The 68,235-nt window shown below is 63.4% G+C and overlaps 2 protein-coding genes across 6 annotated transcripts; one reads left to right on the top strand and one right to left on the bottom strand.

The window, feature by feature from the left end:
- The first annotated feature begins 26,868 nt into the window (after positions 1–26,868).
- Positions 26,869–28,269, top strand: C1QTNF8 (C1q and TNF related 8). Its single transcript, XM_054455377.1, has 2 exons — positions 26,869–27,076; positions 27,719–28,269. The coding sequence occupies exons 1-2, from the start codon at positions 26,869–26,871 to the stop codon at positions 28,267–28,269; spliced, it is 759 nt and encodes a 252-aa protein (XP_054311352.1).
- Positions 28,270–39,206: 10,937 nt separating this feature from the next.
- Positions 39,207–55,945, bottom strand: SSTR5 (somatostatin receptor 5). 5 transcript variants are annotated; one of them, XM_054455375.2, is made up of 3 exons: positions 47,801–47,870; positions 42,969–43,144; positions 39,207–42,601 (listed from the first exon to the last, which is right to left on the bottom strand). In XM_054455375.2, exon 3 carries the CDS (start codon positions 41,880–41,882, stop codon positions 40,788–40,790), a length of 1,095 nt encoding a protein of 364 aa, XP_054311350.2. In that variant the 5' UTR covers positions 41,883–42,601; positions 42,969–43,144; positions 47,801–47,870; the 3' UTR covers positions 39,207–40,787. The 5 variants fall into 5 exon arrangements, 3 of the variants coding, with proteins under 3 accessions (XP_054311350.2, XP_054311351.2, XP_054311349.2); XR_008494740.2 differs by lacking the exons at positions 42,969–43,144; positions 47,801–47,870 and having other exon boundaries at positions 39,207–39,452; positions 40,381–42,223; XR_008494741.2 differs by lacking the exons at positions 42,969–43,144; positions 47,801–47,870 and having other exon boundaries at positions 39,207–39,447; positions 40,381–42,223.
- Between the last annotated feature and the right edge of the window lie 12,290 nt (positions 55,946–68,235).

Genomic DNA, 68,235 nt, shown 5'->3' with positions numbered 1-68,235 from the left:
CCACTCCCAAGGCCTGGTGAGCATTTCTCCGCTGAGATCAGGAGGGCCTCGTCGTCATAAAAACAGGCCACATTCCCAGAGTGCACCGTGGCCATTCGTGTCCCTCTCTGGCCAGGGCCTGCGGTGGGTGGGGACCCCCGCATCCTCAGGTCTATTAACTGGGCAAACAGGGTCAGGCCCCTGGGGGCACCCGGCCCCACCTGTGCAGCTCCGACAGCACGGAAATCAAATCTTGTGGCCTTGGCTCCACCCAACCGGGTCTCCCACGACAGCCCCCGGCTGGACACGCCACACCCGAGCCCCTCTGGGCCCCAGCACCCGAAACAGCCACAAGCCTGGGAACTGGGGGCCCCGGGGCTGACGGAGGTTGGAAGGATCCTCCCTGGAGCCTCTGGAGGAAGCCGCACCCTGCCGATGCCCAGATCGGACTCGGCCTCCAGCGCCTGGGAGGACAGTTTGTTGTTTTAGCCATCAGGTTTGTGGCATGCGGTCAGCACAGCCCCAGGAAGCTAATCTGTTGCCCTGAGTGATGATTATCAGGGAAATCCTTAGAGCAGGTGGCTGGCAGCTTATGGCAAATGTGAAATAAATGCAAATGCTGTTATCTCAAGGGAGCCCACCCGCTTCCGATGAGATGGGCCCGCAGCCCCTGATGCCATCCTACGACTCCTGCCAGCCCTTGGGGAAGCGGGTGGTGTCGGGGCCTCTGTACGGGGTCTGGTGGCCTCGGGTGGCCGGGCCTGTGCAGGCCAGGTGTGCCGGCAGCTCCTCCAGCCCTGACGTGCCTCATGCCCATGCCAGGGCTGAGCGGTGGCACTTCTGGGACTCTGGCCGTGACCAAGACGTGCCCTGGAGGAGGGCCCCAGGCCTGCTGCAGCGGGGCGGCCTCAGCCGCTCGCCCCGAGCCTTGGAGGACCCTCTGCTTGGTCAGGAGCGAGCTCAGCTCTGCCTTGGGGGGCTGCTCGGTGCACAAGGTGGAGCTGGGGGCAGCAGGGGGCATCGGGGAGCTGAGGCAGCCCTGGAATGTATCAGGAGGGGGTCCTGGGTGGGCCTGAAGATGCCGGAGAGACGTGAGGAGGGAGACAGGATTCTGAGTGGGGGTTGGGGGGGCGTGGCTGGCCCCTGGGGGTGGGCTCAGAGCCCAGCTGTGGCCCCACTGGGAGAGAATTTCCTGTCCACCCAGAGTAAGTGCTGTCTGTTAGACCGAGACGCCTGTCCCTTGCCAAGGCGGGGTCCCAGAGTGCCCTTTCCTCTCTTGTGAAGGAAACCAAGATTTATAATAACGTGAAGTGCGTTAGCGCCGTGGGAGGGGCCTGCTCCCATGCAGCTGGCCGCATCAGCAGCGTCATCTCGGGCTCATTGTGTGGGCTGCGGGCAAGGGGCGATCCCTCACTAACATCCACACGGAGCCCCGCCGGGGCCTCGAGGGAGGGGCCTGACAATGGCCTCGCTGGGCCCGCGGGGCCATGGGGAGACCTCACCTTCCCCCGGTGGCTACTGGGGAGGCCACGCCTGCATCTCTCTCCCCCAGGAAAGAGGGCCCCAATTCCAAGAACCCTCCCTGCACCTCTCGAGGGCCCAAGAGAGCCAACACCAGCCCCTGGTCAGCGGCACCCAGAGACCCCCTCGAGGGCCCGAGAGGGCCAACGCCAGCCAGGCACCGGGTCAGCGGCACCCAGAGAACCCCTCGAGGGCCCGAGAGGGCCAACGCCAGCCAGGCACCCGGTCAGCGGCACCCAGAGACACTCTCGAGGGCCCAGCGGTTTCAGAGAATTGGCTGCAATCACTGTCATTGGTGTCTGTGGCGGGTGGGGGTCCCCACCTCAACTCCGTCTTCACACCTGCTCGGGGCTCACAGGCCAAGAGGCTGGGCAGCTGCTCACAGGGCTGGTGCTGGAGCCTGTCCGCAGGCCCTGGCCCTGTCCACCGTCTGCCAGCACCCACTCGCTCTCCTTCCTGGCCTCCTGGGCCCTGGGCCGCGATGGAGCAGAGGCCGCACCTCCAGGACCAGGGCAGAGCTCACCTTCCGCGGAGGCTGCTCCACGCTCAGCAGGCAGGGCTGGTGGAGGCACCAGGCTGGGCAGAGGGGCCTGGGGACCCTGGGGCCATGGCTGAGGGCGCCCTCTCGCCTCCTCACTGCCCTTTTGGCCTCCAGAGGGCTCAGGACCCAAGACTGGGTCTCCCTGTGCCTCCCTGGAGGCTCTGCTCCGGGCCCCAGTGTCTGGAAGCCTTCTCGGTCCTCTTCCCCCGACCCAGCCTGGGGGAGGTGGAGGCTCACCAGGACTCGTGCTGGGAGAGGCATCCACGCGCAGGAGCTACGTTCACACCTGAGCCCACTTCAGAGGATCTGACGCAGGGGCCGGCACAGCAGCTGGGGACAGCTGACCCTTACGCATGGGAAACAAGGCCAGGCTGGGATGGGAGTGGAGCCTTCATCTTTCCTCCTCCTCCTCTGGTTAGGCTCCAGGCCCCTCAGCCAGCCACGCCTTCCCAGGCCTCCCCTGGGACCCCAGGAGGTGGGGGTACCGCACTGACCTGAACTCCTGGCCCCCCCACAGGTGGGCAGGAGACCGTCTGACCCCTCCTGGTCCCTTCCCGGTAGACTCACATGGGCCTGTGGAGCCAGGCACGTGGCCTGGCCAGCTCTGGGGGTCTGGGCGCAGATGGGGGGAGCCTGGGGGGGTGCAGGCGGTGAGGGTGGCTGGAGGTGGGCGCAGCCGGGTCTACAGCCCTGGCCCGAGGCCCTCCCGACCTTGTAGCCCCCAGGGTCTCGGGGACACCCTTCCATGCCTTTGCACCTGGCCCCTCTCCCAGCTGGAAGACCCCACCCAGCCCCTGCTTCCCTGTGTGGCCGCCGTGTCCAGCCGTGTCCGGGGCTGCTCCTGCCAGGTCATCTGAGCCACCCCGGGCTCCTTTCCTCCCTTGCTCTTGGCCTTGGGAACAATCTGACCTGATTCTCAAAAGGAGTCATCAGACTGTGTTCCACTTGTGTTTTTATTACCAAGGAATGTATGAACAAGGGCAATATTGTTGCTGACACCCCCAGCTCTGTCCTGAGCCTCGTGCAGCTGGGACCCCAGGATGTGTCGTCCTCAGGATGTCTGCGGCTGCCGTGCGGATCTGCAGGGACTGGAGGCTGAGCTTCCTGTGAGACCTTGGCCTCGGTGGTCCAGGGCCAGGTGGCACCACCTCCCTGTCCTACGGTGGGGAGTGGGGGTCTGCCCGGGCCCCCAGAAGCCACACTCAGAGGCACGGGGGCTCCCTCCCTGGCGTCCCTCCCTGCTTTCCCCTCTGTCCCTCTCCCGTCCAACCATCTCCCTGGCTGAGGCTGGTGAAGACGAGGCCTCAGGAAGTCCGCAGCCTCCGGCAGACCCTGTGACAGGGACGTCCCCAGCATTCAGGGAGGGGAGGGGCTCCCCCCAGCCCCGGCTCAGAGTCAGGAACACCAGACACAGGGGGCAGCTGTCCTCCTTGAGGGAACCTTCCAGAAGCATCTGTCCAGGGAAGCAGGGATTGGACACTGACCCCGTCTGCAGGGCCTCTGGGGAAGGCGGGGACGGCAGGATCGCTGGGCTCAGCCTGGGATCTCGTCCCCGCCCCTCCCTCCTGGCAGCTCCTGCAGGCGGAGGCTCCACGGCTGGGCGGGGGGGGCCCTTCCCCGTACTCCAGCTTCAATTTCCTCGTCTGTGCGGTCGATGGTGACCACATGGAGCTGTGGGAGGCTGGGGGGACCCACCTCGGCAGGGGTGGGGGCAGGGCCTCAGCCGTCCTGGGCCTGTGGGTGCAGGGTAAGGGGTGATCCAGCACCCAGGCAGGGGAGAGGGGAGCATGTGGGGGCTCCAGGGCAAGGCCGCCCATGTGGAAAGGAAGGTGGGGGTGGGGAGGGCCCCCTGGACCACAGGTCATGGGCTGGAGGTTGTTGGGGGGCGTCCTGGGGTTGAGGACCCTGAGCTGGGGAGGGTAGGCAGGGGGAGCGAACGGGGGAGGCTGGGGGAGCAGAGGGGGGCGGGGGTGGGGAAGGGGCCAGGCGCGGTGACCTTGCTCCCCCCACCCCAGGCCGTTTGCTTCCTCGGGGCCAGGCGCGGTGACCTTGCTCCCCCCCACCCCAGGCCGTTTGCTTCCTCAGTTGAGAGGTGGAGAGCACGGCACAGCTCTGAATGCCCCGTTCCATCAGCTAAGTGGCTCCAGGCCACGTCCTGCTCCCGGGAGGACCTCTGGGGCCTGGGAGCCACGGCTGATTTTCTCTGCGTCTATTTTCAGGGCTCTTTGGTCTAAGTGCTGGGTGGAGCCCGGCCCCTCCAGGTCCATTTCCAGGCTGGTGCTGGTGGTGGGCACGTGAGGGCCTGGCCAGGCTCTCCGCCTGCCGCCCACGGACCTGGCGTCTTTCTGATGCACTGGGATTGCCCTCGGGCCTGCTGAGCCCAGGGAGTGCTCCAGTTCTAGGGAGCACACGCCCCTTTCCCACCATTTCCTCACAACCTCTAGCAGGAAAGGGGGCTGTCCCCGGAACAGCTTCCCCACCTGGGCACTGCCGGGATTCTGGCTGCTCACCCCCACCCCGTGGGGCCGTCCTGGGCCCTGAGGGCAGCTAAGCCACATCCTTGACTTCTACCTACCAGGTACCAGGAGTGCCTCTTCCCCCGCCCCCCGTCGTGACAGCTGAGATCCTCTGCAGACACCCCCACATGTCCCTTGTGGGGGCAGAGTCACCCCAGTTGGCAGTCACTGTTTTAGGGAGAAGGACGCGGTGTGGGGGGCTCCCTGGAGCTTGGGAAGCCATCGGAAGGTGATTGAGGGGACCTCGTGTGGGGGTGTGTTTGGGGCGTAGGGACCCCCTGCCTGGTCACGCTGCACATGGACGACAGTTCTTTTTTTTTTTTTTGAGATAGAGTCTCGCTCTGTCGCCCAGGCTGGAGTGCAGTGGCACAGTCTCGGCTCTCTGCAGCCTTGACCTCCTGGGCTCAAGCCATCCTCCCGCCTCAGCCTCCCGAGTAGCTGGGACCCTGGGCGTGCACCACCACGTCAGGCTAAAGTTTTTAATTTTAGAAATTTTCTGTAGAGATGGGGTCTCCCTGTGTTGCCCAGGCAGGTCTCAAAGTCCTGGGCTCAAACTGTCCTCTGGCGTTGGCCTCTCACCCTCTTGCCCGGACATGTGCCTTGGTACAGCCCAGCCCTGGTGGGCGTCAGGCCCCCCAGCACCCCAAGAGAAGGACTCCTCACCCCAGGTCCCCCAGGGGCCCCGACCCCACCACCAGCCTGTAGGGGAGTGTGGGTCTCCTCCATGGTTCTGCTGAGCAAGCCTCAGGTGGCCCTAAAACGAGAGGCCGGCGGCAGGAGGACAGAAGCCACAGAGGCTTGGCGCTGCCCACAGCCTGAGATGTGGCATGGGGCTCCAAGCTTGAGGTCCAGGCACAGAGGGCAGCATCTGTTAGCAGTCACACACCGTGTGCAGGGGCCAGGGCTCACCCACGTATGGGCTCCAGGGCAGTTCCGTGCCCTTGACCGGTGGCCTCCCGGGGGGCAGGACCAGGGGGCGGGGGGTGGGTGGGGGTGTGACGGTCAGGTGGAGAGAACACCCACTCTCTTGGTCCTCGGCACCTGCTCTGCAAACCACCCCCCGGGCCTTATCTCATGGCAGCAGCTGATGGGCTCCGCCTGCCCAGAGCATCTTCAGAAGCCAGACTGGAGCCTCTTAACCCCAGACGCGCTAGAGCTCCAAGGCGGCCCCTCCCTGACGCCTTCACCGACACGGCCCACAGGTGCCCCGGCCACCCACACACCAGGGAGTGCCAGAGAACGGAGACCAGGGAATGTGGCCACACCCAGAGGCCAGCCAGGAGGGGCCGGGGAAAGAGGCCGCCCAGCCTCATCCTCCAGCACTCCAGGGCCTGGTGCCCCCTCAGCAGACCCCAGGACTCTGGCCTTCAGGGTGCACCTGAAGCCCCCCGAGGTCATGCTGCTTGGAGCAAGTGAGACAGAGGCCGACAGAAACCCACCCTGTACCCGGGGCCTCCGTGGGGCTCCACAGGGGGTGGCATCCCTGCTTCTCCCCGATTGCACCCTCGGCTCTGCCAGCAAGAGAGACAGGGCGATGGGCACCCCATCCTGGGATCCTGGAGGCTGTGCCATTGGCTCTGCCCGATGACGGGGTGTGGGGTGGGCAGGACAGCGGTGCTGGGACCTGCCTGTCTCTGTTCCCATCAGAAACCACATCCCATGCGTGGTGGGTGGCTGGCCTGAGGCCCTGAGTGTGGAGCGGAGGTGGACCAGAGGTGGACAAAGACCCACGGGCTGCCACGGCCCACCCAGGATCTCCCGGGGTCATCCACAGCTGGTAAAGCCGAGGTGTGGTTGGGTCCCAGGAAGCAGCCCCCACTCCTGCCCCCAGCGGCTCAGGCCTGGGCAGAGAAAACAAGCCCAGCGGGGCGGCAGGGTCGGGGCCCCACGATTTACCGAGGATGTGTCGTCCACAGGGAGAGGCGGGGGGAGCTGTGTGTGAAAATGTGAGTAACGTACATAAATTAGCATCACAGGAATCCAGGAGGGCGGAGGATGCAGGACTGAACTTGGAGAAGGCTCATCAGGGAGGTTGGCGCTCCCCTCCGGGAACAGGATCCCACCTTTGCCTGGCCTGCGGGACAGGGCTCCCCTTGCCGGCCAGCGGCTACTGGCCACTGACCCTCACTTTGGCCTTCTGCCCCCCAGGGGAAGGGGTGCTGGGAGCCCCGTGTCCAGAGGGCTGTTGAGTGGGGCTGAGGCTGGTGGAGTGGGGGTGAGACTGGTGGAGTGGGGGTGAGGGTGGTGAGTGGGGGTGAGGGGTGGTGATTGGGGTGAGGGTGGTGAGTGGGGGTGAGGGTGGTGAGTGGGGTGAAGCTGGTGGAGTGGGGGTGAGGCTGGTGGAGTGGCGGTGAGGGTGGTGAGTGGGGGTGAGGGTGGTGAGTGGGGGTGAGGGTGGTGAGTGGGGTGATGGTGGTGAGTGGGGTGAGGCTGGTGGAGTGGGAGTGAGGGTGGTGAGTGGGGGTGAGGGTAGTGAGTGGGGTGAGGGTGGTGAGTGGGGTGAGGCTGGTGGAGTGGGGGTGATGGTGGTGAGTGGGGTGAGGCTGGTGGAGTGGGGGTGAGGGTGGTGAGTGGGGTGAAGCTGGTGGAGTGGGGGTGAGTGTGGTGAGTGGGGTGAGGGTGGTGAGTGGGGTGAGGGTGGTGAGTGGGGTGAGGCTGGCGGAGTGGGGGTGAGGGTGGTGAGTGGGGTGAGGGTGGTGAGTGGGGTGAGGGTGGTGAGTGGGGTGAGGCTGGTGGAGTGGGGGTGAGGGTGGTGAGTGGGGGTGAGGGTGGTGAGTGGGGTGAGGCTGGTGGAGTGGGGGTGAGGGTGGTGAGTGGGGTGAGGGTGGTGAGTGGGGTGAGGGTGGTGAGTGGGGTGAGGGTGGTGAGTGGGGTGAGGCTGGTGGAGTGGGGGTGAGGGTGGTGAGTGGGGTGAGGGTGGTGAGTGGGGGTGAGGGTGGTGAGTGGGGTGAGGCTGGTGGAGTGGGGGTGAGGGTGGTGAGTGGGGTGAGGGTGGTGAGTGGGGTGAGGCTGGTGGAGTGGGGGTGAGGGTGGTGAGTGGGGGTGATGGTGGTGAGTGGGGTGAGGCTGGTGGAGTGGGGGTGAGGGTAATGGGTGGGGCTGAGGTTATTCCAGCCTTGGGCACTGGATCTCCTCGGGGGGGTTCAGTGAGTGTTGACCCCTGGGCTGCCTCCACCTTGTCCTGGGGCTGGGTCCCTGAACGACGTGGCCACAGCTCCTGGGAGAGTGGCCAGCCCTTGGACAGCTGTGACAGCCCCCACGGGAGTGTCTGAGTTCGAGGCCACGTTGCAGAGCCGCTGGCTGCTGGGGCTCAGGGAGGAAAGGACCTGGCCTCCTGGAGCTTCAGCTTCCTCCTCTGTGTGCTGAGGGGAGGGGCACGTCTCGGAGCCTGGGGACTCCTGGCGTGTGGGCTGCTTCCCTGGCACCCGCTCACCTGGGAGTCGTCCTTGCTGTGGGCTCCGAGCCTCCGGGATGGAGTGGGGCTGAAAGCGTGTCCACCGCCTCCACCACATCAGCCTGTCCCTGGTCCTGTTCTGGCAGATGACAAATCTCTGCTAAATCCTCTTCAATTTTGTTCTCTGGGAAGTGGTAGGTTTTGGAGATAAAGCTGCGCTGATACGTTGGGGACCTGACCATTCTCCCAGAAACTCCTCAACCAGGAGGGAGGTGGTGGGCCCTGGACACTTCAAGTCGGCCAGACTGGGCTTCAGAGCCCCCAAAACAGTGCACTGCCCCCTCACCTGCCATGAGGGCCGGTGTCCCCTAGCCAGCCTGGAGAGCACCTGCCGCTGTGGCTGGGACATATGGCCTCCCGGCCACCAGCAGCAGCATGGACGGGAAGTGAGATGCTCGCATGGGGGCTGAGACCCCACGGGCGCCCTGGGTCCCATCAGACGGCAGGTCCAGGCACAGCACGTGCTCGCAGGCCTGGACGGCATGGGGTGTTGGCTGAGGCTCAGCCACCCCGGATCCCCTTCCTGAGGCCTCTCCAGGCCATCCCCCAAGCATGGTGCGTCCCTGCCCTTCTAGGAGGTTCCGCCCTGATGTGACCCACTCATCAACATGCACCTCTGTGGCATCCTCCTCCCGTCCCCCGGGGTCTCTGGGCACAGGCCGGTGGAGTGGAGCCGGATGTCCCAGTCAGCTCAGGGAGACGTAACAAGCATCACACCCTGGGCGGCTCCAGCGTTCTCTAGAGGTTCTAGAGGCTGCGAGTCTAAGATCAAGGTCCGGCCGATTCTGTTTACGTCTCCTCCGTCCTGACCTCATCTAACCCTCATCACCCCCGAGGCCCCACCTCCAAGTCCCCTCACACTGGGGTTAGGGCCGCAATAGATGCATTTGAGGGATGCGGCTCAGTCCACAGCGTGGGACCAGCCTCCACCCGGAGGCACAGACCCTCTTTCACACCCGGGACAGCCTGGTCTGTGGCTCAGGACCTGCTGGCTGACGCCGGGGTCCGCGGACGGCCCATGAGAGGGAGTTCTCCCCTGACCTGCCCGTGGGAAGGGGTTCTCTCCCGGCGCGCCCGTGGTGGGAGTTCTCTCCCGGCCTGCTCGTGGGGGGAGTTCTCTCCTGACCTGGTCATGGCACCGGGTTTGTCTCCTCAGCAGCGGTTCGCATTCAGCCCGGCCTCCCTGACCCGAGCTGCTCCCACTGTGATCGGGTGGGCACCTGGGGCCTGCCGGGGGTGACACTGACCCAGGAATCCCCCACCAGCTCGGGGTGTCTCTGATGAAGACCCAGGCGGGGCCTCCGCTGGTGCTGCTCCCTCCCCAGGACGACCGAGCCTTTCCCGACTGCCAGGCCTCTGGCCAGCTTCCGGGGGTCCATTCCAGGCCCGGCCTCTCTGCTGCTGGGTGCCGGCAGCCTCTGCCTCTCTCAGGCATTGGCTGCAACGGTGTCCCTTCTGTCCCTGCATCCTGACAAGTAGCTGCTTGAACTCCTCCAGGGTTGGAGGGCTCACTCCCTGCAGGATGCACAGCCTTCAGCCCATCGCTGTGTAATTAGAGTGTCTGGTGGCTGCGTACCCCACCTCCTTGCATAGGCCGTGTCTCCCGTCGGCCTCTCTGCTCTCGGGGTCTAGTCCTCCTTGGGACTGCGCTTGACCCGCGGGGGGACACCCGGCCTCTTTCCACTGTTTTCCAATGATAATTTCACTGTGCTGTAGCTTGGTACAAATGCCTTTTTCCTTGTATTTAAAAAGCTTCCTGCTCGTTTGCAGTCATTTCCTAGGGCTGTGTTCCAGGGCTGGAGTTGCCCACTCAGGTGTGGGAACAGGTTACGTCTCTGGAGCGCGCACTACAAAGTTTTTTCTAGAAAGCAGGACCGGCCGGGCGCAGTGGCTCACGCCTGTCATCCCAGCACTTTGTGAGGCCAAGGCGGGTGGATCATGAGGTCAGGAGTTCAAGACCAACCTGGCCAAGATGGTGAAACCCCGTCTCTACTAAAAATACAAAAGAATTAGCCAGGTGTGGTGGTGGGTGCCTGTAATCTCAGCTACTCAGGAGACTGAAACAGAGAATTGCTTGAACCTGGGAGGTGGAAGCTGCAGTTCTCTGCAGGTTCTAGAGGCTGCGGGTCTAAGCATCACAGTCCGTTCTCTAGAGGCTGCGGGTCTAAGATCAAGGTCCGGCCGATTCTGTTTGCGACTCCATCTCAAAAAAAAAAAAAAAAAAAAAAAAAAGACACCAGGAAGGTGGAGCTTGCCCCCTCACGTTGCCAGGGGTCCATTTCCATGTTTTGAAAGTCACGGTCTTTGAGGCTTTTCAAGTGGGTTTTAGCAGGATTTTAAAAATAATTGGCCCAGTGTAGTGGCTCATGACTATAATCTCAGAACTTCGGGAGGCCAAGGTGGGTGGATCTCTTGAGCTCAGAAGTCTGAGACCAGCCTGGGCAACCCCGTACCTGCAAAATATATAAAAATTAGCTGAGCGCAGTGGCAGGCGCCTGTCGTTCCAGCTACTTGGGAGGCTGAGATGGGAGACTCGCCTGAGCCAGTGTGCTCCAGCCTGGGCCACAGAGTGAGACCCTGTCTCAAAAAAATAATAATGATATACCCAAATGGGTTGAAAACGGGGGTTCAGACAAAAACGTGCACAGACATGATTACCAGAGCACAGCTCCCAGTCTCCACAGTGCAGACACGACTCAGCCAGGAGAGGGGACCGGCCTTGAGTCACCACATCAGGGCGGAGCCGGACACAGAGGACCACATGCTTGCGACTCCGTTTCCACACTGTGCTCAGAACAGGCAACGCCGCAGAGACAGGGAGTGAGTTGCGGTTCCCAGCATCTGGGGAGATGGGAGTAACCACGCATGGGCTGAGGGCTTCCTTTTGGGGATGACAACGAAAGATTCTGGAACCAGATGGCAGCGATGGCTGCACAGTGCTACGAATGTGCCAAACACCACCACACGGCACGCTTTACGGCAGTTGAAACGGCGAAGTTTCTGTTATATGATTTACACCATGATAAAAACAGTGGTGGCCGCGAGCGGGGGCTCACGCCTGGAATCCCAGCACTCTGGGAGGCTGAAGCAGGCGGATCATGAGATCCGGAGATCGAGACCAGCCTGGCCAACATGGTGAAACCCTGTCTCTACTAAAAATACAAAAATTAGCCAGGCGTGGCGGTGGGCGCCTGTAGTCCCAGCTACTCAGGAGGTCGAGGCAGGAGAAATGTTTGAACCCAGGAGGTGGAGATTGAAGTGAGCTGAGATCACGCCACTACACTCCAGCCTGGGCAACAGCACAAGACTCCATCTCAAAAAAAAAAAAAAAAAAAAAAAACTAAACTAAAAAAACAAAAACAGTGATGACAGTGATGATGATAACAAATGCTTCTCAGGCACCTGCTGCCTGTCGGGCACTGTTCTGTGTCTACCTTCACTCCCAGGCCATGCCCTCACTGTCACTGACTTATGGACGGAGGACCCAGGGACTGCAGGCAGCTGGCACAGCTGAGGTGGGAGAGCCGAGCTTCCCTGCGCACTGGCGGGTGGGCGTGGGCTGCAGCCGAACCTGCCTGGGCCTCAGCCCCCTGCCCCTGTTCCCCTGCCCTTGCCTCTCTGTCCCACTCCGTTCCACCAGGCAGAAGTTTCTTCGTGAAGTCACTTTCCTATCTATGACACCATCCATCTTGCTTCCGATGATTCCTCCAATCCCTTCAGCACTCTGCAGTCAAGATCTGTGTGCGATTTCATCTCACCCTGGAGTTTTACGGCTCCCTCCGAACGTGGTTTAACTCGGCCGTATCTGGAAGGCCGGTTCCGGGTGGGTGGTGAAGGTGAATGGGACGGCGTCGGGCTTGTCCCTGTGGCCTGGGACTTCTCCAGGTAGGGAGCCAGCATGGCCCGGGGGACCTCGGATGGGGAGCCTGTGGGACCATAACCCCACTTGGCCCTGCGTGCCCAACCTCCTCTCCCTCCACCAGGCACACCAGGACTTTCCCTGGAGGAAACTGCACACCCTCCTGCACAGACACCCAGGAAGGAGGAACTGTCCTGTTCTCCATTCTGCAGCGGGCAGCTCAGGGCACAGTCTGTGACAGTTCTAGGCCCTGCAGCCTCAGAGGCTGGGGTCTGGACCCCACCCGTACCACGACCCCAGAGGCTCCACTCAGCAGCTCCAGGCCATGGCAGGTGGGGGCGTCTTGGGTGCTGGGCCAGGATGCCAACTGCTGTTGAAGGCCGGCAGAGGCCCTGAGTCCTGGAGAGGCACACAGCTGCCTGGACCGCCCCCTAGCCCCCGACCTTCGAGCAGGTAAACTGAGTCACACGTGCAGTGTCAGAGCCTTGCCTCCCTAGGCCAAGGGTAGACAGAAAAGCGTCCATGGTCATGGGTCCCCAGCTCTGCCCACTGCCTGGGAGGACAGGATGAGAGCTGAGCAGGAGTGAGCCGTCAGCCTCTGTCGGCCGCCCCGCCCTCTGCCCAGTTTGCCAAGCGCAGAGAACTGGGCTCGGTGCCCACCTCGGCAGCAGGCCAGGACTTCGGGCTGCAGCCTCACTGCCTGCCCGCCTGACCGCACTCACATCCTCACCTCCTCGTCCATGCCACTGTGTCTCTGTCTCTGTGGGGCCCCACCCTTCCCCAGGGAAGGTGAGTTTCAGCTGTCTGGGCCTGCCAGGGAGGCGCCGCCTCTAAGGTCCCTCACCCCCTCCCACAGCCTTGGGAGGCCGTGTTCCTGGAGGCTCAGCCTGGCCGACTCTTCCTCCAAGAAGTCCTCTGGAGCCTCCTCCCAGAGCCTGCCCTCTCAGCCTCTTGTTCATGTGCTGGGCTGTTGGTCTCCCTCATCCTTCCGCTAGCCCTCCCGCCCAAGGCACTGCCACCCTGTGTGCCCGCTCCTCCGGCTCTGCCGTGACCAGCCCCTACTCAGCCCCGGGGGAAGCCTCAGGGCTGCCTGAGGTGCCTCAAATCCCCGTTATTAAAATGTTCCGTTGGCCCCAGGAGAAAGCGCAGGACCAGGCCACCTGTTGAGCCGGCAAGGGCACCTGCTCTGAGGCCGGGAGGGCTCATCGAGCTGTCATTCCAGGAGGGAGCGAGCGAGGGGGTGCAGCCGGGGGTCGGAGGAAGCCAGATGGTCCGAGTCTCTGCTCTCCCGTCCCCCATGGCATCCCGGTGACCTTGGCTCATCTAGGCTGCTTTGGGTGTGCTTGGCAGTGGCCGGAGGGGCGAGGCTGCACAGAAGTGATGGGCGCCCACCTCTCCACTGGCCACTCTGAGGAAGGGGCCTCAGGCCACTGAGGTGGGCGAGGCTGGACCCAGCAAGAGGGGCTTCTCACCAGGCCCACCCTATTCATGCTGCCTGGCATGGGTCCTGGGGGACGGGACGTGGCGTGGGTCACAGCCATTCCAGGGTGACCGCTGCACCAGCCCTGTATGGGAAGGCCCAGGGCGGCCACACCATTTCCAGGGAGGAGCCTGAGGCCCCAGGCTGGGCCAGGGTCACTGCCCCACAAACCAGGATGGGGTTCAGGGGCCTCCCAGGGGCCACCCCGTGTCCAAGTTGTTTTCTGTGGCCTCCAGCTCATTCCCCAGCCCAGCCCCAACCGTCCCTGTCACAGGGATGCCAGTCACACAGCTGTCCCGCCTCCTGGGCTGGCGACTGCCCGGGTGGCCTCGGCCCTGCCCTGGCCACCTCTGGTCCCCGACCAAGGTGCTCTAATGGACACCCTGACCCTGCGGTGAGGTGGAGGGTCCCACTGTGAGGTGGAGGGTCCCACTCTCTGGCTGGTGGACCAGAGAGGTGAGTGTTCGGGGCTGCCCTGAGGTGGGGACACCCGTTCCTGGGGCTGTCCTGGCCCTGGCCCTGCGTCTGCCCAAGGGGATGTGTGCAGAGGCCCACGAGGTGGGGCGGGGGACTGTGGGGGGCTTCGGCCACTCTCTGTCCTTCCCTCAGGCCGTGCCCCCCGGGCCGGTGCTGCCCCACTCCCAGGTAGGGAAACGGCCTGGGAGGGGCCACCTGCCTGGCCACACAGTGGACACGGCGGGCGGCTCTGACCCAGGAGCTCTTCCTGGGGTGTCTTCACCCCCTGAGCCAGCTGAGGGCTGCGGGGCTCTGTGGCTGCAGGGGTCAAGGGCCCAGTCCCCCGTCTTAGATGGGCGCTCGGTCAAGTTCTGTCCGTCAGCCTGCAGGGCCAACTGCGGTCACGGGTGAGTCTGTGTCCCGTCAGCCTGGGAGCTCGACGCGGCAGCATCCCCGCCGCACCCCAGGGCACCTGGAGGCAGAGGCTGAGAGGTCGCAGAGCCCAGAATTCGCCTCCTCGGCCCAGGTGGTCCCGCCGGTTCCCCGGGTCTGCAGGTCGGGGGAGAAACAGGGGGGCAGTTCCGCTCGGCTCAGCCCACAGGGAGGTGCCAAGTGAAAGCAGGTTCAAGACAAAATGTGGAGCCGGGCGCCCCCCCCACCGTGTGGCTCGAGCCTGCAGCCATCTGGGGAAACCGAGTCACAGTGAGGCTCCAGGACGGTCCTCAGGCCACATCAGTCCTAGAAGGTTCCCTGACATCCCACCTTTGAAGGGCGGTGAAGAGAGGCCCAGGCTACCTGCCGCAGGTTCTGGGTCAGCCTGCAGTCCTGGCGCTGCTGTCCCCAAAGCCCATGTTTCGTGAGGAGCCTCCCGTGTGCCCGGGAGTGCGGTGCACGTCTCCATGTCCGCCATCGGGAGGCTGTCAGGCCGGGCTCACCGTGGTCATAGTAGTGTGTGTGTGTGGGGGTCTGGCCACCCATCAGTCAGGGCCAGGGGTCAGAGGTCAGTCAGGGCCGGGGGAGGGCACGGCGGGGGCACTGTGGGGGCATGGGGCGGGGGGTGCCAGAGGAAGATGGCCAGGGCCAGGGAGGGAGGTGGCCCAGGAAAAGCCTGGGCTCCTGTGGCCAGAGCAAGGATTGGAGAGGAGGTGGAGGTGGAGGTGGAGGGTCGGGGACCCAGGGGCCTGTGCTGGGGAGGACCTGGGCCTGGAGTGGGGGTCCCCAGAACAGGATGGGCCAGGCCGGCAGAGCGGGGCCTGGGAGCTGCTGGCATCTCACGGCCAACACCGCACTCTGCTGGCTGCGGGGGGCATCGCGCCTGGGCTGGGGCTCCCCCGGCCCAGGACGGGGTCACGTGGTGTGCGGGGCACTGCTTGCCCATCCAGACTCTGCCAGGCAGCTTGGCCCAGGGGTTGGGGGACCATAGGGGCGGCCTCCACAGCATAGGACCGGGGGGGACCCTGGCTGGGACATGGAAGCAGGAGGGAGGCGGGGGCCCGGCTCCAGGGTAGCGGTCCCAGGAGCAGAGTGGGCAGAGTCTCAGCAGGAACTGCCTCAGGCTTGGGTCCCCTGGGACTGTGCTTGGGGCTCAGGCTGCCCCTCAGGGCCTGGCCTGGGGGTCCCGGTGTGGTATCGGGCTGGTGTTGGGGCCCTGGGGGACAGGGAGGGGAGCCACTCGCAGGGCGGCAGATACCAGGAATCACCGTCACCGTCAGGGGTCCCAACACCCACCTGAGGCCCCCCACGGCCCCAGCCTTCTGCCCCACGGGGCCTGCAGCTGGGCAAAGCCTTCCGTTCACACTCTCTGGAGCTCAGCATGGAAAGGGATCAGAGAACAAAACAGGAACAACAGGGGGTGAACCAAGGAAGGGGCGCGGGTGTCAGGGCAGTAGGCCGCCTCGCACCCACGGCCAGTCCCCCAAGCATGGAACACAGAAGCCGGGCACTGGCCAGCCCCAGGATCCTCTAGGTGACAGGAACCTTTGGCCACTGCTGCTTGGGCCGTGGCAGGGACAGGGGTCATAGGGCTGGGCCTGCCTGGTCCTTTAAGAGGGACCCCCACCCCCAGCAGCCCATACCCCCTGCCTCTGGGGGACAGCTCTGCCCTCCCTGAATGCCGCCTCCCTCAGCCACTTCGGGGGGATCGCTGGAGCCCAGTAATGGAGGCCCTCAGTGTGTGCCAGGCAACTGGGAGCCGTGTCCTGCTCCGGGACTGAGTGGCTGGAGCTTCCCCACTGACCTCGCTGGGCTGACCCCACCCCTCATTGCCCCGGCCCTGGTGGACACCATGGGACAGATGGACATGCTCCTGACCAGGCAGCCGGTCCCACAGACCATTCCAGTTGCCCCCCAAAGCTGTGCGACGTGGCCTGAAACACAGGTGCCTGCACGTCCTCCAGCCTGGCCACCGCTGGCTCCCAGTGGCCCAGTACCTGCTGGACAAGCGGCTCCAGAACCGTGATGCCGGCTACCATCACCTTCGAACCATCGGTGCAGCAGCAGCGTGAGAGCCAGCAGTGGGCGGTGGAGACTGAGGCACCGGGGCAGCGCACACAAAGGGATTCCACACACAGAGAGTGGGTGGCAGCCGTAGGACACGCGCGGCTGGAAGTTGGAGCTGGAGTGGGAGGTGGTAGCACCGCCACCGAGACCTGCCTGCTGCTGGCCCCAGAGCCGCAGCTGTATCACGCCTCGGACAACATGACTGCGCCCTTCTCCATCGCCATCAACAACCTGCAGCACCACGAGCAACGCCAGCACCCTGACCTCGTGGGCGACCATGTGGTGACAGAGCTGCTGAAAGTGCTGCGGCCTCGGGGTGGCCAGGACGCGCAGCCACAGAGAGGAGCAGCCTGGCCATTCGTGTGGACAAGCCATGTGGCTGCTACAGGCACACAAGACCCTTGAGTCCCGAAATCTGGCCCCTTAACCACAGAAGCCAGCTTTGCCCCACGGGGCTCCTGGCTTGCAAGCAGCTGCGTCTCCTTTGGGCCCCTCTCCTCCTCCTGCCCCCTTGAGTCCAGGCACATTCAGCCCTGAGCTCCCAGGGCTGAGCCACAGGGCACCTCCCCAAAGGCAAATCTTGCTGGGACGATTGCTCCCGAGCTGGGAACCCAGGCCAGTGCTGCAGGTGTGGACAGGAAGAGTGCGCTGGGGGCCACTGGTACCCGTTCATCCTGTATGGAGCCCTGACCTCAAAGATTTGCACCCCCAGTGCCCTCTCCTCCGAACGCTCCATCCCTTCCGAGTCCAGCACGACCTGTCCATGAAGCAGCCCCATAGGGTGAGGGAGTTACCTAATCCTGGCCCCAGTGCTCACTCTGGAGAATTCTGCCACCTCTCAGAGCCTGGGGCCTCCTGTGAATGGGCTGTTAGGTCTACGAGCAAAATATGTGGGTGGGGGCAGCTGGTGCAGGGGCCTCAGGGCACCCTTGCTGCACCCCCAAGCTCAGTGCCTCGCATCCCTCCTTCCTCCCCAGGCCTTCCCTCCCCCTTTCCTTCCCCTCCCCAGACCCCTCCTCTGCACCCCCTCAGTGGTTTAAGAACTCCTCTGGCTCCGTGCTAACCCCTCCGCCCTGAGCCCAGAGCCCCTGGGCCCAGCCCTCGCCCCGCCTGCCCAGGAATGAACACCCTGGCAGTGCAGGAACAGGGAGGTGAAACGCAGGGAGTGGCAGGGATGACCCCCAAAGCCTGGGGTGTGGGAACTGCCATGAGGGGACCCTCCCAGCAGCCCGGAGAGGCCTCTGGAGGAAAGCACCCCACTTCCAACTCACCTAGAACATCCAAAAGCCTGGAATAAACTGAGGAGGGAGCTGGGCTTGTGTGCCACTTTCCAGGGGAAAGGCCTGAGGGCGAACAGGTGGGGCCTGGCCCGGACACCCAGCCAGGACTCAGGCCCCACACTCTGCTCCTCCTGAGTGAGCTGGTGCTGACTGAGGCCTGCAGCCGCCGGGCCTCCTGGGACCCTCGGCAGGTACCGGGCTCTGGTGCTCAGGGGCGCCTCCTCATCCAGGAAGCTGAGCTCATCAGGAGCATTCCGGAGCTGCTGGAGAGGCCCACCATGCAAGCCGGAAACAGATCCAGAGGGTCCTGCAACATGAGGGCTGCCCAGGGGATGGCCCCTGACCCTCACCCCTGGCTGGCCCTGAGGCAGGACATGGACAACAGCTGGGGCTGCCCCAGGCCACAGCAGAGCGCAGGGCTGGGTAGCGCAGGTTCCGAAGGCCCAGCCTGGGGGCCTGAGGGGCTAGAGCCCAGCCCTGTCCCTGCCCTGCAGCCTCCCAGCCTGGCGGTGCTCCTGGGCTCGGCTAACAGGGGCCTCCCAGGACAGGCTCGGAGCTGCCTCCTGAAGCAGGCACTCGAGTCCAGCCTGCGGTGGGGAGAGGGCCCCAGCACTGCCCCCCAACGCCAGGCTGAGCCTGCACAAGAAGACCTGAAGTCGGGGCTGGTCGGACAAGGTGGCGGCTACAGTATGGAGGAGCTCTGCGCGCTCCCAGCCAGAGCACGAGCTGCGGGTCCCCGTCCACCGCCTGCCAGGAGAGGTGGCCCCCGCCTGCCTGCCCCGCCCCGGCCCTGGCTGTGGTCTCACCTTACCCGCCGGGAGTGCTCCGCGAAACGGCTCTCCCCGGCCCAGCCGGAGGCCATGGACCCCCGAGGCGACCCGTGCAGCTGTTTGCCCGGGGATGGGAGAGCGAGCCAGACCCCAAGCACCCAGCGCGCACCCAGCTCACCCGCGGGGCTGCCCGGAGCTGGACGGGGCGGGGCGGGGTCAGCCCCAGGCAACGGCGAGACCGCATTTCCGCGCGCGGCCGGCAGAGGGCGAGCGCCCACCGCCCACGGCAGCGCCGCCAACTCGGGGCCGGGGAGGGGGACGGCAGGGGGGCCTGGGGGGAGGCGGAGACTGGGAGGGTCTGTAGGGGGGCGACAGGGTCTGGGGGAGGGGGCCTGGGGGGAGACGGAGACTGGGAGGGTCTGTAGGGGGGCGACAGGGTCTGGGGGAGGGGGCCTGGGGGGAGACGGAGACTGGGAGGGTCTGTAGGGGGGCGACAGGGTCTGGGGGAGGGGGCCTGGGGGGAGGCGGAGACTGGGAGGGTCTGTAGGGGGGCGACAGGGGCTGGGGGAGGGGGCCTGGGGGGAGGCGGAGACTGGGAGGGTCTGTAGGGGGCGACAGGGGCTGGGAGAGGGGGCCTGGGGGGCGGTGAGTGCTGGGGGGTGTCTGTGGAGGGAAGTGGGGGGCTGTGGGAGCGGAGGGAGCTGGGGGAAGGCGGGGAGCTGGGGACAGCTGGAGCGTGGGGACCGTGGGGGGTTTGGATACCACAGGGAGGCAGGGCATGGGGGCGCGAGGGTGGGCGGTGGGGGGCTATGGGGGACAAAGGACCATGGGGGCCACGGGGTCAAGGAAGGCGCAGGGGGTGCGTGGGTCTGCGAGGGGCGCAGGGCAGGGTCAGGGGCGTGGGCGGGGCGCGGGGTTGGAGGCCTGGGGGTGTGGAGGGCCAGGAGCCAGCTTCTGGCAGGAGGACCTGGGCGGTGCCGTGACTGCGTCCTGTGCGACAGTGTCTGGGCCTGCGGCTTCACCTAGAGGTCATGCGGCACCAGGTGCAGCATCGCCTGCTCCAGGTGGGGCGCCCTAAACTCCCAGACCCCTGAGGCCGGCCGCTATGCCCCCTCACGACCTGGCCTGGGCCCCCAGCACCTCCCGTCCCCTGGCTGCCCACCCCGAGGGACTCCAGAAGCAGGGGCCCCACCCCTCTGGGCTCCCCTTCCAAGGACGTGAGACCAGGTGGCGTTAGGCATGGCTGGCTGGTGTTCCACCCTCGACTGAGCAGCCGGGCATGGGGTGTGGGGGAGGATGGGGCAGGAGGAGGTTTAGGGAGCAGGGGTCGCCCACCGTGGTTGTCCCCAACCATCCTGGCCCAGCCACAGGGCTCTGACTCGGGTCTCAGACTGGCCTCGGCTGCCTGAGTCCCCTGAGTCCTTGAGCTGGGCTGGGGTCTTAGGGGCTGGGGGCTCTTGGGCCAGAGCCTGGGGGGCAACAGGCTGTGCTAACTCTCCGGACCCCTCTGGGTGCCCCAGGAAGGCTGGGTGGCCATGAACGACACTCCTTTATCTGCGCCTCCCCTGGGCCCTGGACAGAGCCGCCCTCGACACAGCCCCAGGGGCCGGGTGCCTCTGGCTGGGGTTCCGGTGACCGAGCTGGTGAAGGAGAACAGCGCTGGCCTGGCCTGGCCCACACACCAGGGCATGGGGTTGCCGGCACCCTGCTTGCCCCAGGTGTAGGCCCACGGGCACTGTGCTGCCTGCAGACACTGTGGAAAATCACAGACCAGGGGCTCTTTTTGGTGGACTTCCCTTAGGGATCCTTCACAGGGTCTTGCCAGGACCTCCTGCTGCCCCAGTCCCAGCCTGTGAGCCTTGGGTCCTGTCCCTCCCAGACTGGAAGGTGCCTGCTGCTCCCCTCTGCAGCCCCACTCATGCCCCACACCCTCAGGCTGGGGAACGAGGTGGAGGGGCTGCACGCGTCCCTGGTGGCGCTGCGGGAGAAGCTTCTAGAAGCGGAGCAGTCGCTGGGCAACCTGGAGTACGTGCAGGAGCCTGGAGAAAGACATCGCTGTCAAGACCAACAGCCTCTATGTCGACTGCCAGGCATGCACGGCCACCACGCCGCTACCCCGTTGTCCTGCAGCTGCCTGGCGGCCAGTGAGTGTCTGGCACCGTGCAGGCACCGTCCTGCATTTTCTGTCCCGTCTCCCAAATAAAGAGCTCATTAGCTTTCACACGGGGCATGTGCGCCAGGGTGGGGCTTCCCCTCGCTGTCCATCTGGGCTGAAGTCTCGGTCCCCAGTGTGGCAGCTCTACCCACGGACTCATCCCAACTGTGGGAGACGGGGTTGGTGTCAGAGCCCAGGAGCAGGAGCCCCCGGGCCTCAGAGGGCAGGACAAGAGCAGGTGAAGGCTGGGGCTCCACAGCACGGCCCAGCCACAGCCATGGACAGCGTGTCCAGCCCAGAGCCCGGCCATCCGGCTCCCCTCCCTGCTCGCCTCCCCGCTCCCCAACCAGTGCTGGCTCCTCCGTCATTTCACCAGAGTCTTGGAGCCTTGGGACATTCTTTGGGACCACTGCATCTCCCCACCTCCTCCCCCTGCACCTCCAGGCCCCCAGCCTCAACTTCATACCCTTTGAGATGGGGCACTCGCTCTGCCTGGAGCTCCTCCCACTGCTGGTGCACCTGCTGGGACTATCCTCCAGGTGGGTCCCGCCCAGACCGCCCCCTTCGGCAGCCCCACTGTCCCCAGCGTCTGTGCCCAGGACTCCCAGACTTAGGCAGATCTGCAGGGGGTCCCTCCCGCACCCCCCAGGATGGGGCCCACCCGGAGAGCATGTAGGTGGGGGTGCCGTCTCCAAGATCCAGATCCATAGGGCTCCTATACCAGCCTGGAGGGGACGGGGAGGTAACAAGTACAAGCCCCTCTGCCCCAACCACCCCCCAGGACACCCCTCTGGGCAGCTTTGTGAGCTGGGTGGGATCAGCAGGTGGAAGTCGCTGTGGGGTGTGCTGGGAGGAGAGTGGGGCGCCTTTCACGTGGGGCTACCAGACCTCTCTCCCCCACCTGCTGACACCCCCTGCAGAGGCCACTGCTGGAGAGGAAAAACGCCACCCCAAGTCTCCTGCTGTTCGCTGTGGGGAGGGGACAGTGCTGACTGCCAGCATGGTCACCTGGCAGGCGGAGCCTGCACGGGGAGAAATCTGGGCAAGGCTATGTGTGAGCAGGTGGGGCAGGGAGGGCTTCCTGGAGGAGGGGGCCTGACTTCCACACCACAGGCCAAGGCACAAGTGCTGGGATCAGGGACAGAGGTGTCCGGGGTGGGCCTCTCGCCTCATCTGGAGCTCACTGAGGCCAAGCCCTTCAGGTCTCTGGGCTCTCTCAACCTGGTGCCTGCCCAGGCAGCCCCTCTCCCTCAGCCCCGGGCCCCATGGGAGGAAGAGGTGTGTGTGGCAGGGGCATGCGAGGGCACCCCCAGCAGGTGGGATGGACTCAGGCGGTCCCCCCTGCTGTCTGGTGGTGGGGGTAGCTGCGTGTAGGCAGTGGCCAGGCCCCAGCCCGTGCTGGTGACCCCAGAGAGAGGGTACTTATCCCCGTTTTGCAGACAGGATGCTGAGGCCCGGGAAAGCCCAGGCCCTGCCACGTGATTCAGCTCCAAGCCTCGGCACAGATGGGTCCTCCTGCCGTTTCTCCTGCAGCCCCAGGACTGCCCAGGGAGCAAGGGCAGCTGCTGGGATTTGGGGGAGACCGTGCTGCGATAGGCTCATTGCTGACCGGGCAGGGCCCCCCACCAGCTCGGAGCCCCACTGCTGGGCAGCAACGATTCCTCTGCCCACCTGGCCCCTCCCAGAGGGGCAGACCCTGACCCTGAAAGGTGGGCCCGAAAGCTTCCAGAACCTTCTCTCCAGCACAGGCTGTTCCAGAGAAAACGTCACCTCCCGTCACCACGGAAGCCATGTCATTCGATAGGAGCTGCCGGTCACCACGGCGACAACCGGGGCCCGACTCTCATTCTTTGGGGCCATTAAAATTCACCCCGGGTGCCGTTGCCACCGGGTCTGGACAGCCAGGAGCAGAGAAGAGGACCCAGCGCGGAGCCTCACCCGGGGGCTGCAGGCAGCTCATGTCCTATGCACACAGCCCCTCAAAGCTGCTCAAAGGGCACCAGACGGTCTGGGGCAGTGACCTGCCAGGGGAATGAGGAACCGCCCCCCTGGCATGGGGGGACCTGGAGCCAGGCAGGAGCTGGTGAACTCAAAGGCCCCTGAGCCAGGGGAGGCTCGTGGGTGGGGGCTTCACTCCCTGCCGCCTGAGACACCACAGCCAGGGCGGGGTAGGTTGTGGGTGGGTGGCGGCTGCAGGAGGGGTGGCCCGGCACTGCCCCATCCCGCATCCAGGGCTCTGGGTGGAACTCAGGCCCCGTGCCAGCCTCTGTGGGTGTGGGTGGGGGTGAGGTCCCGGTGCCCTGCCTGCTCCAGCCCCACAGGGAGCTGCTGGCTGCTGTCGCCTCCTGCCGCGGCTCATCACATGTACTCTCGGCCGGTGGCCATTAAGAGGCTTGGGAGATAATGGTGCCTCCGCGCCGGCCCCGCACTCAGGCCTCATTATTGCCGAGGCCCAGGCAGCGCTCCGGCCTGTCCCCTCCGGGAGGGGGTGGCTGATGAGGAGCCGAGGGTTGGGGCACGGGGGAGGGGGCCTGGAAGGAGTTTCCGAGGCCGGCTGGTGGCACCAGGCTGGGAACACGGAGCGGGGCGCTGTTCTGAGCACGAGGCAGGTTCCAACGTCAGGCCTCACGTGCACTTTACAGCTGGGGACACTGAGCGCAGGGGTCCCTGTGCCCACTGTGCTCCGACGTCAGGGCCAGGCTGATGGCTGCAGCAATGGGGTGACTCCCCGGCTGGAGAGGGGCCAACACCCCCACCCCCAATTTCCTGACCTCCCCACTCCCCCGCGTGCAGGCAGACCACTGGACTAGGGCACGCAGGGGCCGCCCGCCTTGTGCTGAAAAAGGAGGCCAGACTTCTGCGGTCTAGTAGTAAAATCCTGAACCCCACGGATGGAGGCCTCCCCACTTTCTGGGTGGACCCCAAACGTCTTCCTTTAGAAAGATCATCCACTACCTCCTCTCGGGGGCTGAGTAAGCCCAGGCGTCCAGGAGCCCCCAGTCTGCACAGCAGGGAGCTGAAGGCTGGGAGAGAGGGGTGGAGTTGGGGGTCTTGCTGAGGCCCCCTCCCCCAGTGCCTGGCACCTCCACCCGCACCTCACTGGCACAAGCGCCCCGCAGCACGGAGAAGGGGTAGCCCTCCTGGGCCCCGCCTGGGACACTGCTGGGTGTCTGTGGGGGGGCGGGCCCCAGGGCACCCGGCAGCAGCCGCTCCCCCGTCGCCACGGCAATGCCGCGGTCGTGCCTGGCCACGGCTATTTCTGTCCAGGAGACATGCTGTCCTGCCCCGCTGAGTCACCCTCTGCGCTCCCTGCCCACCCCACTCAGGCCTGGCCTGCAGCTTCTGTGCCACAGTAGTTCAGGCATCGGCCCCGCCAGCCGCCTGCCCAGACAGGCTCTCCCCAGGACGGGTCATCCCAGGCCACCCGAACCCGAAGGACCCAAAGGCACCCTTCCCGGGCCGTTCACCCACCCCTCAGCCTCCCTCCACCCTGCCCTGTGCGTGGGGAGGCTCTGGGACCTGCCCTCAAGGGGGACTGTCAGGAACACCCCTCTCTTTTTGGGGGACAGTTCTGCTGGCATTGGGGGACACGAGGGGCACAGGGTTCCCTGTGTCTGGGCATCAGGGACGCTCTGGACACTTCTGAGCTCCATGGGTGCCCATTTCCCGGGCATGGGAGGCTGAGGCTCAGACCCAGGGCATAGCAGAGTGTGGGCGTCCATCCGTCTTTCTCTGCAAGCCCCAGGAGCCCCCGCTCTGTCCCACTGGGACGCATCTGCAGAGCTGTGTTCTCGCCGCCCAGGGCACAGCCATGCTGGGCCGGCTCGGTCTGCTGCAGGTGCCATAGTCACAGGCGCTCAGGTCTTCACACCCCATCTGTGCCGCCACAGCCAATAGGGTGAAGATGGCTGTCCCCAGAGGGGGCCGCTGGGCCTAGTGGGTGCCGCTGCCAAGGGTGAGCTGTCACCACCCAGGGCCAGCTGGAGGGGGGAGCCTGGAACTGGCTACAGCTGGTGCGGTCCCCACCACAGCCCTCCCCAGCCCCTGTTGCCCGCAGTCTGGCACACGACGCCCCCACAGGGGGGACCCCTTGGTCTCCCCTCACCTCCTGTCCTCCTTTCCTCGTCGATCTTTAGCATGGCAGTGCTGAGGGCCAGGCCAATCTGAGGGGCTGCAGGGAGAGCGGGACCCCAGGCCGCACACGAATCTGCCGAGGGGACTGAGCCATCTCGGGGCCCCTCCCCGCCCGCAACCTGCTTTCAGGCAAGGCTGCCACAATTCTCCTGCCACGTCCAGCGCCTCCCGCAACAGGGGCCGGCTTGTGGAGGAAGGACCCATGGGGAATGGCTGCATGTCCGTGTCCAGAGGCCCAGGGTCGGAGCAGGATGAGGCCAAGGTGCTTGGCCTGGGGATGTGTGGGCTTGGCCTGGGGCCCACAGAGAATGGAGCCCCGGCCCGCTGAGGCCTGGGAGGCCTAGAAGTCATTCCTGCAAGCTATACGGCCCAGGCCTCATCCGCTGAGAGGCAGGGCTGCTGCGGGGCCTCCCCAGGGGTGTCATCAGGGAATGAAGAGACCCCACGGAGCCTGGGCAGGCTGCGCTCCTGGGCTCCATCCAACCTGCCTTCTTCCCCGCCAGCAGCATGAGGGCTGTGCGTCACCCGGTGGCTTGGTGGCCAAGGGGGCCCCGAGCAGCATGGAGGCCCTGGTCTGGGCCCCGAACACTGGCCTTGGCCTACAGCCCTCTCGCCGGGCCCGCCCAGCCACAGCTTCCATCTCCCTGCTTCTCCTCAGGGCGCTGCACCCCAGGCGGGCAGCAGGCTTGGTTTCCCGATGGAGGAGAGCTGCGTGCCCACGGCACCATCCCCCAACCCAGTTGGCCAAGACACCGGGCCCCAGCCTCACCCATGGGTATGGGGCTGGCAGGAGGACCCTGGGGCCGCGAGGCAGGCTTCATAGTGGACACAGGGGCCCTGCCAGCATCCTGTCCAGAGCTCGGCGGAGCTGGCCTCTCGGCCTGTTGGTCTTGGACAGCCCAGAGGAAGCCACAGGCGCCCAGGCGGGCATGAAAGGGCTCTTTGACGGCTGGGTTGCTGGGACAGTAACACAGACGGCCGGCCAGGCAGGGAGCATCCCTGAGACGGTAACAGGGAGCATGGGGCCTGGGGGTGGTTGTGGGGGTCTTCACAGCCGCCCTGGGCAGGTCGGGCTCCCCCTGAACCCCAGCGGAGCATGATCCAGCCCTGATTGTCTGTCAGGCAGGGCCAGGGGCTGGGATGGCCGGGAACTCCGTGAGGGCTCCTGCAGGCTTCCGTGCATGCACACACCCACTCCTGCTAGGCTCCCTCCGCCGGAGGAGTCCAGGGGGGATCTTGTGGTGTCCAGTGGGGCCAGGGGGTGAGTCAGGGTCTGCTGAGCTCATGGGGAGGCAGGCAGAGGGGGTCTCAACTGCCAGAGACATTCCACCCACCTGGAATGACCCACTGCAAGAGGAAGGACCTTGCCCTGTGCTGCAATCCCAGAGGGCTTCCTGAAGGCGGCAGCCTAGATCTTTGTCCAGCAGAGCCCATCTTCAGGGAAGACTGATGACCCCGACCCTGTGTACCTGCCCTAGCAGAAGATACTCCTGACCAAGCCTCGAGATGTGGCTGGGAGGGGAGTGGGGTAGGCAAGGCCCACCTGGCAGGGGGGCCAGGCTTGTTGGGGCAGCTGCTGGTAGAGTCAGGAGGGGGCCTACCTTGCTCAGGGGGACCCAGGTTGGCTCTGGCTCCCCCTCAGCACCAAGGTGGGACCATCCTTCCCTAGTCTGGGGGAGGCAGAGGAGCGGCCTCCCAAGGCCCCTGCAGGCCCTGCCCTGGGGGCTCCAGACGAGAGGCTCTCTGGGCCGGGCTGAGACTGTGCCTCCCTGCACTGTGCAGGGCCCCCCGCACCAGGCCAGCCTTGGGAGGACTTTCCCTGGAGCAGGCCAGCTGCCACGCCCCAGGGCTCTGCCCAGCCACAGCAGGTGGGGCCTTGGGCGGCCACCCGCTCCTGAGTTCGGAGGGCTGTCTCAGAGACCTGTGTCCCATAACGGCTTCCCCTCCATCTGCTGGGTGTGGGGGCCCCAGCTTTGGGGACCAGGACTCCCCGACTCCAGGTGTGCAGGGTGCCTGGTGCGGCCCAGAATGTAGCAGCCCTGGAGCCTCAGCCTTGGCCTCACCCACTGGGCCAGGAGCGTCCGTGCCCAGGAAGAAGCTCCCGCCTCCACCGGCTGTATTCCCAGCGGGGGCAGGGCTGGGCTGCCGTAGGGTCTGGGGGCTCCAGCTGGGGCACCTCCTTCTCAGTCCCTCCCCTCTTTCCTCTCCCCCAGCCCTGGCCAAGATGGCAGCCCCCGCCCTGCTGCTCCTGGCACTGCTGCTGCCCGCGGGGGCCTGGCCCGGGCTGCCCAGGAGGCCCTGTGTGCACTGCTGCCGCCCGGCCTGGCCCCCTGGACCCTATGCCCGGGTGAATGACAGGGACCTGTGGAGGGGGGACCTGTGGAGGGGGCTGCCTCGAGTACGGCCCACCATAGACATCGAAATCCTCAAAGGTGAGGCCCGTGGGTGCTGCCTGCATGCTCCCCAACCAGGACCCAACAGCCCACAGGGAGTGTGGGGCACCTGGGGCTCGGGAGGAGGGATGGGAGGGGCACGCTGAGCACCAGTGTCTGCCCTGGCAGCGCTCCCTGCCCAGGGACCCCCGGGCTCCCCCCGCAAGCAGGAAGAAGCCTGACTTGGGGAGGGACCCACGAACCAAAGTGGGGTGCTGAGGACCCTGGGGAAAGGGGCCAGGGTTCCTGAGATCCCCAAAGTAGCAGCCCCTTGGGAAGGGAGACTGGGCAGCCCGCTTGCTCTGAGACCCCTTGACAAGGCTGCGCTGTCCCGAAGGCTGTACTAAGGTTAGGCTTGGGTAGCACCTTCCCAGCCTTCTCATTCTTTAACACCCAACGCAGACCGTAGCTGGCCCTGACCACCCATGTCCCCACCCTCTCGGTGGGGACGGCCTCGCCAAAGGCCTTGGTCTAGCCACACCTTTGGAGAACGGCTTCTCCCCATCTTACAGACGTGGACGCGGAGGCTGGGAGAGGGGCCGTCACTTGCAAAGACTGTGTCCTTACAGTGACCTGGGTGCTGGAATGGGGGAGGCCTGCCCAGCCTGGCCCCTACCCGCGGCTTCCGCTTGTCCCCTGCAGGTGAGAAGGGCGAGGCCGGCGTCCGAGGTCGTGCCGGCAGGAGCGGGAAAGAGGGGCCGCCGGGCGCCCGGGGCCTGCAGGGCCGCAAAGGCCAGAAGGGGCAGGTGGGGCCGCCGGGCGCCCCGTGCCAGCGCGCCTACGCGGCCTTCTCCGTGGGCCGGCGCGAGGGCCTGCACAGCTCCGACCACTTCCAGGCGGTGCCCTTCGACACGGAGCTGGTGAACCTGGACGGCGCCTTCGACCTGGCCGCGGGCCGCTTCCTCTGCACGGTGCCCGGCGTCTACTTCCTCAGCCTCAACGTGCACACCTGGAACTACAAGGAGACCTACCTGCACATCATGCTGAACCGGCGGCCCGCGGCCGTGCTCTACGCGCAGCCCAGCGAGCGCAGCGTCATGCAGGCCCAGAGCCTGATGCTGCTGCTGGCCGCGGGCGACGCCGTCTGGGTGCGCATGTTCCAGCGCGACCAGGACAACGCCATCTACGGCGAGCACGGAGACCTCTACATCACCTTCAGCGGCCACCTGGTCAAGCCGGCCGCCGAGCTGTAGCCGGGTGAGGGGCCCCGCGGCTGAGCACCGCACGCGTGTGTGTGTGTGTGTGTGTGTGTGTGCGTGTGTGTGTGTGTGTGTGTGTGTGGTGGGGTGTGGGCAGCGAGCATCAGCACCGACTGCGTGCCGGGATTGGTTGAGCGCCGACTGTGTGCAGGGATTGGTTGAGCGCCGACTGTGTGCAGGGATTGGTTGAGCGCCGACTGTGTGCAGGGACTGGGCCATGTGGAGTGCTGGGTGTGTTGGGAGGAAGTCTGACCCGCACCTGCCCTCACAGGGGCTAGCGCACAGGAAAGGACCACACGAAGCCACATGGACGGAGGCCTGTGGTGCTGGGTGTGCGGTGGGTGGGGCCAGGTGGTGGAGCGAGCCGGGTGCCTCCACATGGGGTGGTCGGAGCCCGGTTGCTCACCCAGGTACTCTCCCTCACGGCCGAGGGGCCATTCTGCTTATAAAAGCTGTGCCAGGCACCCTTGCTAAGGAGACATTCATTCGACATTGGTATTTGCCAAGCATCTGCCCGGTGTGGCTGGACCCGGGAGAGGCCAAAAGGTAACTTCCAGGCGGTGTTAGGGGCACCCAGCACTCACAGTGGCCGGGAGGGTGGGGCTGGCCTAGTGGAGGCTTGTCCTTGGCAGGAAACACGCGGCTGAGCGCAGGGGGTCAGTTTTGGGGGCTCACTGGTCCCCATTCTGTCTGAATGGGTGGGGGCTGGAGGAAGATTGGACCCTGATGGGCACCAGAGCTAGGGGGAGCCTCAGACCCCCACGGAGTCGCCTCATGCTTAGACAGGGATGAAAGTCGGGTCCACATGGCCTGGCTGCAGTTGTGGGGGCAGAGAGGGCCCCATTTGGGAGTGTGGGTGGGTCGGTCCCTCCAGGCAAGAGGCTGGTCCAGCCCTGGTCACTGGAAGCCTCTGTCACCCTCACCGGCTGGAGCAGCTGCGGCCCCTCCCGGAAGCTCTCCGGGCCACATGCTCACTTGTCTCTGGAACCACCTGGACCCAGCCTGGGCCTCCCTCCCCCGCTTCCCAGCCCCTCTGGCCCAGCCTCCCACGGACCACCTCCTCCTCCTCGGTGTGCGATCCGTGGCAGCACGGCCACTGGGCCCAGGCAGGAGCAGCGTCAGGAGCAGCTGAGCCATGCTGCCTGGAACCCTCACAAGGCCCTCCATAAAGCATCCCCGGGTGGGGGCAGGCGAGCCCCCACAGGTGCACCCAGCGTGGGCTCATGGGGGCCCGTGGGTGCTGAACAGATGCAGGGATGCGGGGTCCTAGGTGCCCCCACAGCCCCTTGATCCTTGTCCACCCTGGGACGTCCCAGCCCATGGAGTGCCCGGCTCACCCGTCCCCCTCTTCAGGGCCTGCCCTGCCCCCACTCCCTCCCCACAGGGGCCCCCACCAGTACTGACCAATCTCTGAGCAGCTGGGCCCACAGCCTGCCCCAGGAGGGTCTGTGAGGGGACAGCCCCCAACATCAGGGTGCTCCCTGCAGGATGGGGCCAGCCGAGGAGGGAGGTAGGAGGGCAGGGCTGCGGCCCCCAGGGCAGGGGGACCTTGTCTGTCCATCTGGCGGCACACACTGGCTGGGAGGAAGCAGCTGGGAACAGTGACCCTCCCTGTTGCTGCGGGGCCCCAGCCTGAGGGGCTGCTTAGTCATCCCCACCACCCACCACTGGGCCAGGTCTGGGGCAACCCGCAGTGGGGGTCGGGCAGAGGAACTGGGGGAGGAGGGGGCAGGGTGGCAGGAGATGGGGGTCAGGGGCCATCTCCCAACACAGCCGCCGTTTTTGTGTGAAGACTCCAGACCTCCCAGCCCCACCCTCAGGAAGTGCGGTCCCCTCCTTACAGACAGACGCCCGCCTGTGGGGATCCTGGGAGCCCCGGCTGGCTCGCCCGCCTCTCCACTTCGCCTCACTCCTGTCCTGGGACAGAGGGTGCCCTGCCCTTGGGAGGTGGTGCTCCGAGGCCCGGCCAGAGTCTGCAGAACCCACGCGTGTGTGCTGGGAGCCACTCCCCAGGCAGGCGGGGGAACAAGCGTGGCCCCCAACAGCGCAGGACACGAGGAGGGGGCAGCTATGGGGGACCGCCATTTGCTGTGCACACATGGCCCGTCTGCAGGGAGAGGGGCTCTGTCCCGGCCGTGCCACCCCCACCCACTGCCCAAGACTGCTGCCTCCCAAGTCCCCCAGCATCCATCTCTTTCCCTGAGGCTGTCCCTGGGGCCAGGCTGCCCCGCAGCACCCCCAAGTGGCTCCGTACTCAAGTCCCACCTTGTGTGTCTGGGGGAGGGGCGGTAGCAGGGCTTCTGGGAGTGTGGTGACAACCAAGGACAGGAGGGGCTGTGGCCGGTGGCTGGGGCTGGTGAACCCTGTCCCTGCTAGAGACAGGAGGGGCACTGGCGCTGGGGCTGGACCGGGAACCTTCCCTCTCTTCGCCCCACACTGAGGTGGGCGGGGCCTCAGGCTGCACTTTGGCCCGGGGCCTGAGTCTTCTCCTGGCTGGGATAGCGGGACACACCCAGGGCGCCCGGCAACCGGCAGGGGTCAGAGCCATCTCCAGGCACTCACGGGGCCTTGGCACAGAGGCTTCCGCCTTAGAGATAAAGGCGCCCGAACAGGAAGGTGCAGGCCGAGGGGAGATTGGCAGACCCCAGGCCTCCTACGCCGACCAGGACACCCTCAGCCCTACGCCGCGTGCTGAGGGCCGGTGGCGCTAAGAGGTGCCAGCAGAGAAGCCCACAGCCTGGTTCTGGCTGCAGCAGCAGGGCTCCTGGTCAGCACTCTGGGGAGCCTTGTGCTCACTCAGCCGGTTCCCAAGTGAGGACACCCAGTGCTACACAGGCAGAGCCAGGCTGCAGCCACGTCCCGCCCACCCCGCACAGAGCCTGTGTCCCTGCCAGCTCTGCCTGTCACCTCAGCTTCCCGTGCAGCAGGGGGTGTGCAAAGGCCTCTGTCGGGGACCCCAGAGCAGCTGTGAGGGGCCCTGGGCTTGCAGGTCTATAGTGGGCACTGCCCAGAGCCGAGCCCTGGGTGTCCGGGCCCCGGAGGACGGCTGCACAGCTCCAGGGGTTCCTGCTTGGGGGGATCCCCAGGAGGAGCCTGTTGGGGTCAAATGTGGCAGGTGCTTGAAGAACCAGAGGTGGGGGGTATGGGCTGCTGGGGGTGGGGGTCCCGGCTGGCCATGCAGAGGTTCTTGGCCCCGGTGAGAGAGCAGGGCTGGATGGGAGATGGGAGCCAGGGGTCCGGACCACCCCAGGGCCGGGGAGGACATCTACTCTCGCAGGCTGCCTGTTCTGCACCAGGGAAGCACCCCAGAATCCCAGACAACCGTTCCCTTCCCTGGCCCTGGCCCAATGGCCCTGGGGTCTCCAGCCTCTGTGATTCCAGCGAGCCTGTGCTGCCAGGGTGGCAGGTGGTCCTGAGGAAGAGAGTCCCGGGAAGACGACAGCCCCTGCACCAGGGAGCCCAGAAAGTGCCCGTCACCAGGCCCAGCCAAGGATCCGGACGTGACCACAGCAGGCCGGAGGCCAGGCGCTCATTCCGAGGGACAGGCTGGACCTCCCAGCACAGACGTCGCCGTGGCCTGTGGGCAGTTGCAACCGCTGATATTAAGAAGCCTGCAGCAGGGGTCGGCGGGCAGGGGTGCAAGGTCTCTTGGAAGCTGGCGGGGGTGTCTAATGAATGCCAGTGGCGACCCGGGTTCTCAGAGAACTGGGGTGGGGAGATGCCCGTGAGAGCCTCAGACAGCAGGACCTGCATCCCGCCAACCTTCCAGGTTTATTTGTTTAAAAAACAATGACTGAGAACTGAAACTGAGACAAGATAAGGTCACGATTCTCTGCCAAGTGATAAACGCCTGAGGGATGCTGCCAGCACCAGGTGGGAGCGGAAAGAGGGATGCTTGGTAGAGGCCAGAGACACGAAAAGCAGCGACAGCCTCGTGCTGCCCTGGCCACTTAGGAGACAAGGGGGAGCCACCCCATCCGAGCCGCGCCGGGCACCCCCGTGGTCGGCCCGCGCCAGCTTTAATCATGAGTCAACCGCACAGGAAGGGACTGGGGAACATGGCTTCCCGCGGGGACATCCCTGTGGCATTCCAGGCGAGCATCAGGCTGGGGAGGCAGCTTATCCCATGTGACTTTATCCGTTTAGTGGGATTCCAGTAAAAATCCAATTTTAAATGTTTAGGTGAAATTCATACTACGCAGAATTGAGCATTTGAGAGTGAACAGTTGCGTGGCACTGCACACTCAGCCGTCACCTCTGTTTAGTTCCCAAATGGTTCCGACCCCCTGAAAGAAATGTACACCCCTCAGCAGTCGCTCCCCGCTCCCCCTGTCCACCCCCTGGCAGCCACTGTTCCTCACTGTGTCTGTGAACGGCCCCGTTCTGGGCATTTCATGGAAATGGAGTCACACGAGTAACATTCTGTCCTGTGGATGGGCCACATTTGTTTGTCCATTGTTGATGGACACCTGTGTCGTTTCTACCTTTTGGCTATTATGGATTATAGATAATGCTACTATGAATATTTCTGTAAACATTCCATTTTTTTTTTTTTGACAAAGTCTTGTTCTGTCACCCAGGCTGATGTGCAGTGACAGTCACTCACTGCAGCTTTGAGCTCCCAGGCTCAAGCCATCCTCCCACCCCAGCCTCTCAAGTCACTGGGACTACAGGCACATGCCACCATGCTCAACTAATTTAAATTTTTTTTTCTTGTAGAGATGGGGTTTCGCCATGTTGCCCAAGCTGGTCTTGAACTCCCAGGCTCAACTGAGCCTCCAGCCTCGGCCTCCCGAAGTGCTGGGATTGTAAGCATGGGCCACCACGCTGGCCCAAATTCCATTTTTTAAAATTTTGTAAAAGCAGTGTTGAAGAGAACCTGGAAGAATGTATAGGATTCTAAACAATTTTAGCTCAGCTCAGTGTTGGGTGGAGACTTTCCCTATTAGATATCATAACACAGTGGCCACAAAGCAGAGACCAGACTGCCAGAGCTCCTTGCCCCCAAAGAACAAGAGGGCGCCCCATATACCAGGAAATATACCAAGAAGGCAGAGGCAGCCACAGGGAGGGGTATTTTTCATTTGAAATTCATGTCGCCTATAATCTCAGCACTTTGGGAGGCCGAGGCGGGCGGATCACCTGAGCTCGGGAGTTCAAGACCAGCCTGACCAACATGGAGAAACCCCCTCTCTACTAAAATTACAAAATTAGCTGGGTGTGGTGGCACATGCCTGTAATCCCAGCTATTCGGGAGGCTGAGGCAGAATTGCTTGAACCCACGAGGCAGAGGTTGCGGTGAGCTGAGATTGCACCATTGCACTCCAGCCTAGGCAAGAAGAGCAAAACTGTCTCAAAAAAAAGAAAAAAAAATCATGTCATATGATAATACAAATTTCAGTTGAATGAAATAATTATCAGCCATATAATCTTTAGAAACATGTGGGACCAGCTGGGCGCAGGGGCTCACACCTGTAATCCCAGCACTTTGGGAGGCCGAGGCAGGTGCATCATCTGAGATCAGGAGATTGAGACCAGCCTGGCCAACATAGTGAAACCCCGTCTCTACTAAAAACACACAAATTAGCTGGGTGTGGTGGGGGGCGCCTATAATCCCAGCTACTGGGGAGGCTGAGGCAGGAGAACTGCCTGAACACGGGAGGCAGAGTTTGCAGTGAGCTGAGATTGCGCCACTGCACTCCAGCCTGGGTGACAGAGTGAGACTCTGCCCCTCACCCCTCACCCCCAACACAAAACCGCCACCAAAAGCCATGTGGGATTGTGGTATGTACACCCATGTTCACAGCAGCATTACTCACTGTAGCCAGAAGGTAGCTAGCTGCTGTGGTCAGAATGTGCCCCCAGAATTCCTATGCTGAAGCTGATAGTCACTGTGATGGTATTAAGAGGTGGGGTAGGCCGGGTGCAGTGGCTCACACCTGTAGTTCCAGCATTTTCAGAGGCCGAGGAGGGCAGATCACCTGAGGTCAGGAGTTCGAGACCAGCCTGGCCAACATGGCGAAACCCTGTCTCTACCAAAAATACAAAAATTAGCTGGGTGTGGTGGTGGGTGCCTGTAATCCCAGCTACTCAGGAGGTTGAGGCAGAAGAATCGCTTGAACCTAGGAGGCAGAGGTTGCAGTGAGCCAAGATTGCACCATCGCTCTCCAGCCTGGGCAACAGAGCGAGATCCTGCCACACACACACACACACTCACACAACCACCACCAACAAAACCCGTGTGGGATTGTGAGATGTGCACCCATGTTCACAGCAGCGTTACTCACTGTAGCCACGAGGTAGGTGCTGTGGTTGGAATGTGCCCCCAGAATTCCCATGCTGAAGCTGATGGTCACTGTGACGGCACTAAGTGGTAGGGTATATTCTATGACAGCAGTAGGAGTGGACTCAGACTGTGGACACAGCCCAGGTGTCCGTTGATGACAAATGGAAAAACAAAATGTGGTCCATCCATGCAAGGGGACAGTGGTCAACCTCAAACAGGAAGGAAATTCTGGCACGTGCTCCATGGATGAGCCTCAAAGGCAGTGCGCTGAGTGAAATAAATCAGTCACAAAAGGACAAATGCTGTCTGATTCGAATTGCACGAGGTACCTAGAGGACTCAAATTCATAGAGACGGAAAGTAGAAGGGCAGGTGCCAGGGCTGGGGGTGGGAACAGGAAGTCGTTTAATGGGGACAGAGTTTCAGTTTGTGACTTTGAGAAGAGTTCTGGAGATAAATGGGGGTGATGGTTGCACCACAATGTAAGTGTCCTTAATGCCACAGGACTATCCACAAAAATGGTTATGGTGGTAAAATTCTGTTATACGTATTTTACCAAAATGTTAAAAAATATGTGGGGACATTTGGCTAATCTGTGAATGGGGAGAAACCTCCCACTGATAAAAAGCAGAAGAATTTTCCAAGTAGATACGTGATAGGTTGGACTTCATGAAAGTAAAACGTTCTGCTTTGTGTCAATCCTGAAACTAAAACATGGGACCCTAGGAAGGGCTGTCCCAGGGACAGCAAAGGATGGCCTTCCTGCCCTGCAAGGGTCTTGCGCAGATGGAGGAGGAAAACTTGAGAGGAAATAGAGAATTTGGAAGATACAGGAAGGAATGAAAAATCATTGTGGATTCACACCATCATGAGTGCCAGTGTCTAGATATTCTTGTGTGGCTTACAGGCATCTCCAAGCTGCCTGGTCACTACCATCATCCGTGTCCCTCAGGAAACACATGGGCAGGGCCTGGCAGGGGACCACAGTAGGCAGACCCAGTGTACAGAGAGCTAGGCAAAGCCATAGCCAGGTGGACAGGAACAGCAGCCAGACCTCCCTCTCCTGTGAACCTCTCCCCACTGCACAGGCAGCCATGGAATCCTTGCCTCGCTCTAGGGAACTGCCCCCACCGTGGTTCCTGGAGGCAGAGTTAGGAGAGAGAGGACAGATGTCTGAGGGCACAGGCATGGCCAGCACTGCCCTTCTGAAGCTCCAAGCCCCCATGGAGGGAGGCATCCACGGGCAGGACCTGGGCACCAGAGTGGGGTGAGAGGCAGGAGCTCTGACTGGGACAAAGGCAGCTCCTGCACATCCCCTCACTCTCCGGCCACCCTCTCTGGGACGATGAACATCAGAACAGGGACTCAGGTGGAGGGGCCAGTGTCTTCTGTTCCACGGCCCCATCTCACCCATCCCACTGCTCTACATGAGTTGCCAACCACTATAACAAAACCAACAGCTTCCAGCTGTGTTCGGCCACTGGAGAGCCCAGCAGGCCCTGGGAGGGAGAACTGGGGAGCCCAGCAGGCCCCGGGAAGAAGAACCGGAGAGACCAGCAGGCCCCAGGAAGGAGAACTGGGGGGACCAGCAGGCCCTGGGAGGGAGAACTGGGGAGTCCAGCAGGCCCTGGCTGTCTCTGCTCCACAGGTAGCCTCTCCTCTCCCAGCCATCTCATCTCCGGGTTCTGATGACCCTGCCCCAAACCTTGAACCTCGAGGCTGATAAAGCCAAGGTGTCAGCCAGGGCACTGCACTCCCCCTCACTTCACAAAGGGCCTTTTTTTTCTTTGAGACAGGGTCTTGCTGCAGTGCAGTGGCATGATCAGAGCTCACTGAAGCCTCCGCCTCCCAGGCTCAAGCAGTCCTCCTGTCTCAGCCTCCCCAGTATGTGAGACGACAGGCATGCACCATCACCACTGGCTAATTTTTGTAGATTGTGTAGAGACAGGGTCTTACTATGTTGCCAAGGCTGGCCTCAAACCCCCGAGCTCAAGTTGTCTGCCCGCCTCAGCCTCAGCAGTTGCTGGGATTATAGGTATGAACCATTGCACCTGGCACCTGGCCCTGACGGTGTCCTTGTGAGCCCTCCTCAAACCGCACTACGCGATCACACCCGTTTCCCAGGAGGGGGACAGAGCCCTGGGAAGCATGGGTTGAGGAGGGGGAACCACAGAAGGCTCGTGAGCAGCAGAGGAACATGAACAGATTTGTGTTTGGGATAAAATGGGGCTGGAAGTGGAGGTGGGGTTGGGAATAAGAAGGGAGGCATAGCCAGAGGCGGGGGCTGCTGTGGCCGAGGCGGGGTGGGGACAGAAGAGAACGAACCCAGGAGGTTGACTCCACCTAACACCCTGCCAGGGGCCCTGGGCGGCTGCTGCCACCCACAGGAGTGCAGAGCCCGAGGTGGCTCCAGGCCTCCACGGGGCAGCGTGGCCAGCGCCCATCTCTGCTGCACCCATGGGGGTTGCTCGTGCTGCCAAGACCCGGCCTTGGGTGGGCAGAGGGGCCCGTCCTAGGGGCAGTCTTCCGCCAGACCGCCTCCCTGAGACCCCACAGCTGGTCCCACTCCCCGTCCCCACCCCACCCACTCTCTTGGGGTCTCGTCTGGTGGGAGGAAACGGCTTCCCCGGGGCCCTGGGCCAGTGGCTGCTTCTGGAGGCGCCATGGCTGCTGGTGGCCTCTGCCCCCTTCCCTCCCCAGGAAGCCTTCCGGGTCCCTCCACAGACCCCTACGTCCCGCCCCAGGGCACCCCTGCTGATGGGGCTGGGCTGGGACGAGGGTCGGCCCGCCGGGGTCTGTCAGCCTTCACGACGGCCCGGCCGCAGTTTCCCTCACTGTGGGGCTAACGACACCTCCCCCTGCCTGTGGGGGCTGCTTCACCTTCGCCCCGTCTTCCCCACACCCGCTCTGCCAGGCAAACAGATCCCTCCCGCCCTCCTCGTCCTGCCCCGGCGTGTTTCCTGAGCAAGGTCACTGGAGTCGCTGGAGCCCAGAGCCAATAAAACCCAGTGATGCGCGCAGGCCGGGAAGCCACCCCGCCCAGGATGTTTGCTCTGCGCTGCGCGCCCCCCCCCCACCAGGTTCTCGGGTGGCCTGCGAGGGGTCTCGGCTCTGCAGCCCCTGCCACCCACAGGCCCCCACTGCCCCAGGAGGTGAGGATGTAGGGGCCCAAGGCCCATGCTCCTTCCAGACACTCATCTGACCCCTACCCGGCCTTTCACGCTGGTGCCCTGGGGGCATCCGGGCCTTGTCCTCTTCCCCCTGGCTCTGCCCAGCCTGGTCCATGGGCTGCCTGGGACCTCCCCAGACATCTTCAGCCCTCTCAGCCCACCGAGGCCATCAGACCCTGGGGCCTTGTCCTCCCACGGGCTCCAAGCAGGAACCAGCCAGGTGCCACTGCCCCCTTCTCCAGGCCTGACCAGGGGCTGCCTCTGCCTCGTGAGCACCCCTGGGGCCCCGGCCCCGGGCCAGGCCGCTGCGTGTTCTCCTGGATGACTCACAGCCTCCACACACTCCCTGTGTGTGCCTCTTCCCGCCTCTCATCCAGTCTCCTCTCTCAAGCTGGAGTGAGCACAGCTTCGTCCTTCCCGGGGGCAGCATGGGGGCAGAACTTGGGGGGCCTGGATCTGCTCCTCTCTCTGAATTGACCCCCACAGCTAACCCCCCGGGCCCCTTTGCCTCTGAGCCTTCCCATAGGCTGTTCCCTCTGCCTGGAATGCTCTTCTGGTTCAACCTTAATCCCACAACCCAGCCCCATGCTGGTGCCCTGCAGGCGTGTTTGTCCGATGGAGACACGTGTTCAGGGCTCAGCCAGCCCAGGGGGTCAAGGGCAGTAAGTCCCAGGCCCAGCTGTGGGGCTGCCGTCACGAGCCCACCATCCCCAGAAGGTCAGTGTGGCAGGGTCCTGGGGGGGTCAAGGGAAGAGGAGGCTGTGCGTGGCAGGGAGGGTGTGCACCTGATGGGGACGAGGCTATGACCAAAGGCACAGATGTGGGCTGTGGGTGGCCAGGACCAGACTGGGCAGCTCGGCAGGGCCGTGATGCTGGGGCCTGGCACGGACAGGGACCGGGGTCCTGGGGGCTTCAGGCTGGACGAGGCGGGGAGCAGGGTGGCCCGAGGCTTGTGGCCGGGTTGAATGGGCTGGGGGTCAAGGGCATCTTCACCCGAGAGTGAGGGCGCTGGCGCCTCTGTCTGCCCCGCGTGGCTGCCGGCCCTGCAGGGAGAGCGCCCGGCGTCAAATCAATTGGAGAAATTGATCTTGGCAGGGATTTCCGAGCCATCTGCTCGGTCCCCAAAGCCTTCTGAGAGGATGAACATGGCACCCAAATCCCTGGGGAGGCAGGTCGAGGGGGGTGCTGCAGTGTGAACGGGCCTCGGTTTCCCCCAGTGCACCCTGGATGCACCCCTCTTTGGTGACTCAAGAGGCAGAGCTTTGTGGACCCCCTGCAGAAGCCCACCCTGCCCCGCCCAGAGCTGTCAAGAAGCCGTGAGGGGCAGCTCCAGCCTAAGACCCCGGGCAGCTTCCATCATTTTTCACCCTGTTCACTAACTCCACGCCTCCTGCTTCCTGCTGGGCATTTGGCCGCCCCCATCCCGGCCTTGTCTGGCTCAGCAGGGCTGGGGCCGGGGCCGGGCCCTATGTTGGGCCTCGGGGGAGCCCAGGCTCCGCTCACTCTGTCTGCACTGGCTGCACTCGGCTCCAGGGACAATATTTGCTCGGGGAAAGAATCAAACATTTATCCTCGCATTTATTCAGGGGAGCAGTTGTCAAACACGCGTGTCCTCACTGCTCGGATGTTTCCCAGGCCTGGCCTCAGCCTGGGCCTTTCGCCTGCCAGGATCTGTGCCCGCTCAGCCGCTCCCTGTGCCCTCCGGGAGGATGAGGTCCTGCTCTGGGCAGACGGCGGGAGCACGGGTTGGGGCCAGTGCTGGGCAGGGCAGAGGGGTCCCTGGGGCCGAGCGATGCCGCACCCTGGTCCTTCTCCTTCCAGCCTCAGAGCGAGGCCAACGTGCCCCAGAGACCCCAGCAAGGCTCTCTGGGCCCACGTTCTGGGCCTGGGGCGCCAGGAAAAGCTGGTGTTTGGGGTGGGGGAGGTGGGACAATTCTAGGTGGGGGGCGGCGGGATTCCCAGGGCCTGCCATTTGCGTCGCCCACGTTGCCGCCGCCTCTCAGCAGTGCTATCTGCTGTGGCCTGGGGAGCAGCTCCCCGCTGCGCCTGGATGACCGTCCTCTGCTCCTGTCCCTGTTCCCTCTCCCAGGCCAGAGCCCCTGCCCCAAAGCAGAAGAGACGGCCGCAGGTTCCCTGTCCTCTCCAGCCCCTGACCCTCAGGTCCTCCTCCAGCAGGAGCACCTCTCCCTAGTGCCACCAGGGACCCCATACTGGACCCCTCCAGACAGAACCAATCTCAGCATAGCACAGCCATCTGCACCCCCAGATGGGGGCCTGGGGGGCTGGAGCCTCCACCCCAACCTCAGCCCCCGGCTCTCCTCTGCACCAGCCGCCTCCCCACCTCACCCCTGGCTGGGCCAGCACCCAAGCACCCCCACTCCCCTCTCTCAGACAGCAACTGCCGCCCGCAGCATCCCGTGGGGGGTGTCGGGCAGCAGGGTGGGGCCCCCAGGACAGGTGTGACCCTGGATGACCCGGGGCCGCTCAGCCACACTCCCCTTACACCTGCATCCCCAGAGTCCACACAGTGCAGGGCAAGCGAGGGGCTGGGGCCCTGGCCAGGCACTCCGGGGACTTGAGTCAAGCGCTTTCGGGTGTCTTTAATTTAGCAGAGCAGCCTCGTACGTGGACCCGGTGGCTCGGAACTGACCTGAGGGCACACACAGCTGGTGGGCCACGCAGGTCAGCTCTGCATTCAGGAAGACCCTCTCGCCTGGCCGGCCTTCTGGAAAAGTCGCTCCCCAGAGGGAAGGCCGGCATGGGCTGGGTCCGGACGGAGGGTGAGGTGGCCCTGAGCACTTGCACGGCACGGTGGAGCCCCCCACAGGCCTGGCCACCTCCCCCACCTCCCGGGAGCCCCCGCCGTGTGGCAGACGGCTAGAGGGGGTGGTCGGTCACTGTGGGGAGCCTACTGCCCTGTGTCCACCCCAGCCTGGCTTCAGCCAGCTCTGTCCTCACACCACCGCTGGGGAGCTGGCAGGTCACGGGTGGGGGTCACCGCAGTGCAATCCCCGCTCCTGGGGGTGACACGGGGCCGCCCACCCCCCGCCTGGACTCTCACAGCTTGCTGGTCTGCATAAGCCCGTTGGCTTCGGTGCGGCGCGCGGGCGGCGCGGCCTCCTGCTGCTGCCGGCTCCTGTCTGGCCGCGGCTCCGTGGCGTCAGCGTCCTTGGCGCCAGAGCCCTTGCGGAGGCACAGAACCTTCTGGAAGCTCTGGCGGAAGTTGTCGGAGAGGAAGCCGTAGAGGACGGGGTTGGCGCAGCTGTTGGCGTAGGAGAGGATGACCACGAAGAAGTAGAGGCTGGCGGAGGCGGGCTCCTGGGGCAGCGCCACGGCCAGGTTGACGATGTTGACGGTGAAGAAGGGCAGCCAACATCCCGCAAACACCAGCACCACCACCAACACCATGCGCGTCACCTTCCGCTCCGAGCGCCGCCGCACGCAGCCCACGCGCACGCCCGCTGCCCTCACCTTCACCACGATGAGCAGGTAGCACAGGCAGATGACCAGCAGCGGTGCAAAGAAGCCCAGCACGGCCGTGTAGATGATGAAGACGGCGCCCCACAGCCCCACGGGCTCCGGCCAGCTGGCGTTGCAGGTGCCACCCTCCTGCACGTCCGCAAACACCAGGAGCGGCAGCGACATGCACAGGGACAGGGCCCAGGCCGCGGCGCTCGCCAGCTTGGCCACACGCGGGCGGCGCCAGCGGGCGGAGCTCAGCGGGTGCACCACCGCCAGGTAGCGGTCCACGCTCATGACTGTCAGGCAGAAGACACTGGTGAACTGGTTGACGCCGTCCAGCGTCATGACCAGGCGGCACAGGACGGGGCCGAAGGGCCAGAAGGACGCGGCGTTCTGCGTGGCCAGGAAAGGCAGCCCCAGCATGTACAGGACGTCGGCCACCGCCAGGTTGAGGATGTAGATGTTGGTGACGGTCTTCATCTTGGCGAAGCGCAGCACCACGTAGATGACCAGCGTGTTCCCGCCCAGCCCGGCCGCGCACACCAGCAGGTACAGCACGGGCACCAGCACCGCCCGGGCCCCCGCCGAGGGTGCCGGCCCCACCAGCGTCCTGTTGTCACCGCCTCCGGAGGCAGCCCCCGGGGAGGAGGCGTTCCAGCTGGGCGTGGAGGCTGGGAACAGGGGCTCCATGGCGGCAGCCCGGGGGTGCGTCGGGCTCTGCAAGAGAAGAAGGGAGGACGCCAGGGTGGTGAGTCCCTGAACCGGCACATGCAGGCATTCCTTCCTCCTGGGCCCCAGCCCCGCCTGCCAGGAGGCGCGGAATCACCGGGTAAACACGATTAGTCATGTTCAGCGCGGCCGGGAATCACATTAAGCAAATTGTTTGGAAAATAAGCCAGGAGAGGAAGGAGCGGCGGGCAGGTGGCCCCGGGAGCCCAGACGGACGGCTGCTGTCGATACGGTGACGGCTGCCCTGTGGCCGCCCCTGCACCCAGGTGGTGCCTGGCCTGGCCGCAGCATCCTGGAGTCGTCTCCCCGAAGCCCCTCAGAGCCTGCCCTGCAGTGCTGCTGCCCTCGTCTCCCAGGTAAGGGGCCGAGGCCCAGCAGGTGGCACCTCCTGGGACACACAGGGAGAGGTGGCAGTGGAGAGAGAGGTGGCAGTGGTGGTCGGCCCCCTGTCCGCCTGGGATGAATGGCGCCTGGCTAGGACGACCCAAGAAGTGGCTGGACGTGGTGTCGCCACCGCAGCGTTGAGGGGCTTTCACCGGGGTGCACGCTGCCCATCGGCCCCTGGACCTCTCTTCAGGCCAGCGCAGGGACCGTCACCCCCGCAGCAATGACAGACATCTGTAAACCCAGGTGGGGGCACAGCACAGGGCCAGGCAGACACTGCCCTCCCCACGGGGCGGCTGCAGAGAAGCAAACACACAAACCACACAGAGCGGTCACACGGAGCCCCAGGAGTCACACAGGGTGAAGGAGGGGGGACTGGGGGCGGGGGCTGCACACCCTGCAGCCCGGAGGAGAAGCCGGGGTGGGGGGTGTGGGCGGGTCAGAGGCACAGCGTGTGGGGGTTCCAGTCACCTGACACTGCCCAGTCCCATCGGAGCTTGAAGCCCCCTCCCAGGCCCTGGAACCCCCCACTGTGGCCCAGAGAGAGAACAGGGGAGACTTAGGGGAGGGGAGGGAGGGGAGGCTTCAGCCAGGGTGTCCATGGAGAAGGGTGGGCTGGGAATGGTGACGTCTGTGGGTTCAAGGCCATGGGCACGTGTGTACCTCGTACATTGTTTTTGTATTTTTCTGCGTGTTTGAAATCATTCATAAAAATGATACTCCAGCTGGGTGCGGTGGCTCAAGCCCATCATCCCAGTACTGTGGGAGGCTGAGGCAGGTGGATCACCTGAGGTCAGGAGTTCGAGACCAGCCTGGGCAACATGGTGAGACCCCCGTCTCTACAAAAAATACAAAAATTAGCCAAGTGTGGTGGCGGGCGCCTGTAGTCCTAGCCACTGAGGAGGCTGAGTCGGGAGGATCATTTGAGCCCAGGAGGTTGAGGCTGCAGTGAACTGTGATTGCACCACTGCACGCCAGCCTGGGTGACTGAGCAAGACCCTGTCTCAAAAAGAAGATCAATGCCTCCCCTGACAAGTGGGGCGGAGGAAGGCTGGACGTTCGGGTTGACCCTGGAGCTGTGTGACTCTGGGGGTGGCCAGCAGAGAATCAAAGTGCCCCCCAGGATCCAGACCAGGGACAAGCCCCTCCCTGGGGGACCCCGGCCTGAGCAGGGGTGGAGCTGGCCGTGGTGACCCCAGCATGTGCCGTCTGGAGCCCTGGGCCTGCTCAGCTGACCGGCCCTGACCTCTGAGGCACCTCAGAGCACAGGACGACCCCAGCAGCTGCCAGGAAAGGCCACAATCCTGGCTGGGGGCTGCGGGGCTGGGCCAAGGCCACTGAAATCTGGTAGACAAGGAAAGGAGAGCTGGGGAAGGGGGAGCCCAGAACACAAGGCTGACAGCACAAAGAGAAAGCCCTCTGTCCCCAACAAACCTAGAAATCAACATCCCCAAGCTCACGTGGCCCAAACACACTAAGAAATACGACTCAGAAAATCAACAGGGCCAGTGGACCCGTGGATCCATCTCGGGGAGATAAAAATAACAAGCAAACAGGTGCGCTCAGGCTATGTTTAAATATGTGCAGGATCCAGAGACAGCATGGATAAAATGTTAGGAAATACATTTGGCTTCTGTCTAAGACGTAAAATGAACAGGCATCTATTTTTAAAAATTGCAAATCCTAGATGTAAAAAATACAATCATTTAAGTGGAAAAAAACACTACAAAAGTGGTCAGTACCAACTCCAGTGTGGACAGCGCTGAAGAGAGAATCGGTGAATGGGAAGAGGGTTGAAAGATTCACTGGAGCAGGGTTCTGGCAGAAGGTCCAGAGAGGGCTCTGTGGGGTCGGCAGGGGATCCCGTCTGGGAGCGCACCTGTCCCAAGCAGCATAAAGGAATGAAAGAGCATCCCCATCAACGTGCGGCATCTGGGCAGGGACACCACCAGCCAGAGAGACAGGACGGATTCCCACAGGCAGGAGCCGGAGCGCAGCAGAATCCTCAGCAGGAACGGAGCAGTGGCCTCCATGCAGACCCCGGGGGTGGGAGAAGAGGGGAGGTGGGGAGGGAGAGAGAAAGACAGGGTAGGGGGAGAGAGAGAGGAGGGAGAGGTGGGGGAGTGGGAGGGGGAGGCGGGGAGGGAGAGAGAAAGACAGGGTAGGGGGAGAGAGAGAGGAGGGAGAGGGAGAGGGATGGGGAGGCGGGGAAGAGAGAGGGAGAGTGGGAGGGAGCGGGAGGGGGGGAGAGGGGAGGAGAGAGGGAGAGAGGGAGAGGGAGGGGGAGGGGGAGGTGGGGAGGGAGAGAGAAAGACAGGGTGGGGGGAGAGAGAGAGGGAGAGGGAGTGGGGAGAGAGAGAGACAAAGGGTAGGGGGAGAGAGGGAGGGAGGGAGAGGGAGGTGGGGAGGGAGAGAGAAAGACAGGGTGGGGGGAGAGAGAGAGAGAGAGGGAGAGGGAGGGGGAGGGGCCGGTGGCTCTCCGCTCCCCAGGGACCAGCACAGAAATCCAACACACCATGTTTGCGGCTCCCTCTGGCTGCCTGTGGAGCGTGCATTCCGGAAGGACAGTGGTCTGGAGACAGCCCGCAGGCTGCGTGGGAGTCCGGGTGGATGGGATGGTGGCCCAGGTGCAGAGGCCTCTGAGCTGCAGCCCTCCCTGGGGAGGCACTTTCGGCCCATTCCTCTGTACCAAGGAGGTCAGGTGGAGGGGACAGAGGAGCCACCGATGGTGGGGCAGGGAGAGGGCGGCTGTCGGGCTCCGGTCCATCTCCAACACAGGCCCTGGGTCCCCAGCACATGTGGTTCCCAAATGCCTGTTTGATTTTTTGTTTTTGAGATGGGGTCTTGCTCTGTTGCCCAAGCTGGATTTCAGTGGTGCTGTGATCACAGCTCACTGCAGCCTCCACCTGTGCTCAAGCGATCCTCCTGCTTCAGCCTCCCAAGCAGCTAAAATCAAACCCCTGTCTTTGTAGCTGCAGAGGAGCCTCAGGGCTCCTCCAAGGCCACTCCCACGCCCAGAGCCCAGTGAGGGACCTCCACAGGCTGCCAGGTCCCCAGCTCTGCTGCCCCCAGTGCTCCACCTCCGGAGTTAGACTTCAGAGCAGCAAAGGACAAAAATAGACCATTATTGCTGTACCTAACTCTTGGAACATAATTCTGCGAGAGCCATTATTTGGAAGCAGTCATCTTCTGAATCATAAAATTACGCACTCACGGGGAATTGTCCCAGTGGCCCTGTCCCTTGTGGGTGGGGGATTCACTGGAGGGGGAGCCAGCATTAGGAGCTTTCCGATTCCGAGCCCTTGGCCACGAAGGGATCTGCTCAGCCTGACATGGCACTGGGAGAGACCCTGGCCCCTGCCCACTCCCCACACAGGCTGCGTGGTCTGGGGTAAGTCACGGGCTTCTCTGAGCCCAGCTTCTGGGATAGGCAACTCCTGCAAACTGTAGGGTCCCTGAGCAGATGAAATTGAGTGAGCTTCTGTGTGCAGGGTGCTGTGTGCATCCACTCCCAGCAGCATCCATCCCTCCCATCTCCTGCCTCCACCCCACAGCTCACCATCTGCAGGTGCCCGGTGTGCCAGGGTCAGCCCAGGAGCCACAGGGGACCCAGATGGCCCCAGTCTGCCCACTGCACCGCTCCTGGCCTCACCTCCCCACGACGGGGGCCACAGTGGGTCTGGCATACACTGGGCACTCAATGATTGCTCCCACAAGCTGCCCTAAGCAGCCCAGCGTTTCCCCAGCATCCAGGAGGCCATTGGGCTCCTCGGAGAAGGGGGCAGTCTTCACAGGGGCCTGGGACCAGAGGCGGAGCTTCAGCACCAAGTCCTCCATGACTGGGTGGAGGTCTAGCCTGCACCCTGCCAACCCCTTCCAGGTTAGCCCAGCACGAGGTCGGGGAGCCGGCTCCTTCACGGGGGGCAGCGATGCAGCTGCAGCTTAGAGGGGCTGCGGAACCTGCTGCTCGGGGAGGCAGCAGCTCACACGGCTGGGGCCCACGCCCCACCCTGGAGAGGCTGCAGACCCACCCGGGCTCCTCCAATGTGTGCTGGGCGGGGGCAAACATGGGGGGACACCTTAGCTAAGACTACAGGCCCCAGCCCCTCCAAAGGCCTCCGAGCCAGGCCTGTGCTCCCAGGACAAGCGTTCTGACCTGTTTCCTCTGTCGTAAGGGTGGGCTGGTGGAAGGCCACTGCCCCCTTGGGGTGCAGCTCTGTGAGTGCAGCCAATGGCACCCCCGCCTGTCCCCCACATACACTCCACCTGTCCCTGCGGCAGCCTGTGGCCAGGGGCACGTACCCTCCCCAGGAGAGGGAAACTGAGGCAGGTGTGGGCCAGCCTGGAGCAGCAGCAGCAGAGGTCCTGCGTGCTCCACGAACGCTTCTCAGGGCACCCTCCACACCAGGCACCTCCTGGGAGCCCCGCTGGGTCTCGCTCTGGAAATCAACGCCAGGCCCCTGTCCTTGGTGCTATCGACCAGTTTCTGCCCAGGAGGCTCTGGCAGTCCCCACCTACATCGCTCAGAATCACGCCCTTCAGAAAGGGCTCAGCCTCGCTGGAACCATCCCCAACTTCTGTCACCATGCACTCTGCTCTCTCGCCCTTGAGGGGGCCCCAGGTGGGCTGGCAGGACGGGGACAGCAGGTCGGGCACGTGGGTGGGTCTGGGGTGGGGGAGGAGGGCCAAGGGCACACACCCCAGTGGCGTGTTCTCTATTCTGGGGAGGGTGAAGACGCCGGGAGGATTCCAGGTACATGCGGTGCCTTGGACAGGAGGGGGCTCTGTTCGCAGTGGACGGGGTGGCACCCCTGCCTCCCCAGTCTTGGGTTTCAGGGAACCCATCTGTGGGTGCCAGGTCACAGGGCCCCTGGGTGCTGGCCTCTGCCTGCTGCCTTCCAGGAGCTCACCGACCCAGCTGGGCACAGGCACCAGTTGCCTCCCCCCGTACCCAAATTGCAGATCCTCCCCTCGCTGGGTGCCATGGGCACCCTGGGACCCTCCTTCCGTGGCCCAGTGGTTCCCTGTGGCCTGAGTGCCACTCCCAGCTCCCAGCCCCAGGCTCCGAGCCCTCCCCAGCCCTACCCACCCTCCTCCAGCTCCAGGGGCCAGCCCGCTGTGGCCCCAGTCATGGGGAGGAGAGGCCGGGAGCGGCGCGGTGGGCAGAGTGGGGCCATCTGGGTCCCCTGTGGCTTCTGGGCTGACCCTGGCACACGGGGCGCCTGCAGATGGTGAGGTGTGGGGTGGGGTCAGGAGATGGGAGGGATGGAGCTGCTGGGAGTGGATGGAACGGGAGGGGAGGGACCCCCGGCGGCGGCAGGAGAGCCCCGCGGGTGTGCGGCGGGCGCGTGGGGGACAGTGCGTGCAGCGGGCTGGGGGCGCACGGCGGGACCCCGGGCCGGGGCTGCGCACACAGGGTGAGACCCCCAGCAGGGATAACAGCCGAGGGCAGGGGGTGCCCGCGCGGGAGGGGGACAGGGGCGGGCGGCACTCACCTGGGCGGCGGCGCCCTCTGGCCGGGGGAGCCTCGATGTCCGCGCGCGCGGCGCTGGCTCCGGGATCTCTGGCGCCGGCTGGGAGGGGGCGGGGCGAGGCGGGGGCGGGGCCAGTGCCTGGTGGGGGCGGGGCAGGGCCACTTCACCTGCTCGACTCCCGGGTCCCACGTCTGGCCTCCGGGAACCCTCGCGCACTCGCCCACAGCCCTGGCCCCACTGGCAGTGACCCCATGATCGCCTGCGCCCCCACCCTATTTTCTTGCTGTCTGCTCTGCGGTAGACTCCAGCTTGGGGTGGGGGTCCTGACGCCAGCAGGAGTCCAGGGGGTCCCTCGTGGAGAGTCTGAAGAGGTTGGAGGGTCCTTGTTCAAGGGGAGAGGGTCAGGGGCTCTGCAGACGTCTCTGAGGGGTGGGCTGGGGTTGTGGAGAGAAGTGGGTGTGTGGAGGCTGGGGGGGGGGGTGGTGGCAGGCAGCCCCAGCGAGAGGGGGTCCGTGGTTGTGGGATTTCCAGGACACTCCATTTGGGTTTTATCCATGCCTTATTTGCGGATCCTACACATATTTAAACGTAGACTACCTGCTAAGTTATTTCCCCTGAAATGAATCCATGAGTACACCTTAGTCCCTCATCTAAGGCGGGGTTCTCAAGCAGGCAGCGGAGTCACCTGGGTCCTCAAAGCAGATTCCTGGGCCTCGAGCTGGGCCCCCGACTCCCCAGGCAGTGAGGGCCTGGGAATCTGCATTCCTGACAAGCTCCCGAGATGCTGATCCCCAGGCCCGCCGTGAGCGCCGCTGGTTGTAACAAGCAGGATTGAGTGCCTCCTCCTGCTGAGCACAGAGGCTGGGGATCACCGGACATTTTCCCACCAGGAGGTCCCCCAGCCCCCTCCCCTGTCCCCGCGCCGACCCAGGGAGCCCCGCCACTGGCTGAATGAAGTGAGGCGCCCCCAGGTGACAGCAGAACTCCCCTGGGGGGACATGGGAGCAGCCGCCTGCTGTCTGTTCACAGGTGGGGTCAGCTCCCGCTGGCCAGGCTCCTGTTGAACAGGTGCCAGCAGCTCCCTTGAAGGCCGGGTACCGGTACCATGTTCTCTCCTTTAAGCGTTTCAGTGTTTCCACATGTTCTACAAGGAGGAAGTATTACGTTTATCATCGAGCAAGAGTGCTTAGAGGACCACGGCACCCGGCCCCAAGGTCCCCTCCCCTCCTGCCCAGCCTGTGGCCATGGCCAGGCCCTCAGGGGAGGCTGCAGGCTGGTCCCAGGGCCCCTGCCCAGAATCTGCCCCATAAGCCTTTCCATCCTCTCTGGAGGTACCTGGGCTCTATCCCTCTCACCCTCCCACAGCAGTGGCTTCCCAAGGCAGATCCTCTGAGAACAGCTTCGTGACCCTTAACTCCTCCCCCATCTCCATCTGCTGCCCCTTCTCTCAGCCTCTGCCTGCCATTCTCACCGTTCCCGCCTCAGCCCCCGGCTGTGTTCCTCCAGCTCCCACTGCCTCGCACCTGGGCCCCCATCCGTCATGTTCTGGGGCTCCCTGAGAAGCCTCTGGGGTCCCACTGTTCTGGAATCGCTGGGTGCCCCAGGGGTGCAGGGTCCAGTGTGAGAGTCAGGGCCTAGTGCCCAGTGGGAGCTCAGCCCTGTGGGTGGGCAGGCGCTGGATTTACTCACATCCCCAACATCAAGCCGGGACACCCCCCACCTCCAAGCACCTGGGCCCTCCTGGGGGCCTGATGGCCAGAGAGGGGACCTGTCAGCCCCGCACTGCCCCTCCCCACATCGGCCACCCTGAGTTCTGGGCAGGAGTCCCCTGGCCTCAGTCTCACCCACCCCAGGAGGATCAAATGAGGTCATGCCCACCTGGGACACTGCAGAGGTCAAGCCTAGCACCGTGAGGATTAGGGGCTGCCAGGAGCCATGGCAACTGATGGTAGGTGGATGGACTCAGCAGGGACGGTCCTCAGACCCCTCTCCAGGGACCCCACCCTCGCTGTGACCTGTCCCACGGTCCCTGACACCCCCTCTCCTGAGGCTAAGGCCAGCAGCTCCCGGACACAAAGCCCGTGCCCCTCCCCCACCAGGCAGAGGCTTGGTCACTGGGCTCAGGCTCCCCTGTAATTATTCAAAAGCAACAGAGGCTGACTCCAGCTCACCTGGAACACCCCAGAGGCCTCTCGTCTTAGTCCCCGGACTGGGCTGGGCCCTGGGGGTGGTGGCCAGGAGGAGTGTGGGGCGCTCTGCCCTGCAGCCAACAGGGCCCTCCCTCCACTCCTCCAAAGGGCCCTGCTGCCCCCTGTCGCCCTCTGAGCATCAGGCCTTTGCCCTGGCTGCCCCCCTGCCTGGTATACCCCACCTCCCTTTCTGCAGGTAACTCCCCTGGCAGCTCAAGCAATGCTTCCTCCGGGAAGCCCCGGCCGCCCCACACTTGTTCCACCGACCCTGCCCCCAACAGCCTGCAGATGCTCACAGGAGGCCACAGGGCCTGGCGGGTCTCAACTTCACCCCCGGGTCTGATCACAGCAGGATTCCAATAAACACGGGTCCACGTGCACCTCCCGGCCCTGGCTGGTGCAGCACAGCCCGCCAGACAGGAGGTCAGAGATGAGCTCCCCACCGGGGCAGCACAGCGGGTCACCAGCCTCCCGACAGGAGAAGAAAGACACTGGCGCAGGCGCTGCAGGCATGTGTCGCTGGGACTGGGCTGGGAGGGTGTCCTGGTGTCTGAGCTCCTCAGGGAGCTACCGCAGAGTGTCCCCAAGAGCACAGGGTGCCCCGACGTCCTGCGGATTCCAGCCTGGGGACCTGGCAGCAGGGGCTTCCCACCAAGGCATCTGGAGTGAGATGCAGGCTGCAGCTGCCAAGGGCAGAGCATGGCCCGGGGTCCAGAGAAAAACAGGGAGACCTTCAAAGGGTTTCAAGGATGGGGCCTTCTGCAGGGGCCTGAGTCCCGCCCCTGGGGCCCTGGGGGTGGCTGACCCTCCTGGCCGTGGTCTCCAGCTTCAGTGGGCACTCTGTTAAAATGGGGTGCTCATTAAAATGCAGCTTCCCAGGCTACTCCAGCCTTCAGGATGGGAGGCAGGGGCAGTGCTGAGGCCCTCACCCACACAACCCGCTGTATTGCCCGGTCTGTCCCCTGGCACCTGGACCAGTGCCCAGTGTGGAGTGACGTCCCATGAGCACCAAAGACCTGCTCCCTCCCAGCCCCACGTAGAGGCCACCGCCGGGCCTGCACTTGGGGGAAGGTGAGGATGAGGAATTTGAGTGAATATGCCCTGGAAACTTGGCATCTGGAGCTGGTAAGAGACCCCCACACAAGACCCCCACACTCCTGGGGGATCATGGGGATCCCCCAGTCCCACCTGGGCTAGGGCAGCTCTTTCCTCCGCCAGCAGGTTATACCACCCAGGTGAGGCCTCAGGCCTGTGCCAGCGCTCTGATAGGCCCAGCTGGGGGGCGGGGCCTGCTCGCCTGGGCACCTCTGTGCACTCTGATAGGCCCAGCTGGGGGACAGGGTCTGCTCGCCTGGGCACCTCTGTGCACTCTGATAGGCCCAGCTGGGGGGCGGGGCCTGCTCTCCTTGGGCATCCTCATTTGAAGATGGGGAAACTGAGGCTCAGAGAGGGTAAAGGGCTTGGCTTGGAGCTGAGTCTCTGGATGCTCAGGCCGGGGCCCACCCAGGACACCCTGCTTTCCAGTGAGTGGAGGGGCTCTGCAGGTGTGAGGAGGGACATCAGGACAGATGCAGGTGCCTCCTGGCCCCTGCTGCAGCCCAGCTGGGACCCGCCTCATACCAGACAATGAGGCCCCGGGAGTCCCGGCCCAGCCTCAGCTTTGGCAGGGCCCTGGTTCATCCCAGGAGGTGCTTCCCGCGGTCACCAGGCAGCCCCACTCCTGCCAAAGGCTCCCCATACAGCGAGATTCACCCTCTTCCCGGGGTGTGCCAGGCAGCCCCACTCCTGCCAAAGGCTCCCCATACGGCGAGATTCACCCTCTTCCCGGGGTGTGCCAGGCAGCTCTCGGGGCCAAAGGCTCCCCATATGGCAAGATTCATCCTCTTCCCGGGGTGTGCCAGGCAGCTCTCAGGGCACTGCTGTCTGGGCTGTGGACTCAGCCTGTGCTGGGCAGGGCAGGGGGAAGCAGCAAGGCCATTCACGCAGATGGTAGAGCCCCATTACCAGGCCCCCTGCCTGCGTGCGGGACACCAGCCCCTCAGCTGGGGCCAAACCTAGCATCTGGTGCAGCCGTGGGCACTGACTCAGGCAGCGGGGTGTGAAGGCAGGACCGTAGCAGGGGGAGGAAGAAGGAGGCGAGCTTCCAAAATTAACAGCCACATGACGTGGAGACTATTAACATCCCACCGCACAGACAGCGGCGGCATCCACAGAGGGGCCTGGCGAGCCCAGCACTGCTTTAGGGCTGGGGCTGGGGAATGGATGTGCAAAGGGCAGCCCTCATAGCCACATGGACAGCAAGGAGGGTGTCACGGTACAGGTGCCGTGGGACAGGTCACAGCTAGGGTGGGGTCCCTGGAGAGGGGACCGAGGACCATCCCTGCGGAGTTGCCATGGCTCCCGGCAGCCACTGAGCCTCACAGTGCTGGGCTTGACCTCTGTGGTGTCCCAGGTGGAGACGGGACTCACTGGATCCTCCTGGGGTGGGTGGGACCAAGGCCAGGGGACTCCTGCCCAGAACTCAGTGTGGCTGATGGTGGGAGGGGCATTGCAGGGACGACAGGCCCCCTCTCTGGCCATCAGTCCCACAGGAAGTCACTGGGGGAGGGGTCACAGCCAGGATCCAGACCCTGTGTGACGCCAAAGGCCGTGGGCATTCCTGCGCAGGAGCAGCCACCAACTCGTCCAGAGACAGAGGGAGCTGGGGGTAGCCGTGCCGAACGCCTATCAGCTCCAGTGGAGATGGCGCCAGTCTCATGAGGCCGGAGAAGAGACCCAGAGCCAGGATCCAGACATGGGGTCCTAGCGGGGGCTACACACAGGGGAGAGGGTCCAGCGGCAGCAGGTGGGGTGGGAGAACTACAACCGGTGCAAAAATCGCAACCACCACAAAAACCACAACCACAACCTCCACAAAAACACAACCACAACCACTGCAAAAACCACAAGCACAACCTCCACAAAACCACAAGCACAACCTCCACAAAACACAACCACAACCTCCACAAAACCACAACCACAACCTCCACAAAACCACAACCACAACCACTGCAAAAACCACAACCTCCACAAAAACACAACCACTGCAAAAACCACAACCACAACCTCCACAAAAACACAACCACAACCTCCACAAAACCACAATCACAACCACCGCAAAAATCGCAACCACAACCTCCACAAAACCACAACCTCCACAAAAACACAACCACAACCACCACAAAACCACAACCACAACCTCCACAAAAAACACAACCTCCACAAAAACACAACCACAACCACTGCAAAAACCACAACCACAACCTCCACAAAACCACAACCACAACCACCACAAAACCACAACCACAAGCTCCACAAAACCACAACCACTGCAAAAACCACAACCACAACCTCCACAAAACCACAACCACTGCAAAAACCACAACCACAACCATTGCAAAAACCACAACCTCCACAAAAACACAACCACAACCTCCACAAAAACACAACCACAACCTCCACAAAACCACAACCTCCACAAAAACACAACCACTGCAAAAACCACAACCACTGCAAAAACCACAACCACAACCTCCACAAAACCACAACCACAACCTCCACAAAACCACAACCACTGCAAAACTACAACCGCAACCACTGCAAAAACCACAACCACAACCCCCGCAAGAAGCACGCCCTTCCTACAGCATTTTCACTTAGCACCCTCCCCCAACAACCTCCACCCGCAGCCTCCATTGAACCCAAAACAAAGGGTCCCAATCCCCAGCATGGCCCGGGTTCCACAGGCCGGGCCAGGGCTCACACGCTTCTCATAGAGAGGACTTGGGTCTCCAGTTGGCTCCTCCCAGATTCCCTCGCTGGGAACCCCAACCACCTTCAGGTGTGTCGGCCGCAGGGGCACCCCCCAGGTGTGCCTCATTACTGCCGTCTGGGGCGTTCACCAGGTGCGGTGGTCTGTCCTTGCACTGCTAGAAAATACCCGCGACTGGGCGCAGTGGCTCACACCTGTAATCCCAGCACTGTGGGAGGCCGAGGCGGGGGGGGGTGGGGGGATCATAAGGTCAAGAGTTCGAGACCCACCTGGCCAACATGGTGAAACCCCCGTCTCTACTAAAAATATAAAAGTTAGCCAGGCGTGGTGGCACATGAGTGTAATCCCAGCTACTCAGGAGGCTGAGGCAGGAGAATCGCTTCAACCCGGGAGCAGAGGGTGCACTGAGCCGAGATCGCCCCACTGCCTCCAGCCTGGGAGACAGAGCAAGACGCTGTCCACCCCCGCCTCCACCAAAAACAAAACAAAACAAAAACAAAAACCTGAGACTGGGTAATTTATAGAGAAAAGAGTTTAATTGGCTCAGGCTTTGTGGGTTATATGGAAAGCATAGCTGCTTCTGCTTCTGGAGAGACCCAGGAAGCTTCCAACCATGGTGGAAGATGAAGCGGGAGCAGGTGTCTCCCATGGCGAGAGTGGGAACGAGAGAGACAGAGCAGGTGCGGGACACATTTAAATGGCCACTCACAATCTCGAGGACAGCATCAGGAGGGACGGGGCCAAGCCATTCACGAGAAATCTGCCCCTGCTACCCAGTCACGCCCCACCGCCACACTGCAGACTCCATTTCCATGTGAGGTTTGGGTGGGGACGCAGAGCCGCACCACACCATCACCCAGGAGGATGCCCAGGAGCAGGTGTGTGGGGCGCTCAGGGACGACACGCCCCACGGGGGGACACTGCCTCCAGGGGCCAGGGTGTCTGGGAAAAGGCTGGGAGCCAGCGTGGCTGTGGACCCTCCATCCAGGCATCACAGACCAGGGCTGGCGGGTTTTAGGGGGTGTCCACCTCCACCACCCTGAACCCCAGGTCCTTTTCCAGGGAAACGTGCAGAGCAAATGGTTGGAGAGCGAAGTCCAGGCACAGGGGCCATGAGAACCGGACCCCACACAGCTGCAGACCCTGACTCCGACCCAAACTGCATGCAGCTGAGGACCCCCAAGCCAGACAGACCCCAAGCCAGGCAGACCCTGACCCAGACCCCACGCGGCCGCAGACCCCCGACCGCGACCCAAACTGCATGCGGCTGAGGACCCCCAAGCCAAGCAGACGCCAATCCAGACCCCACGCGGCCGCGGACCCCAACCCAGACAGACCCCGACCCACTCGTGCAGCCCCCAGCCCCAGAAGTCAAACCCCAGCGTCCCCCGAGTGCGGCCCGGGTTCCCTCAGATACAGCAGCTTCCTGAGGTGACCCCACCTGCAACCCCGGACCAATCAGAGAAGGCCAAATGGGCTCCCCAAGCCCAGCAGGTGGGACCCCAGATCTAGAGAGCCCCCTCCCCGCCCCAGGCCAACAGCCACCCTCGGGCTCCGTATCACGTCTGCCAAATGCAGGGGCGAGGGGCCACCCCGCCACGGGAACCAAGCTCAGGAAACAGCCCATCCAGCGGCCCATCTCCTTCCGGACCCGCCGCCGCGGCCGCAGGTGCACGCGCCGTTCCGCGGAGACCTCTCAGGCGCCTCCTGCCCGTCAGAAACCCGCGGTTCCTATGGCAAAGGTCCTGGTGGGAATCGCACCGCCTGCAGTACCTGCCTCCGCGGTGGATTCGCTGCCCTAAACTGCCCCCGGCTCTTCATCCCCCAACCCCCGGCAGCCTCCGACCCTCCCCCGGCCCGCGCAGCTCAGCCTTTCGCAGACGCGGTGGAGCTGGAATCCAACCACGCGCAGCCTTCTCACCGTGGTGCGCACTTCGGACCCCCACGCCTTTCCCAGGCTTCATCACCCATTTCTCTCCAGCGCTGAAGGAAACCCCCCAGTTGCTTCTCCACTCACCCACTGAAGCACGTCTCGGTTGCCCCCAGCCCCGTCCCCTCCCGAGAACACTGCAAGCCCCAACCCCACGGCCCATCCCCGACCTGCACTCACCCTGCGGGGCCTGTGGGGCCTCCACCCTTTGGAGGAAGGACGTGTCAAAGCTTGGAGGTGCGCGGCCTGTCTAACCTCTGCTCAAGGCGCGCGGCAGGCGGCAGGGTCTCAGCCGGGACCAGCGTGGTCCAAAAGGACTTATCGTTAAAAGGGGTCCCAGAACCCAAGGGGAAGACATGCTGGTTCTCTGAAGAGCTGGGCCACCTCCTCCAGGAAGCCTCCTCCTTGAAGCTCTGTAGCCATCGTGGGCTTGCAAGAGTCAAAGGGCCTGGCCCACAGCGGCGCCTGGCACTGGGCTGGACAGTGTCCTGCCCCCAAAATTCAAGTCCACCCAGAACCTCAGAATGCAACCTTCCTTTGTAACAGGGCTTTGCAGATGTAATTAAGGATCTTGGGACGAGGTCACCCTGGATTGAGGCTGAGTCCCAAGTCAATCACTGGTGTTCCTCTGTGAACAGCAGAGCAGAGCAGAATACAGACAGATGCACAGAGCAGGCCCTGTGAGGACAGAGGCAGGGACTGCAGCGTTGGCCGCTGCAGGAGTGTGGAGCCCCCAGAGCTGGAAGAGGGAGGGATCCTCCCCAGGGCCTCCGGAGGGAGTGTGCCGCGTGCTGCCCACACCATGATTTTGGACTTGTGGCGTCCAGAACTGGGAAAGAATAAATTTCTGATGTAAGCCTGCATTACAGCAGCCCCAGGACGCTAAAATAGTTCAGCCCGTGCAGGCTCCTCCCTCCCTCTCTCTCTGTTGTTGTGAGATATTTTTTAGACAGAGTCTCACCTGTCGCTGGAGTACAGTGGCTCAATCATAGCTCACTGCAGCCTCTAATGCCTGGGCTCAAGTGATCCTCCCATCTCAGCCTCCCGAGTAGCTGGGACTACAGGTGCCATCAGACCTGGCTAATTTTTTAAAATCTTTTTAGAGATGGGGGGGGGGGTTCCCTATGTGGCCCAGGCTGGCCTTGAACTCTTGGGCTCACGTGATCCTCTTGCCTTGGCCTCCCGAAGTGTTAGGGCGGCAGGCTTGAGCCACCGCGCCTGGCAGCTCCATCTCTGTTGACTCTTGAAGCCCTTCATCTTGGCTAATCCGGACAGGCTTGCTGGGGACCCCATCTCCCCTTGGAGACTTTGGAATGTGGCTGGATGTCCACATGGCTGGGGTCATCCACGGCCCCCAGCTTCCCAGGGCGGGAGGCAGGCTGTGTCCTCGGTGGGCGTCAAGAGTGAGGTGGAAACGTTTGCACTTCACATTTCCACATTTAGGGGCATTTTGTTGTTGACTCATTCAAAGCTCTTTTAAGTCGCTTAATTTGCTGCTCGGAGGGAAATGAAAAGGGGGCCATTTTCCCTGATATGTTCGCCTCAATCAACTTTTCAATCAATAAAAAAGTGCATTTCGCTCATCAGATGCAAATAGGTGCAGCTTTCCTAATATGCTGAAATTTGGTGATTCATCAGCCATTTCATTTCATTTGGAAGCTGAAAGCCTAATGGCATTTGGAGAGAATTCCTCACTCGAGAAGAGTCGGTAATAAGTCAGTATGAACACAGAGGTGGGGCGTGGCTCTGCGTGGGTGGAGAAGCGCGGCGCTGGGTGACGTACGGAAACTGGGACCTGAGGCAGATGGGAGTGAAGGCTGTGGCCCCGACGCCGGCTCACCTGTGACCAGTGCCCCAGAGGCCACACCCCTGCAGACACAAACTCAGGGCCCCTGCCAGGCTGGACCCCAGATGCCTCGCCAGGGATCCAGGTAGGGGACTTGAATGAGGTGCAAACTCCTCGTCAAAGGACAAGCACATCCCCTCACAGTTCTAGCCGCTGCTGCCTGGTATGGGAGGTCACGCTTGGCACCGTGAGCTTTGGGGGTCCCCAGCCCCAAAGACAGCAAGATGCTCCCCCAGGCGTCCAGGCCAGGGACAGGCACCCCCTGCCCACCCTGTCCACCTCCCTGGGCTCCTTTCCCCTCAGACACAGCCAGTGTGTGTGCTTCAGTGGGGTGGGGTCTCTGCTCCTGGCCACCCCATGAGCCTGACTGCACCCCCTTCCCCTGCTGACCCCCCTCAAGCACTCAGCACTTCCTTTCTCTGGCATCAGGCCAGGGGAACCAGCTGGGCCCCGGGGTCAGCCCTGCCCACAGCACCTCCCACGGACACAGCAGCGTTGGGGGATCCGAGGCCCCCACAGCACCTCCTACGGACATGGCAGTGTTGGGGGATAGGAGGCCCCGGAGCCCAGGGCTGCTCATGGAATTGGGCGCCAATTTCCCGGGACCCGCATGGCAGAGGCTGGCAGGGGCAGGGAAGCCATGCACGGGCCCTCGAAGCAGACGCCGGCTGCCCCTGACCGTGCCTGCGGTCACTTCCTGCAACCCCCGTGACTCCGGCCGTCTCTGACCACAGGAGGCCTGGCCTGGGCGTGGGAATGGCCGGGAGTGTGGGGAGTCGATGCCCCGGGGTGCAGCCACCACAGCCCGGCCACTTCCCTATGGTGGGGACAGCTCTGGGGTGCTGCCTCCTGGGGTATGCCCACAGCGGTGACCTGCTCACTACTGCCCATTGGCACCCACCTCTTCCCTTCACAGCACCCCCTCGATGATGGGTGTTTCCTGGGGCCACCCCCAAACTCTCTGCCTGAAGATCCTTGCCTCTGAGCCTTCCAGGGGCACCCAACAGAGACCCGGTCACCTCGCTGCCCCCCATAAGGACACACTGGCTGCAGGCAGGTGACAGAGGTTCCCAGGTGCCACACCACTGGGCGGTGACCTCCAGACTCAGGTCACAGAGGCTATAGACATGTCCCCTCGGCTCCCTCGGCCAGGCCCTGGGAGGGACACGGGTGGATGCTAACACCATCACTGCTGCTGTTCCTGGCCTGGGATCAGCTCTGGGCCTGGCCGGCCTTGAGTCACCCCTTACCCGCACACAGTGTTTGTCCCGATTCAGTCAGCACCCACGGGGTGACCAGAGGCCCCGAGAGCCGCACACAGTGTTTGTCCCGATTCAATTAGCACCCACGGGGTGACCAGAGGCCCCGAGAGCCGCACACAGTGTTTGTCCCGATTCAATCAGCACCCACGGGGTGACCAGAGGCCCCGAGAGCCACACACAGTGTTTGTCCCGATTCAGTCAGCACCCACGGGGTGACCAGAGGCCCCGAGAGCCGCACACAGTGTTTGTCCCGATTCAGTCAGCACCCACGGGGTGACCAGAGGCCCCGAGAGCCGCACACAGTGTTTGTCCCGATTCAATCAGCACCCACGGGGTGACCAGAGGCCCCGAGAGCCCAGCCAGTGGATGTCAGGAAGGGTGTGAGGCCTCAAGGAGCCAGGGCTGGAGCTGCAGCCGGGACGACCCCGTCAGCCACAGCAAGGACGGCAGGCAGCTGGGGCAGCCCCCCGGCCTAAGCACCACCCCAGACCTATTTACCCCGTGGCAGGGGCCGGTGGGGAAACTGCGGCCCGGAGGTCAGGAGGCCTGTCCACAGTCACCGCCTGTGTGAGTCTCCCGGGGCTGCCATAACAAAGCGCCATTAACTGGGAGCTAAAGCCACAGAAACGCAGCCCCTCCAGCCCTGGGGCTGCAAGCCTGAGATCAAGGTGTCCTCAGGGCCACACTCCCTCCGAAGCCTCCAGGGGAGGGCCCTCCTGCCCCGCACTGCCAGCCACCCGTGGTGTTCCTGGGCTCACCGCTGCCTCTCTCCAGTCTCTGCCTCCGACGTCACACGGCCGACTTCTCCCTGCTGTCAGTGGCCTCCTTACAAGGTGCCAGTCGTTGCATTTGGGACCCTCCCTGTCCGACCTCATCTTAACTCGATCATTTGCAAAGACCCCATTTCCAGTGCTCACAGGTACCCAGGGTCAGGGCTTCAACACACGTTTTTGGAGGGGCTCAATTCAACCCACTCCACCGGCCTCTGAGTGCCAGAGCCTGGGATTCAACCTCCCCCGCTGGCCGCAGTGACTACTGGGCTACGTGGCTCACCAGCCAGCTCCTCCCTGGGGCTCAGGCCTCAGTCCCACCCACCCCTCCATGAGGACCACCTGGGGCCCCAGAGGAGGGAGAGGCAGCTGATTGCCGGGGAGATGGAGTCCTGGGGGAGGGGCGGTGCCCACCCCCACCTGCCAGGTTGCTGGGCTCCATGGAGGGGGCACCTGAGACCCCCTCACAAGAGCCAGGCTTCCTCCTCTCAGCAGAGCTAGGCCCTGAGGGGCAGCTGGAGGGCCCAGGCCTGTGCTTGGTCCCAGCAGAATTGTGTGGTCCGAGCCTGAGAAGCAATTCATTTGCACGTCAGCTCTGGGAGCCTCTGCGCCATTTCTGGAGACGTTTAAGAGCTGCCATCTATAACTTCATTAGGAACGGCGGGGCCAGGGGCAGCTACTGACCGCTGTCCCTGTAGGGCGGGGCTGTGGCATCACCACATTTGCCCAGGGCCTGCAAACCCGCCTGGGCTGTCTGAGGAGTGGCCACCGACTGCCCCAGATGGAGGCTCCCCGGCCCTCCCTCCCGAGCCCTGGTAGTGAGAGTGGGTGCTGAAACCTCATCCCGGGCCCTAAAGGACACTGGCCGATTCTCGTGCAGAAAGCCCCAGGCCTTGTCGCACCCCCTCCCTGTGGAAGGGTGTCGATGTGTCATCATCTGACTGCTCCCTGGGAGGGCTGGGAGTTTCACCCGCTCCTGCCTTGCCAAGGCACTGATCGGCTGGAGGTGCTGAATCGGGCCTGGTTGTTGGCGGTCCAATCTGGGGACCGGCTCTTCGAGGTCTGTCCTGTTCAGCCCTGCCTGGGGCATAGGGTCTTCCAGGCCTCGGGTTGTGATGTGGGGCTGCTAGATAAATGCAGTAATGGTAGCAAGGAGAACCGGCATTTCCACTGAGCCTTTTACATCTATGACGCCTGTTTTCCCACGTGGACCCCGACACCTGTGAGGGAGGTGAGGCCGCCCTACAGGTGAGGATGTGGGGGATCAGGGCAGGGGCATTCCCCCACCCACCCTCAGCCATGCAGCTGACTGGGGCCAGGCTGGGGTTCAGACCCAAAGCTGACGCCGGTGCCTGTACCCCCGGGGCACTGCCTCTCTCACCAGGACACGGATGGGGCAGCGCTGGCAGCCAGTGGGTGGGATGGGGGATATGGAGTCTGGTTCCAGGACATAGAGGCCACCCAGGCTCCAGCAAAAGCAAACATGCACCCTCCGTGGGGATATGTCCCCCTGAGGCTTGGGCTCCATAGAAGAAATGGCCCACAATGGTGAGCTCACACCCCGAGGGACTGGCAGACATGGCACCATCTTTTAATTTTTAATGTTTCATTTTTTTTTTTAAAGAGATGAAGCCTTGCTCTGTCACCCAGGCTGGAGTGCAGTGGCACAACCATAGCTCACTGCAGCCTCGGACTCCTAGGCTCAAGTTATCCTCCTGCCTCAGCCTCCCAAGTAGCTGGGACTATAGGCAGTGCCACCAAGTCCAATAAACTTTTTCTGTTTTTTTGTAGAGAGAGTCTCACCAGGTTGCCTAGGCTGGTCTCCAGCTCCTGGGCTCAAGCAATCCACCTGCCTTGGTCTCCCAGAGTTCTAAGATTACGGTGTGAGCCATTGCACCTGGTCAATAGTATCTTAAGAACCAGAAATAATAATAGAACAATTAAAAGAGATTATAGGCCAGGTGCAGGGGCTCACGCCTATAATCCTAGCACTTTGGGAGGTTGAGGAGGGCAGATCACTTGAGGTCAGGAGTTTGAGACCAGCCTGGCTAACAAGGTGAAACCCCGTCTCTACTAAAAATACAAAAAATTAGCGGGACATGGTGGTGGATGCCTGTAATCCCAGCTACGTGGGAAACTGAGGCAGGAGAATGGCTTGAACCTGGGAGGTGGATGTTGCAGTGAGCCGAGATCACACCACTGCACTCCAGCCTGGGCAACAGAGTGAGAATCTGTCAAAAAAAAAAGGTTATACATGAGTTTAAAATGACTAAAGAGATAAAAGTAGAAATGAAAAACAATATAATAGCATGAAAAGGACCCAGCAGATTTGAAAAACAACCACACAGGACCTTTAACATGAGGAATGTGGTTGTTGGTATAAAAACCTCAACTGATGCCTTCAATAGCAGATTAGATGTGGCCAAAAGAGAATATGGGAGTTGGAAGACAGCCCTGAGGAAGTCACCCAGATGATGCCTCCGCATATAGAAGCAGGTAAGAGACTGAAGCTAAGCTGCAGAAAGACCAGTGTTTTCACATTGAAGACACTCTTCAATCCCTGCACAGAACATTGGAAAAATGGATCAAGACCCAGACCCAACAAAGAGGGTGGGAGACATCAGGAAACACCTACACATTAAAAAAAAAAAACTCTAACCCTAGGCTGAGCGCAGTGGCTCACGCCTGTAATCCCAGCACTTTCTGGGAGGCCAAGGTAGGAGGACTGCTTGAGGTCAGGAGTTCAAGAGACCAGACTGGACAACATAGCGAGACCACGATCTCTACAAAAAATTAAAAAATTAGCGAGGCATGGTGGCACACACCTGCAGTCCCAGCTACTGGGGAGGCTGAGGTGGGAGGATTGCTTGAGCCCAGGAGTTTGAGGTTGCCCTGAGGCGTGATGGCGCCACTGCACTCCAGCCTGGGGACAGAGTGAGGCCTTGTCTCAAAAACAGGCCTGGTGTGATGGCTCACACCTGTAATCCCAGCACTCTGGGAGGCTGAGGTAGGCAGATTGCTTGGGTCAGGAGTTCAAGACCAGCCTGACCAACATGGTGAAACCCCATCTCTACTGAAAACAAAAAAATTAGCCAGGCGTGGTGGCAGACACCTGTAGTCCCAGCTACTTGGGAGGCTGAGGCAGGAGAGTCCCTTGAACCCGGGAGGTGGAGCTTGCAGTGAGCCGAGATCACACCACTGCACTCCAGCCTCGGTGACAGAGCGAGACTCTGTCTGAAACACAAAACCCCTCCAGCCCTATGAAGTGTGCAAAGAGGCTCCAGAAGCTCGCAGATGAGACGCAGGTGTAAAGCCTCCTGCCCCCACTTCCCGCCCCCGGAATGTCCTGGGGACCGTGGTGGGCACTGGTCAGGGCCCATGGGGGTTTCCTGGGGCAGGACGCAGCTTGGGTGACTGGGCTGAGGCCCCCAGCCAGCTCTGAGTGGGGGTCCCTGGCAGGTTGGGGCAGACAGGAAGGCGGGGGTGGGGAAGCCAGCAGCCTCCTCTCTTGGGGTGTGGCTGTGACCCCCTTCCCTTCACACGAAGCAGTCAGGATGTGGCAGCCGGGGGCTCGGGGCCTTCACAGGGCAAGTTCAAGCCCAGTGCCGGCCTCCCTGGGATCCCCTACAGCTCCTGCCATCATCACATCACGTGGACATGGGATCTTTGGCCGAAGAGACAAATGGCAGCACTGGCCAGGGCCAGGCAGAGGCTGGACACTGAGCAGGAAGTGGGGGCTGATGGGAGCCGGGACTCCGGGTGGAGGAAGGAGGGTCTGCTGGCAAGGCCTCCCCCACCAGGCCTCTCTCCATGGGCTCAGAGCCCCCCGACCAGCCCCCCAGGGGTCCTCGCCCTGGGACCCCCATGTCCCCCATGAACTGAATCTGCTTGGACCCCACGCCGGGTGACGCCCCCACCCCCCTCTTCCCAGCTCTGGGGTGGGGGACCCTGCTTCGTCCCTGCCCGGACCCCGTTGGGGGAATTAAACAGGGGGATGGGGCGTGGGGTGGAAGGGACAGCAGCAGGGGCTTAGGGCCAGCTCAGAAAGGGGGGGCTCCTGGAGGGGACCAGCCTCCCTACCACCGGCGGGGTGCCACCAGGCACGGGGTGCCACCAGGCACGGGCCGCCCACTGCCCAGCGCCGGACTCCCCAGCTCCACCACACCTGGGTCTCTCCCCAGCCAGGCCCCGACCCTGGGGACCCTCGAGGAGGGGCCTGGACACTCCAGGGAGGGGTTGCAGCAGCCCCCACCGGACAGTCCGTGCGTTTGAACCGCGGTGTCGGGACCGCGGGCTTCTGGCGCCCTCTGGTGGGCACAGTGGGCCCTGCGTGAGGTCGGGCTTGGTGGGCGGCTCTGAGGCTGGAGCTCAGCGGCAGCCACAGTGGGTCCTGAACTGGGGCTGGGGCAGAGGCAGCGAGAGCCGGGGTCCCTGCGTCCCATGGCCTGGCAGGCACCGGCTCCCAGCAGCTCTGTTGTGCGGCCTTGGCTGGTCGGTCTGCCACTCTGGGCCTGGTGTTCCCAGCAATACGGGGTCACGATGACGTCCCCTGCGCACTCCGCCAGGCATTTCCAGGAAAGCCCTGCCGTGGGCCTGCCCCCAGGCCTGAATCTGTTCCTTGGGGACCCCTGGATTGGCAGGCCCCGCCCTGGTGCTCCTGACAGCCCTGCCCAGGCCAGCTCTTCTTTGGGGATGGGCACTGTCAGCCTCACGGGCCCTCAGTGATAGGGACAGGAGACAGAAATTCTAGGCAGAAAAAAATGGGGTTCCTGAGGAACCCCACCCTCAAGCCTGGAAGCATAGCCCCGAGTGAGAACACGCATTCCGGTTTTCCTGCTCCAATGCTGCCTTTTCCAAAACCACCCCTGCCTCACCCCACCCCCATCCTGTACCCATAAAAACTCCCGACCTTACTGGCAGAGAACAGAGCAGGCGAGGAGAGGAGAAGCAGCTGGATGTCAGAGATGGCGGTTTGACATCAGAGAGGAACAGCGTGACCTCAGAGGGACAGCTGGATGGCGGGACTTTGGAGAAGAGTCTGGTTAGAGATAGCAGGACTTCAAGGGACCATCACCTTCCCCCTCCACCCCCTCTCAGCTCCCCCTCCCTCCGAGAGCCCCTTCCATCTCCTTCCCCCTCCACCCTCTCTCCAGCTCCCCCTCCAGGTGAGAGCCCCTTCCATCACCTTCCCCCTCCACCCCCTCTCCAGCTCCCCCTCCCTCTGAGAGCCTCTTCCATCACCTTCCCCCTGCACCCCCTCTCCAGCTCCTCCTCCCTCCATTGGCCATAAAATCCCTTGCATTTACTATCCTTCAATTTCTTCATGCAACCTGATATTTCCTGGATGCTGGACCAGAGCTTGGGATATAGAAAGCCATCACACTGACCCTCTGCCCTCAAGAAAAGGCAGAGGGTCCACTGAGCTGTTAAACACTCCAGACATCCTTGGACAGCAAAGCTAAAAGCACTGTAACACATGCCCTCTGAGCCTTCACGGGTCACAGGCACTCCCCTAGACACTGCCACAGGACTGCATGGAGTTATGCTCCTGCTGTGCCCAAAAGTGTTCACTCCAGCTCCTGCACCTGCCCACCTGCGTGCTCCTGCTGCCTCGAGGGGTTGAGAGCTCTGGGCTAAGCGACATACCCCTGTCGCCAGGCCTACAAATGGGCCAAGGAAAATTTCCTGTTTCACTGGGGTGAGCATAGCATGGACGGGAGAGGAGGGGCAATGCAGGGCTGCTTTTACCAGGTCACTCCTCTGTCTGCCCTTGGGGACCTGCCCCAGTGGTGCCCCCCAGGTAGATGGGTTTGGGGCCAGGGACCCCACAAAGCACGCAACCCTCAGCTCGGCCACCCTCTGGCCTTGGGTCCCATGGCCGGGCTCTCAGGTAGGGCCTGGCCGCCCAACAGCAGCCCCAGCACCCCGACCAACCCTCACCCCACAAGGCCACAGTCCCTACAGCAGCCCTGCCCGTCGCTTCCCGGCCTGGAGCTTAGCGTTCCTGCAACAGGCTGGGGCCTATGGAGAGTGGCTTGCACCTGGCGTGCTGGGGCGTGGCTGTTAACACCTGGGCCACAGCCTCACCAAAATGGGGATGTTCGCAGTGGCTCTTGCATCACCATGGGGCGGGCCTCCCTGAGGCCCCTCGGCTCCATCTCCCTCTGTCCCCAGAAGGGCTGAGCCTGAGCGCCCCGGGGACCTGCTCTGAATACACTGTGGGCCCTTCCCTCCCCAGCTGGCCCTCAGAGACCCTTGGCAGGGCCTGATTTTCAGGACCACAGCCGCAAGCAACCTCCTGGCCCCCTCCTCGCCCCCTCCTCCCCTTCAGCTCTGCAAACCAGCTCCCTGACCAAGGAGACTTTCTGAACTGCCCTCTGATCCTGCTTTCTGAGAGGACCCCACCACTGTGCAGCCCCCACCCTGGGCCTCAGCTCTCTAAGTCCCAGGACCCCGCATATCAGGCCCTGCAGAATCAGGCAGAGCACGGCCGGCGCTGGCCACTGGGGGGCACACAAGCAGTTCCCAAGGCTCCCAGCAGTGCTGGCGTCCAGCGTCCAGTCCTGCCAGGCTCAGGCCCGAGGACTGGGGAGGGGGATCCAGCGTCCAGTCCTGCTGGGCTCAGGCCCGAGGACAGGGGAGGGGGGTTCTATGCAGGGCTCCTCCTGCCCTGTGGCGAGGGCTTTCTCATGCCAAGATTGAAACCCCTGGTTTCCAGGCTAAGACCCAGGGCCCAGAACCAGCCCAGCTGACCTTCCTGGCCTGGCTGCAGGGCCCAGGGAAGCTGGACCCTGGGGGTGGGACTGGGACCCTCCCGCCTCCCCCAGCCCCACCCACTCTCTGGTGGCTTTGCTGCCGGCCAGTGGCCAGCCCGGCTGCCCCACACCCTCCAGCAGCTGGTGGGCGACCCTCCCGGCAGCAGGACTTGCCTGGCTGGGCCGGCCACACCTGCTGCAGCAGCTGGCTCAAAATCCCCAAATCCTGGCAAGCTGCCCGCCTGGCCCCGTACCGGCCAGGCCAGCGCGTCCTTGGCCTGTAGGGTCTGCCTGTCCTTTGCTGAACCGGCTGTTGGGGACCATGGCCAGGTGGGCAGGCAGACAGCACCCCAGCCTGGAGACACCAGGGCTGCCCACACGCCAGGCTGCGCCGTCTCAGCCCTTTGTGTGTGTGTGTGTTGGGGGGCACCCCGCCTGGGCTCTGCTGGAACGATTCAGATGAGGGTCTGCAGGCTTTTCAGGGAAAAGAGAAATAGAGACATGGGTGCCGGGGTCTGACCCTCACCCCACCTCCTCGGGCAGGAGAGAAAGCAGGGTGTCATTCTTCCGAGGGCAGGCGGCCACTGGACAGGCCTGGCCCCCCTGCCCCGGACCCCCTGTCCCAGCCAGGCTGCCCCAGGCCTGTCAGCCCCCTCAGTGTCCATCTCTGGCTCATCATCACTGGCACCCTTGGGCCAGTGGCAGCCTGGGTAGACCAGGAGGGTGTGCAGGACCAGGAGGGTGTGCAGGACCAGGAGGAGTGGGGCTCAGCTGCCACAGGGGCCCTCCAAGCTGGCACCCAACCCTGGCCTGGTTTGCCACTTGATACCTGGCCACTCGGCTGCTCCCAGGCCTTGGTGGAGGCCGGGTCCCCGGCTGCCGGATGCTGGGAGTCAGAGCCCCAGGAGCAAAGAGGCGGTGGTTTCTGCCCATCCAGGGCCTAGGTGGGGGTGCTGCCTCAACTGTCTGAACCCAAGGCAGGTGGCGAAACCGCAGCCAGTGCTTCCCCCCGTGGGTGCTCGCTTACCCCCGCCCCCTGGCATTTGTTGAGCACCTACTCTGTGCTGCTGGTCCCTCTGTGCTGAGGCAGACCCAGCAAGGGGCCTGCGGAAACTGCCCTGTACCCAGCACGCGGCTCCTCCCTGGCCCCCCGCTGTCTGTGTGCTGGGGCTCCCCAAGCGTGCACCCTCCTGGGACCCTGCCCTGCCCAGTCTGCACCTGCTGGGTGCAGGTGGGGCCCCTTGCTCTGCCTGGGGTCAGTGGGAGGGGCTGGGGTGGCCTTGGTCACTAAGCAGAGATTCTGAGGGGAGGGCCTGGGCAGCGTCAGATGGTGACATCCTGGGGTCAGCATCCTGCACTCAGCAAGACAGCAGCCTCTGCGGAGTGCTGAGTGGACAGAGGTGGGGGCTGGCTCATCCTGTGCCCAAGCCTGGGTGGGAGAGCACTACAGCCCCGGCCCACCCCAGCTGCCCACCCCAGCCTGGTGCCCACCCCCTACAAGTCCCCCCCACTGGCATCTGTAGCCGAGGTAACTGATCCCTGGTGGGGGCCGGGCTGGCCTGGGCTCTGGTCTCTCTTGGCTCCCGAGCCTCCGGCCCAGCTGTTGCTGAGGAGGCTGCGTCTGTCCTTGGGGCCAACAGCTGCAGGCCCGGAAGCGCCCCCCTCCCACATCCCCCAGAGCAGGTGTGTCTCCCACAGCCCAACCCAGCCTGCCAAGGATGGGTCCCAGGGATACGGGGGCCTCCTGCCCTCCTCTGCCCAACCTTTTGGGGCCTGGGCTGGGACTGCTGTTGGAGTCCTCAGTCCTGTGGGTAGCAGATGCCAAGTCCCTGGTGGCCGGCCTGTGGCCAGGTGGGCTGAGCACTCACCGCAGCGCCGACCAAGAGCAGCTGT

This window comes from Pongo pygmaeus, chromosome 18, assembly GCF_028885625.2.
Source record: "Pongo pygmaeus isolate AG05252 chromosome 18, NHGRI_mPonPyg2-v2.0_pri, whole genome shotgun sequence".
NCBI classification, from domain to species: Eukaryota; Metazoa; Chordata; class Mammalia; order Primates; family Hominidae; genus Pongo; species Pongo pygmaeus.
This window is presented reverse-complemented; position numbering and strand designations above follow the sequence as displayed.

Excerpts from the sequence above, each read along its gene's own strand:
- C1QTNF8 (XM_054455377.1), top strand. The coding sequence starts at position 26,869 with ATGGCAGCCCCCGCCCTGCTGCTCCTGGCACTGCTGCTGCCCGCGGGG. Across the intron at positions 27,077-27,718 it reads AGACATCGAAATCCTCAAAG|GTGAGAAGGGCGAGGCCGGC; the intron begins GTGAGGCCCGTG and ends TGTCCCCTGCAG.
- SSTR5 (XM_054455376.2), bottom strand. The coding sequence starts at position 41,882 with ATGGAGCCCCTGTTCCCAGCCTCCACGCCCAGCTGGAACGCCTCCTCC.